The sequence below is a fragment of the Homalodisca vitripennis genome, unplaced genomic scaffold (genome assembly GCF_021130785.1).
Source record: "Homalodisca vitripennis isolate AUS2020 unplaced genomic scaffold, UT_GWSS_2.1 ScUCBcl_4738;HRSCAF=11098, whole genome shotgun sequence".
In the NCBI taxonomy this organism is placed as follows: Eukaryota; Metazoa; Arthropoda; class Insecta; order Hemiptera; family Cicadellidae; genus Homalodisca; species Homalodisca vitripennis.
Genome location: NW_025780871.1, coordinates 1 through 58606, shown reverse-complemented (window position 1 = coordinate 58606; position 58606 = coordinate 1). Strand labels below are relative to the sequence as shown.

At 32.6% G+C, this 58606-nt stretch overlaps 1 pseudogene; it reads right to left on the bottom strand.

The window, feature by feature from the left end:
- Nucleotides 1-12672: 12672 nt before the first annotated feature.
- On the bottom strand, nucleotides 12673-50337 carry LOC124373065 (annotated as a pseudogene).
- Nucleotides 50338-58606: the final 8269 nt, after the last annotated feature.

Genomic DNA, 58606 nt, shown 5'->3' with positions numbered 1-58606 from the left:
TATTGAAAGAAACGAACAATATTAAATAATAACAAGTGTTTTGACACATTTTTAACTGAGAAAATTTACTTATAGAAATTTAAAATGTAATTAAATATAAAATTAATTAATTTTAATGATTTGTACCATATTTAGATGTAATAAATTATTCTTTTTAAAAAATTGATTCTAAAGCAAATTTTTTGTGAGTTTTGAAAAAACCTAGAAATTCAAATTAATTTCGGAACACGGAAGTTAAGGAAAAGTTATTTTCTCAAAACTTCAAACAAAAAATGTGACATAAACATGTTGAGACATGTCTCGTTTAACCACTAGCCACCATTTTGTTAAGCTAAAGAACTAATTGGAATTATAATAAAAATGTTCAAATAGTTGGTATGTAGTAAATGTTTTATAACTGTACTGGTGTTTTTTTTTTTTCTTTTTTTTAAAGTTTTTCCTCAGACCTTGTTAATATTAAAGAAAAATAACACAATTTTTAAAATTTTCCTCTAATTTATTAAATTTATTTGGCAAATTTAGCTTGTTTAGCTTAACTACTTTTGGAGATAATAATTTTTTATAAAAAAAAATACAAAATGGCAGCTATTTGCTAAACAAGACATTTTTCAACCTATGTTTGTATGACATTTTTTTGTTTGAAATGATGCATACTATCACCCACAGAAGTTTGTGACATCCTTTTGTGAGTACTCTGTATAATGAAAAATATTAAATTTTAAGTAATGCTTCTCTGCATTTTTGGTCAATGAAGGATCCATATGTGTCAAAATACAATTACAGTGATTGAAACAAGGGGAAAACGGATCTGCCCGCTTCGTTACCCTCTTTGTCTTGATTATGTGAGTGAGCCTTTCCTAACTCTGGGGTGGAAATGAGTTAAAGATTATGTGTGAATTAAATTAATTTGTTAAGGGAAAATTTTTATTAAGAACATGTTTTGCATTCCACTTGTTAATACTATATTTGTTGTATGTAATTGTTTAGTAAGTAGTTTATTAGTTACTAAAAAAACATAAAAGTTACTCCATTTTAAGTGTGTTACAAACTTTTAACCTTAACGTGGGATTGTTTAAAGTCTGTGTAAAAAGAATATAAAAGTTATACATTGAAGTGAAATAACTAGTATTGTTTTTGCTTAGTTTGTTTATCAGTGTTTGATTGAAAACATGTCAGCTGTGTTACAGTGTTGCTATTTTAAAACAATTAACTTTTACTTTTTTTTCAATTGAACCACCGTTCACGAAACAATGTGTACCCACTTCGTGGTTACATAACGATCACTTCACAATCTGTCGTTGTGTGACCGGATTGCAGTTCAACAATGGGCTTTCGCTTAAAATATGTCATCCCGCCTACGATGGGGAATATCATCTGCCGATTTGTAGTTCCTTGTTGCCATTTTTTGATTGTTTACATATCTTCGAAGTTTGTTAAATCTTAATTCAACACTTTAATAAATTTCCTCGGACCATTGTTGTACCCTGTTTGATGGACAATTGCAATTTTTTAGGTAAATTAATTTTTTAGCCAGTTTGCCCCTTGGAGGTACACGGGAGGAATAATCTTAAATAAATAAAAAAACATATTGAAAACAAATTTTTTAGGGCAAAAATTGTCGAAGCCTACATACGTTTTATGGTTTACCACTTAGGACATTTAAAATAAAAACCTCATAACGGTTTTTTATTGGTTAACTGCTAAAAATTTGACCAACATATACCAATAAGGTGTGGTTTAAAACATTTTTTTAATTACATCACGTTGTGAACGTGTTAAAGAGTAATTGCATTAATAATTTTTGTTGTATGCAAAAAAATGTTAATTAGAATTAAAAAGTCAGTTGTTTTTCATTATCTACTTAATGTTTCAACTTGTTTAAATGAAATAGGATGAAATGTAGCCATACTAGTGATAGTTCGCCTGTATTTATATATTATTGTTTTAGTTACAATCATTTTTAATTACTTAGGTGTATTTTTTAATTACCATATTCGTATATTTTTATTTTCATTTTTCCCCGTTGTTAGGTTTTTGATGAAGTAGATTGTTTGTTTGATATTACTCTTTCATTGAAGTCAAAATTTTTCCTTAGAAAAACTGACTTTGAAATGGTTAAGTTTAAAAAATGGTGCGGTGGTCTATTGTAAAAAATTTACGATCCTTTAATAAATATATTGATGAAGCACAAAAAGGTTAAAATTAACTTAAGTTAATAATTTTTATTTCAAATAGCCTTTTATCCAGACCAAAAACGAACATCAGAGTTACAATTAATAGTTGTCATTTTTGTAATTTATAATTACCAATGTGTTTCTTCAAACTAGGTTCTTCTGTACTACACAATCATTTTACAAAATGTATCTACACGTTGTAAAAACTTGTCAAATTGAATGCAATACTCTGTTAACTAAAAAAAATAATCCCATTAATCTGTTCTTAAAATCGGGGTTTTTTGATGTTGTGTTTATCTTGTTATCACATCTTGTGCAGATGATCTAAGTAAATGTTTGCTCCTGTATATTTAGCCTTTCTTTTTGTTAAAAACTCAAGTTTATAAAAAAGTGGTTGTATGATGATCTAGATTCTGAAATAAAAATTAATCAAATGAAATAATGAAGTAATGAAATTAAAATTTAAACACCATTTTGGAAATATAAATTCTTTACAGTCTGTTGGTTTTCTTTATTTAATACCTTTATGAAAAAAATATTACAAATATTTTTAATAAGTAATTAAATATTTCAGTTATGACATGAGGGACCTATAAATTTTTTACATTTATTATTATTTTGAAATATAAATTTTTTTGTAATAGGCTTCCATACTCTATGTAGGAAGGGACTGGTGCCTATCAATTGTTATACTGTATTATGTATTCTTACTTAAAGGTTGTGACTTTACAATTAAATACCATTAATGAAATGTTTCTTAAACGTTAAACAACTATTTATTAATGTTTTTCCATGTGTGTGTTTAGTGTATTCACGTTAATGTGTTATAGTGTCTCTAAATACCTTAATGATTCTTGTCTGTAGCTTTGTTGGGGTACAAGGTTTTGATAGCATTTAGACGTTTAAATCAAAACAAAAGGGCAGCTCCGTTGTAATGAGCATGGGCGGTTTTGGCAGGTGGTGTTACTTCAGTTTTGAGGGAGAAATGGCCTGTTTTTTATAGGTTGAGGCATTGTTCTGCTTTAACATTCTCTTTCTAATTAAGCTAAGGAACTATATCATGGTTAAAGCGATACAAGCTGCAGTGATGGGCCCATTAAGAACACATTGTTATTGGAGTTCTTTTATGTCTTTTCAAACACCTTTTTATGTCCTCATTTAGTTAGTCTTAGAAGTTATGAGAAATGTCTCATAAAAAACTGAAAAATATAAACTTTAAAAGGGTATTAAAATTTAAAAGGCGTTCTATTGAGTGTTCTACACATATCTTTGAAAAACATTCAACGGACAATGGCTTATTTTTCTGACTCTTTTGTTTACCTGGTTTGAAATTTTTCAATAATAATTGCAAAAACCCAGAAGATTCGATTTATTTACTTTAAGCATCGGTTAAGTTATAGCAAGGAAATGTATGTAGGCTTCTACGGTTTTGGCTCGAAAACAATATTGATTTTAATATATTTTTTCAGTGTTTTTTTCATTTACACTAAGGAGGTACCTTAAAAATTTCATGTTCATTTACAAAAATTAAACAATTGTGTTGCCCTAGGGGGTTAACACTGATAGTCTGAAGATATTTAATAGTCTGCGGATTCCAAATTTTAACGAACCAACCAATACTGCAAAAACAAATTAAGTATAATCGCAATTAGGAAATGCATAGCAACATGTAGTCGGATTAGGTACCACAACTGGCAGGTTGAGAAAGATCGCATGTACTCAATAGTGTAACACGTCTCTGTGAACGTATTAAAATGAGAACATCTATTCATAACTCTTAAGACCTTGTCTATTAACAGCTTTAATATGTGTGTTATTAAATATTATACAGTCCGCTCCCGATCGTCCAGGCAAAGGTCAAACCATGTTGTACGTGTAATTGGTGAATTTATTTTTAGAATTTTTATAAAATATCACTGGTAAAAACTATTAACTGATCTCAGAAGCAGACCTCAAATTGATGGTGCGAATAAAAAGTAGAAAATTTGTAAGACTGGGACTTTTTTAAATAATTTACTACTGTTAGAATATTCTTCCATGAAATATTTATTCCAATTTTCATGTTGTAACTTGAGTTTCCCGCTCTATCAACTTATTGTGTGTCAAGCAACATAAATTTAACCCAATAGAGGGTTCACTTCTGATGAGGTTTATACCTTCCAGTTGAAGCTTACACTTAGTACAACAAAAAAACTGATTGTGTCACCTAAATCTGGGCAATCTTGTGGATTTGACAGGAGCGCCCGAGTGAACATGGTATGCTTACCGCAATGTCGAGATTCTGGAGTGCAAGATGTAGTTCTATATGTATATGGTCTACTGCAGGAGATGTCTGTTGGGAGTTGGTTGAGTTGGTAGGGTTCGTCTCCCTGTGTTGTTCTCCATAAGGTTACTTGCTAGCCCTCAAAATAATGGGTTGTGCCCACACCCCTGCAAATGCTTTGACTGGAGAGGTTGGTTCAGAGCTGGCCTCCCCTTCTTCCCAAAGGGGGACATGGTCTGAGAAGATTAATTGCCCTAACATTTTTCCTCATGTGTCATGACAGGAGATGGCCCTACCTCCAACAATATCACATCCAGAATATCCTGTTACTTCGGAGAGTAGCACAGGTTCTTTTAGGAACATATATGTAATTTCCAAAGCTTCTTATCACTTAGAGAACAAAATTTTTTTTAATTGGATATGACATGATTCCATTCAGACCTTAGGGGGGAAATGAAACATCTCTCAATTGGCTTTGCTGCCATATTCTATCAATCGTTTAATTTCTTATTCTCTGTATTGATCGCTGGTGATAACTGTTCCCTGATAATTAACGGAATTCTTTTTGGGCCACACACACTTATATCGCCCAAAGAGTTTTAGTATGGTTTTAGTATTTTTATATGTATGCAATTCAAAGCGCTGGCTGAAAACAGACGGAACGCTGATCTTCATTATATTTAGGTTGTACACTGAGTTGGAAATTTTATCCCAATGATTTCACTCTGTTGCAAATGTGATCCGATTACAAAGTGAGAAAAGAAAACTCCAAACATTTAAAAAAAAAAGAATTTTCTGCATTTTATTCAAAACTACCCAGTTAAGAACACAATTTTCTAAAATATTTCTATAATTTTAAATTGGTTTTTGTTTGATTTCGTTTAACACATCTTGTTTCTGTATTTTAACACGTGGCGGTTTGTAAAAGTACAAATCAGATTGTGCAAAAGATAAACACCAAGTGTGAAGGAAATAAAATTGAGCCTGGCAATATTCCGGTGTTAAAGAATGACGGGAAGGTTTTTCAATTTGTGAATTACATAATTGTACACATTAACAAGCTTTCAGCAAAATAGTTCATTGTAAACTTTAAAAAACGTTAAGAGGGTTGAAATTTACAAATTAAAACAAATATTTTATAAATGTTGTTATTTTTAGTGTATTTGTGCACTAGCATTTTTTAATTGAATTATTAATGTTTATTTATTGTTAAAAAAAACACCCTTATTTGTTAATATTTTATTATGCTAAACTATTATTTTTACTTTCAATTAAAAAAACCCTTTTAGTTGCTACAACATTTGGCTCCCCCTAAAAATGGGTTCTGCAATTACACACAAATTCATAGTTTTAAGAATAAAACAAAGTAGTTATTTAAGAGTAAATTTTTATAAATTTTTGTTTTGTTTTATTTTTTAGAGAATTGCAAGATTTGAGTATGTAACAGTAATTTAATATTTTTTAAGTGTTCACTATGAAAATCGGTCAACAAAAATATCAACTCAATTTATGATAGCCAAAAATAACAATTAATAGTTAAACATTCTGATAAAATGTGGACAGCTTCAATTGCTGTTTTTAAACAGTCCGGAAATAAATATCTAGGTTCTTTGCGTATGTTACTTTAATCAAAAAACAGTTTTTGAACAACCAAACTGGGGATGTGTTTTTACTCCAAGAAATACACATTGATCTGCTACAACAGCATTTTTAAAAATCACTCAAAAACAAGTTACCGTAGTTGAAAGAGGGAGTTAATTGATATAGTAAATACAATTCAATTTTTTTTAAGACCAAAGTTATTGGTTTTTTGAAAAGCGATGTATTGGTTATTGCTCATCTTAACGAAATCACATGTTCTTTTAATTACTGTGGATAGACAAGGAGTTGGACTGGAATCGGAAGATAACATATTATTTCTATGCCTGAAAAAATAAAAGGAGTACAAGAATTATTGTTTCATAAGAAAATTTATAGAGTGTGGTGGATAGCTTTCTATGGTTGAAAAACAATGATTTTACCCCTAAAATTTTATTTGTGCAAGAATTGTATTATGAATATAAATGTGCCAAGATGTTGGTATGAATATTTAACACAAATTTTACGAATTGATTAGGGTGTCATCATTTTAATCTCAAACTTTCCAAAATTCATTTCCCCTGTGCTGTATTTAGTGTTTACAATTAATGTCAATATCTTTATGATTTGTACCTAACGAAATCAAATTCGCTCAACATAGAAACACCGATCTGATAATTTGAAGTAACGTGGGTTAGATATAATGTAGTTGATTTGGTTTATTAAAAATGTGGTATCTTAAAATTTAATTTTGTTCTTACTCGGTTAATGAAATAGCAGAACAATATTTCGTTTGAATGAAATATATCAGAACTTTCCAAGTAAGGTATGTTCTAGAAGATTAACTTTCAATCATGTACATTAATTGAATATAGTATTCAGTTTTTTTATGAATTAAATTTAAATGAGAGAGATATTCCATTTTAAAATAGGTTCAGTTTAAATAATTTTGTCACCAATAGTTTACTCAAAAGAAATAAATTCACTTACATAAGTTTAATTTAAATAGTCTTTTTTATAAATTTAAAGTTTGTAAAATATTTAAAAAAAATCTCCTGAATTTGATTTGAAAATTTATTAAAATCCTTGTTATTAAAATGTACAACCCCCAACCCATAAAATATTCTTCATGTGACTATACACTTCACTAAACGCTGAATGGGGGCTGAAACGGACGTCACACCTTGGTGTTGATCGAGACGAACATGCCTGGCACTCACCGATCAGAGCGAACTGTATTATTTTATTGTCCTGATTACCTCATCTCCTTCTTCATCTGCTTCATGACTCCGTAAACACATATTCAGGACGGCTGGTTTGCCTTTACATTATTTGGTAGCCTGTCTTGTTCGACGCCAGCTAAATTCACTCATCTCCCCCCCCAATCCACACCCATATGGAGTTTATTCTATTTTTATCCTTTGTTTTTATAAGTTTTTGCATATTTTTAAAAAAACCATCATGTTTATTCTAATATAATTTATATTTAAGATTGGATATTGTTTTTAATGTAGCTGTATAAACCCAATATTAATATATTTATTAATGTGGCTCGATTCTATTACAATAATTTATTCACGAGGAATATTGGTTACACCAGTGCATTTCGGATTGGTATGCTTGGATAACAGTAACTATTTTTTTATTGTAGCTGATTATTTTTGAATATTTGTACAAGAAACACTTTTTAGGATAATACATAGGACTATCCAGAAAGTAGGATTACGTTTTTGATATAAAAAAAGCAACAAAGAACAAGAACAAAATTGTATTATATACATTTGTAATTAACATTGAAATACTTCTTTTCAACATATTAACCATACAAATTTAGGCACTTATCATAGCGGTGAGCTAGATGAGTCCACGTTCCACAGTTCTGCATCAAAGCGCTGCATTACAAGCCAGGTCTTCATTGCTGGAAACAGGTGGTAGTCACTGGGTGTAAGGTCAGGACCTGTAAGATGGATGTGGAAACACCTCCCCACTTAAATGCTTTCCAGGATTATACTGTCCTGATTTTCAGTATGTGGTCGGGCGTTTGTCGTGCAAAAACTAAATGTATGGTAACTTAACTTCTGCTTAACCATTTCATGAAACTTCTCCTTGAAATTTGAGGAAAAGTACGTGAGAGTTCTTGTTATTGTAAATCAGTGGTCTTCTTTAATCTTCTAATACAAAATTTAGAGGACAATTTCATTGGTTACGATGCTTGGCCGTCCACTTCATTCGTCTTCATGCACATTAGTTTCGATCATTTTAATAAACCTAATGCACCACTGACGCCTCATTCAGTTAAATCAACGTTACCATTAAAAATTCACAGAGTTGACGATAAATCTCAATTGGATTGATTTATTGTGCTTGGCCAACCTGAAAACGAAATCTTATAAGGACCGACCCACACTTCATAACTCAAGTCACAATGTGGATCATAATTTATATGGACTTATTTAATTTACACAATACCTCAAAAGGACAAAATACACAAGTAAGTTGGAATGATGTAATCTAACAGAGTATTTCAAAGAGATAAGCCAAAAGAACAATATACAATACTCAAAACTCCCCCCAATTACATTCCTCAAATTATTTGTTTTGAAGTTTGTTTTTGACAATGGAAAGGATTGTGAAGAGTTAATAGCTTTTTTTTCCGGACATTGTTCAATTGTTCAGTGATACAAACGTCAGTAAACACTACGTTTCGTACAGATCTGCAATCTGATCTTCTTCTTCAGGATAAAATACTAACACAGTAAATTACAATCTAAGTTTAAAAAATAAAAGTTGTACCTGGTTAGGTCGGCAAAATACAGACCTATTTTATTCTATAGTTTGTGTATTAATAATTAGTTGTTGTGTTTAGTTTGTATTAAGTGCATGTTTTTGAGTTTAGTGAAGTTATACACGGAAACTTGGTGGTTTGGGGATTCCTGAACTTACGCGTGTCACAACACTCTTGTTTGATTTGTTTATTTTAAAACCCAGTTTGTAAAAGTTATGTGTTAGGTTAGTTATTTACCTGAAGAAGAGATCAGATTGCAGATCTCGGAAATGCAGTGTTAGTTATTGGTTTTTTTGTTTCACTTAAACGATATTCAACTGTCCAGAAAAATACCTGGTTCCTTAACATTCCATATGTTTGTGTTTAGTGCTTATCTTCTAGTTTAAATCTTCAAACGTTCTCGTCGGCTAATTTCTGTACTTTTTTATATACAGTTGAATTTTTTAATAATAATGGCAAAACCTGTAATACTTTTTATGTTAAACGTCCAAGTATGAAGAGAAACTATGTAGGGCTCCCACAGTTTTGCACACAAAAAAAATGATTTCAGATATGTTTCATCCATTGTACCCTGTGAGAGGTCCCTGAAATATTAATCTACCTTAAAAAAGTGGAAGCAATCATGTGTCCCCGATGAGCTAACTGATAGTCTGAGGTATTTATTTAAGTGTGGGATCAAATTTAACAAACCACCAAGGCAGGCAATAGAATAAAATCGCTAATAAGGAAAATGCCATAGCAAACGTGTAGTACCCCAATTGGATGCGGGCACAACCACGCTTTATTGAAAGTCTGGATGTGTACCCGACTTGGGTACATGATGGCCAGTTGTGAAAGATATCGTGTACCCAAATAGGGGTACACAGATGACTTGAATGTTTAAGTGTACCATAACCCTCAAATCAGATAATTATGAGTAGAATATAACTTGCATTAGTTTCTCCAAAAAACAAATTATGTGCTGTGACAGGTGAGTGTGCCCCATGTGATTCTCCAGCTGTTATTACAGTATTATCAGTGTTTATTTTATTTGTTACTTATTAAAACAGTTTATGTTTTGTTTGTTTGTTAGAACGATGATGGCGAACAAAACTTATCTGTCCTGATTGTTCTATATGGATTGATATAATGTTTCAACAAATATGGAATCACCTGTAAGCCTATACTACTATATATTAAAATGTGGTGAATGGGGGTAATTAACGGTGAATGTCTTATTTGTAAATCAAGGGTTTTTTTTTAGTTAAAAATTATACTCTACTGTTTTTAAAATTTACAACTATACAAATTGTCCTCAGAATGTGTTCTATTACTCACTAATTTGTGGCTGTAAAGAGGAGTGATAGTTTTAATTCAATACAGATGTTTAATAAACACATTGCCCTTCTGATAAATCAGTAATTTCACAAAGTGAAGGACGTGAACATATTCAACTAAGTTGCAATAAAACATAATAAACAAATGTAAGAAAAAATCATTATTTCACAAATTTTAAAAACATCTACATTCAAAATTTTATAAAAAATTGTATGCGGTTTGGTTGATGCGTTTGTTTATAGTTCAAATTTGATCTTTAACTCAGTATCCAAATGTATTCTTCATACCTTTTGAAGTTAATGTCCAGTGAGTGAACTTTAATTAAAATGTCTCAAACTATTTTTGGATAGTTACTTTTTTACAAAAACACATTAATCCTTTTTCTATACAAAATTTCATTAAAAAACCAAAATTAGTTTGGAATTAATTTAATTTTGTCCGCATGCGACATGGAAATTTTTGATCAAATATCACATCTCTGTAAGTCCTTATAGTTCATCTAGGGATTGTAGAATTGGTGTACCCTCGGTTGTGGGTTAGCTTCAGGAGTTGGTGGATTGGAAAGTGGGAGAAAGCCATGTGGAAAGTGACGGTTTATTCTCCAGAATAGAATTGAGGTGCGGCAGAACTTCACAGATAGTCAGCTGCCATCCTGCCTAGTAACTGAAGGACCATTCGTTGAGCGATAGTGGTGCTTTTTTTTTTTTTTGGGGGGGTTTCTTCTTGTTTTAGGTGTTATATGAACATTTGCTTCACTTTACTTTTCAGTGTGGAGAGTGTCCCACCAGGTGACTTATATAGATAAGGTTGAATGGGGTCATGGGCCATTCCTTGAAAAAAAATGGATTGCCTAATAAATAATTTAAGCAACGTATTGACAAAGTCATGTTATTACAGCTTATTGATACAGCCATGTCAATTCATTACAAAAGTAAAAGCTTAGATACAAAAGTGCATCAACAAATCATTGAGAATTAAATGATTACCTCTTTCAGTGACAGCTAAAACAATACTTTATCGCTGATGATACAAACCACTTTATATAACATTTGCAAATAACATTTGCGAGATCACTTCTCAAAAATCTTTCAGATAGAAACCTTAATAGTGTGCTCTCCCCAGTGGTTTCGATCTAATGGATTTCTATTCAAATGATAAGAAAAGACACCCAAAATATAATTTTTGTAGCTTTGAAAACCTTACTTTGGCCTCCCTCTTGATAACAGTTTTTAGCTCCAATGTAAAATTTTTTGGAATGTATAATAGATAACCAACTAAAACTGGAACCAACATACACGAATATACAAGCAAGAGGCTTTCTAGAGTTATTTTAACCTGTTAGGTCGCCTTGAAGAGTGCTTGTTACCTAAAAACCTATGTGAGTGACTTGCCTAACAGTTCTATTTCATTACACCTTGTATTATGGGGTTTTAAAAGGTAGTGGATAGGATTAGGTAGCCTTTTTAGATATAATAAAAAGTCGACCGTCTGTCCATTGCATTGTCAAGTAGCTTAAAGAACAATAATAGATTTCTTGATTCTTGAAAATTGCGTATAGAATTTCCAAGCTAGTTTTTCCGATGATTGGTTTTGATATTTTTGGGGCAGGACTGCTCAGGAACTGAAGACATCTTAATTCTTAAAAAAAAAGCTATTAGAGTAATGACTAATTCTCAACGCTGGAACATTGTAAACCACTTTTTATTCTGTTAGAGATTCAAACGGTTATCAATTTATATATATTTGATTTAATTAACTATATTCTAAAAAATCCAAAATTTTTAAAATTTAATAACGAAATTCATTCATACAATACTAGAACTAAAAACAATGCTGCAATTGGTTATCACCGCCTCAGTAAAACCTTAAATAGTCACATGGTAACATCGCTGAAAATCTATAATTTTTTGGAACCTCTGGTAAATAAGTATTCACATAAAACCTTCACTAAGCTTTTTATAGTTAGCTTTTGAAACACCCTTTCTATAGTTTAGACGAGTTTTTAGAATTAAAAAAACATTACATTTTAGATATATAATAATTTCTATATGTAAATTTTGACAATTGTTTATTTACTATTTAATTTATATATCTAGGCCTAGTTTATTTTAAATTAACCTTCACTGACTAATTTATGCTACTAAAGCACTGTTTTTTTCTTTTTTGTATGTTTAGCTTTAAGTTTAAAATTATTTTGATACAATTGTTTTATTTTGACCATGCCCTAGGCTGCAATATGACATTGTCCAATGATTGTAAGAATTCGAATGACAAATAAAGATTTATTTATTTACTTGCAAGTAACCCGCCTGCCCGGCTGTTGGTGGTGGTTCGGAACTCACCTATAAAGATTACTTTCGAACCCAATCGGCTTAAGCCGTTAGTTTCCCAGTTTAAGTGTTAGAGAGGGCTTCTTAGCCAACTTCCATAACTAATTTCACTAGCACACTTAAAAATGCTAGGTATTAAAACTAATATCGAACTAATTTCACCTAATCTTGTTTAAAAGTAATGATACCATAAAAACCACTTATTTTCCTTGTAAAAGAACTCACCTGATCGATGACGTCCAGTATCTCCTCGATGAAGAAGAAGCAGACTGGACCGGTGTGGTAGGTGGGCCTCGTACTATTGATCTCAATCCCACTCCGAGTGTTGTGTGTGCGACGACGACTCCAGCGTAACCAGACTCTCTATCAGGCCTGAGCACAGTTTTGGAGCCGTGGAACCACTGGTACACAGTCACTGTCCGAGTCACGGTAGCTTAATCACAGTCCGCCGCAGTTGGATCTGTCAAACATTATTCCATCTCACCTTTGTATTCGAAGACTGTTGGAGCAATTGGAAAAATTCTTTAAATATTACTAAATGTTAATGAAAACAATACATTTCCAAATTTTTTTTATTTTGGCAAGGCCTTTCGAAACCAAAGGTTTCATCATCAGGCGACTCCACAAATAAATATTTACATAATGTTATTTACAATTAATATTAAAATAACATATGGTTTAAATATCCAAATACAAAAAATTTTGGAAATAAATTCAGTCAGTATGAAAAATTAGAAAAAAACTACAGTTTGACTTTTGAATAAATTGAGAAGAAAGAAGACTGAAATTTTCAATAGGGTCCTCTTCATTGTTCATTAGTTTTTCTTTATTTCTGATTATGTGTAGTGTTTCCCAAGCATTTAAGTTCATTGGTTTTGTTACTTCTTTTATTAATTTTAGATTTTTAATTGATGTTCTGTGTCTTGATTCAATGCAGTGCTAGCAGATTTGTCAACTCCTCCATATTTTGTGTATGACTTAAGAATATCGGAGACCCAAGAAGGTTATATGCCATTTACCCCTCATTTGAAATTTAACAGGGACAATCGTTGAGCTATCCTCACTTGGATAATGATGTAAATAAAACTATCCTTAAGGTTCACTATTTTTATAGACCAGTCTGTTTTAAAGGAGACCCTCTAGTGAGAGAGTAATACACACAACAGAGTCCTGCTAATCTGAATCCTACTATAGACACAACGCAAATTCCGTTGGTTTTTTTATAAATCTACAATGTTCCTCCAATTGTATTTTTGACAAATGAAAAATGTCATGGTAAAAGAATTTAATAAAATTTAAGATTTAAAGCATAAGACTTCTGAGAATCTGGCAGCAGAGATGGAAAGAATCCCATGGTCTAGGCAACTGATAATAGCCGTAGAAGTGTGGATGACAAACACTGCAGCACTTGCATTTTAGTTAAAACGCTTTAAAAAACTTGACCATACAGCTGTTTGTATTACTTATGTAATTTTTCAGATGTCGAATGTACAATAAATATTTTGAATTTTGAAGTAGAAGAGGTAAATCCTTTCTCTTGGTTAAGCAAGGATGTAGCTAGAGAAAATTTGGGGTGGCAAAATTCGGGCCCCCTGAAACATTCTAATCTTTTAAACTCTCAAATTTAAAAAGCAAAATGGTGAATTTTGCACAATATTTTAATATTTTTGAATAGGTTTTATTGACAATTGAAATTCGTAACTTTGGAGGCACTGCTTTAGTAGGCTGTGCAAGATTAATAATTGAAATTGATTAGATTTACATAGTAATGTATTATAATAATTAAAAAAAAAATTATTTTTGTTTTATTGTCTGCAAAACACAGTACATAGTATACAAATCAAAATTGAGAAATGATAATATGTAAAAGAAGTTGTTTTACCAACGTAAAATTCTTCTTGACTTCTGAGCCATTGTATCTAGTGCTTGCTCTGAAGAAACTGATGTTTTCTTCCCATATTGGACAGAAAGTAAGGCAAATGCAATCAACTACTCATTCCCCATTTTTGTTCCTTAAAAAGTTCTTGACCCATTTCAATGTTAAGAATGACCTTTTCAGCCGTACATGTCAATTAATACTGAATTATTTAAATAATAATAATAGTTTGCTAAAAAATAAATTGAACAAATTTAAAATTCAGGGAGGTCCGGACCCCTAGGACCTCCTTGCTAGCTACGTCCTTGTGTGTAAAGGTAATCCTGCTCTTTATATCCTATCAGAAACTCTGATATACAACGTGACAATCATTAAAAATATTTTTAAAACACGATTTTTTCCACAAACCAAAGTAAAAAATTGATTTATGTCGTTTAGTAGTTTTTATCTGAAAAATTACTGCAATAGATAATTTAAGAATACTAACAAAAATATTTGTATCGGAATGAATGATTCCTCCTTAAATCCACAACTAACGGAAAGTCCTCCAATAGACTAACTTGTATCCGAGGGAAGACGGAGTGCAGAAGGGTGTACAGTGCCCTGAGGAGAATGTAGACGCACACCGCCGTATACAGCACCACGATATCGGGGGTCCATTCTCCTCCCAGAGCCCCTCCAGCGCCTCCACCAGATTGTAGCACGGAAAACTCGTACTCCAGGTCTCCGTCCCACCTCGCACTGGGAAACCACCAGAAACTGTTAGTAGGCCTAAGTTCCTTCCAAGCACGTTTAGTTTTTAATCTGATAAAACCCTAACAAAACAAATTAGTACGGCAAATGTAGCTTCTTTGTGTAACACATTCACTTTGATTACTGAAATTCATTTACAATTGCAAAAAAATATATTGTTCTCCAGATTAGGTATTAATTAGGAAATAAAAATGTAACGTACAATAACAGATGTTTAAAATATTAAGGAATGATTTTGTCTCTGAAAGGTATGATTAAAATTATGTTCCCAACTGGTGCTGTGGTAAGAAACGCAGATATTTAGAAAATCTGTAATTAAAAATATTCTTTAAAATGTCTAAAGAAGAGGGAATTCAAACAAACCCTAATCTTATACAAAACTGAAAAAAGTAGTATCTTTGACGTTAGTTATTAGGTTCCAAATCCAGTCACATAAAATACAATCTCAACTTTTAACATATTTACGACAATTGTGAAACCCCATTGGGTACACTTGATCTATCACAATTTCCGTCATGTACCCGATCGGATATACATCAGGCTTTTTGGTAAAGCACGTTGTGTGCCCGATGGGGCACATATTGCTATATATTTCCTTATTGCGTTTTTTTTTATTGGGTTGCCTGTCTTGATGATTTGTTAAATTTGTTCCTATGTTTAAATAAATATGTCCACACTAATGTGTACTCTGTCGGGTACAAGTTTTCTTAGCAAAAATGTTTTTGTTCAAAATTGTGATTTTTATATACTTTTTATCATTACACTTAGATGCTTAATGTAAAACAATTACGTGTTTTTTACCGTTATTATTGAAAAATTCATATAAAAAAATTATGTGGAAATTAACGGTCGTCATTAACGTTTTTAGTATCCAAAATTTATATACTCACAGTACTCGTATGTTGCCTTCATTTTAAGACTTCGACTAAAAATTTTGTCTTAAAAAAAAATAGAAAAATGTCAGCATAACCTTAGCTAAATCTTTGTATGTCACTTGTAATATTAGTAAATATCTATGCTTTGAATCAAACTTAAAATTTATTAGTGATAGAAATTAATACCGTAGTTGCAGCTCGTGAATGATTTACTTATCAAGGCTGTACTGTAGTAAGGCAGAATATACGTTGATATGAAAAAAGTAACAGTTTTCAAAATCTGTAAAACTTAATAATTATGGTTATAGCTAAATTGTACGATAAGTTAGAAATTATACATCAAACACATGTATATTAAACATTCTGGAGTTAATCTAGTACTTGCACATTACACTCTCATTAATTATTATTTAACTGTGTGTGTTTAGAGTGAACATGACCAAATTGGATCAAGGCCACTACGATGTTCACAACATTCTAACCATACATTACACAATTCCAGCAAAGCTCAAAATCTGGTATGCACTCACCAGTATTAGTTTTATACCCACAACAAATCACAGATAATATTAATATGTTTGAGAGTCATACAGATGTGGAAACACAAGTCCATAACTTACATATTTTGATGAGTTTAATCCAACTTCTGGACAAAATGTTTTACTTTTCTTTCTCGAAATAAGAAAAAACTTGTGGTCTGTGGTGACTTTAATGTACACCTGGAAGAAAAAATCACGGGAAGATTCCATGGCTACAAATTTTGATTCTTGGGATTATAAGGTGGAAGTCATTGAACCTATGACTGCGGACCATAGTGCAGTTATTATGACAATAAAGTCAAGTTTGGGAAAAATGGTAAACACAAAGAAGTTTCATGGCATGATAAGTATAGTTTTACAAAGCGCGTCATCAGGGATGAGCAGCTGCCTTTACTAAGGAGGGCTCTAAAAAACGTAAACTGGCCAATTGAATTGGGGTGATCACTATTTATCTGAGCACTCCTTTGATAGATTTCTTCAAACCTTTAATTACAATTTTTGACATATTTTTTCCATTAAAACCTTTAAAAAAAAATCCAGAAAACGGAACTAAATGTCAGTTTAAAGATAAATCTTGGTATACAGCAGACTTGCGCAGACTTAAAAACTTAGTAGTTCTTCTAAATGATCATTATAAATCAGCAGTCTCACCAAAAGACAGTGATGAGTACTATGCATTATATTGTAAAACAAATAAACAATACAGACTGGAAGTAACAGAAGCTAAGAAGGCCTTCAACGTCCACACCATCAGGTCATCCTCCAACATGTGTAAAGCGGCCTGGGATATTATAAACTCACACAGACCTAAGAAGCCATATGCTTCCTGCTCAGAAAGTCCTGACAACATAAACAATTTTTCATAGAGGCTGTTGAAGAGATAGTGACAAACCTTCCGGAGATGGACTTTAACCCTCTGTATATTGCGAAATAGGCCTAAGCCTATATTAGACCACTGGTTAGAGGTGCGGCCACTAGATATTATAAAAATAGTAAATAGGCTAAAGAACTCTAGAAGCCCGGATATCTATGGTGTTCCTTGCTTTGTTTTGAAAGCGGTGATCCATGAAGTAGCAAACCCTCTATCAGTAGTAATAAACAAGTGTCTTAGTCGAGGTATCTTTCCAGATGCTTTGAAGATTGCACGCACAGTCCCCATCTACAAGAAAGGAAATCCTGAGGAACTGGTGAATTACAGGCCAGTTTCAGTTCTGCCAGTGGTGTCTAAGGTCATGGAGTCAATAATGAAAAAACAGTTGGTTGATTTTTTTGAGTCCAACAATCTGCTCAGCAACACCCAACATGGCTTCAGAAGTGGACGTTCTACAACCACTGCCTTATTATCCATAGCATCAAAGATAATGGAAGCTTTCGAGGCTGGCGAATCAATGGCTCTTGCGCTCTGTGATCTGAGCCGAGCATTCGATTGTGTGCCGCATAAGATACTACTTAGCAAGCTAAATTCCTATGGGATCGAAGGAACCAGTTCACAAAACTATTTCCAGCTATCTCGAAAATAGACAACAGAGGGTATCGCTGGTGGGGCTACTTCAGGAAGTAGAGAAGTCATGCATGGAGTGCCACAAGGTTCCATCCTGGGACCTTTTGCTCTTCTTAATTCTTGTGAATGATTTAAGACTGGGAGGCAGGGCAGTAGCTCTTTGCAGATGACACTACGCTCCTGTTTACCAAACGATTCCTTGATGTGGAATTTGGGAACAGTTTCTGCCGTCATGGAACAATTTGTTATGGATAAGCCAACAGAATAGGTCAATAGTTAATTCTTCTTAATTCTATTCTTGACTATTGGAACTGAGCAACAGATGTTTTCCGAGTACCCAAACTGTTTCAGCCATCCACCTTTATATACACTTTGAAAGTTTAGTACTCTTAGCCCAATCCGAACTGAAAGTGGTATTCATCCAACCGTAGATTTTTATTATTTCGATCTTGTTCTGGAATTGCTGGTATAAATCTTATTTTAATGTACTCACAGCTTGAGCAATCCAATTCATCCCTAAGTGTGAGGTGTTTTGTTCGATTGCGGCATTGTCAAACGCATACGCAAATAAATAAACAAACAGTATAGGCCCTACATACACGAACGCATGACATGAAACAAATTAATTAAAAGTTCATCTAGGTGGGCCGTCAAATTTAAACTGGTTAAAAATATGGAGAAAAACCATGATAGTATGTCTGGGTTAAGCGTAGTGCACGGACTGGTTGGTTTGTTCGTGTACATATCTCTAATCAAGGCGTCTTCTTCATTATCTGTTATATCTTGCTTGAGTCGATCGCATTATTTGTATTCCTATTATTGAAAGTTCTGTCATAAATGGAATGGTTCCTGGTGTTGATTCTTTCATTTAAAATATTGTTCTCACTTGTACAATAGAATGGCCTTTACATATTTCTATGTCTTCTAATCTATTTAATCTTGTCCTATGTAGCAATTTCTATGTTATCTGCTATGCTTGTATAAGAATGGTTGTAGTTATTCAAGTACTCAGCGAATTTAGAATGTCTTATTAAGTTTTTATTAAGGGCTATGTGTGAAGGGCTACACTGTGTGTAGGCCTACACACATGCCCTTAATAAAACTTAATAAGTATGATTTCCTACCTCTATACAGAGTTTGTATGATTTCCCTACCTCTATACAGAGTTGTGTGGTTTCCCTACCTCTATACAGAGTTGCATAGTTTCCTACCTCTATACAGAGTTGTATATGATTTCCTACCTCTATACAGAGTTGTGTGGTTTTCCTACCTCTATACAGAGTTGCGTGGTTTCCTACCTCTATACAGAGTTGTGTGGTTTTCCTACCGCTATACAGAGTTGCGTGGTTTCCTACCTCTATACAGAGTTGGGTGGTTTCGTACCTCTATACAGAGTTGCATGGTTTCCTACCTCTATACAGAGTTGTGTGGTTTCCTACCGGTCTATACAGAGTTGCATGGTTTTCCAAGACTCCTGAGGAGGCCCAGAGCATCCGTCTGAGGGAAAGCAGCTTGGAAGTCCTCCACAGTGTAGCACCCGGTGATACGAGCGTGGGCCACGAAGTCGATGGAGAGCAACTGTCCCAACACTGGTCCGCAGAGCCACTGTGGGGGACAGCACCAGCAGGTCCGGGTGAAGACATCCTTCCGCAGACTTCAGGTATATGACCTGGAAAGGATTTCGGTTCAATTATGTCAAATATTACAGTGAAATAAAGCTCTATCAAAAATTTACCTGGTGGTTTTCATGAACTCTTGATTTCCACCAAGCTCTAATAACACTATAGATGAGCCACTTTGAAAGTGACTTGCGCGAAGATTTCTTGTGCATAGAGATTTTCTTGTGGAGGAGCAGGAGCTCAACCACGCCTACTGCTACCTCCCCTCTTTCACTGCTCGATCTATTTCCTTTACAAAAGACACACATGGGAACCGAGTTCTTTGCTTCCTTGGATTGGTTTTTTTGGAGCATCCCGCTATGTTTTGTTATTTTCGTTGTTATGGAATAACAATTATTATTATTAAATATTATTATTTATGTAAAGAATAGTCCATTGCATCTATTTAATATATTAGTATAGTTTAGAATTATTTTTTAAAATCTGTATTGTTAACAGCTGTTATGTATCACATACCCTACGAGTGATAAAGTAGCGACTGAGGAGTGGTTGGTCCTGCGCTTCTTCTCCCTCTCCACATCACTCTCCTCTCACTCCTCCCCCTCCTGCACTATTTACTTAACAGGTCACTTTCAAAGCAGCTCATCTATAAGAGGTGATACTTTGAAGTTGCTAATGCCCTAAAATACAGCTTGCCATTATTTAACTCAGCAGTCAATCCTTGCAGTGTTGTAGGATTTGCAACTTTCTGCCTAATTTTTAAAACTGTCAGTGACATTTGGAGATTATTAGACAATTTTTCACTATCATCTGTAGTAGGCCATACAAATTTATGAAGGCACAATTCTATACACCTGTCAATGGGGTGTAAAGCCCAGCGCTTTTTAAAAGATTTATTCTTTTTAGCAAATAAAAGCGTAAACTATCATGGATGGATTCATCCTGTACACAAAAATTGTATCAAATAATAAATTTAAGTTGCCAGCACTACCTGTTTGATTGCTACAGTGGTAATTCTTAAAGGTCTCAAAGTTCCTCTACTTCCCCCACCAAAAGAATTTGAAATTGGACAACCAAACACATTTTAAAAATTTCTGTATAACTTTTTTCTAAAGCTACAAACAGTGAAAACCAGAGAGCTCATTGTTTTTCACTTCAATCAGAAGTGCTCATACATGTGCCGACCCCACAAAATTGTGTGCGTAGCCACGGGTAACTGCTAGTATCTCATAAAAAGGATATTTTTACAAACTGTCACATACTTGTCCCCTCATCCCCAAGTTTACATAACTTTTTTTAATCATTGCTCTACACCCAAAGTTTATGACAGAGCTATAACTTCCACAACTGAACCTCGCCCATGTGCTGCAACTGGGTGAGTAAACTCGCTGAAGTGCTTCTGGTCGGCCAAGGGGTTGACCTGAGCACGCACGGCATCCACAAACCCATCCCATGACACCACGGGGAAGCTCTGAGCGGACTTACGCAATGACGGGAAGCCAGCTGCGCACGGCCTCGCAGAATCCGGTCATCTGCGGCATTCTCTAAACATGCAAAGACATACATAACAGCTTCAATGAAAAAATCCAATAAACAATTTGTTACTCTGAATGATTACCTTTGATAAAAATATTTGTGGTATGCTACATCAAGTTTAAAGCTAAAACAATTTTCATCATGGCTTTTAACTAAAACCAGCCAACAATCATGATTGTCACCTGTAACTGACTATTGTCTTATCAACTTTTTAAACTTACAGATAGGGGAAGTACTCTGAAGATCAGCTGATGATCTATAAAGTTACTATCATTATACTATAAGGTCTTATAAGAGTTAAATATTTAGAAAAAAAACAATATAACTGAACCCTGTAATACAAAATTATAAAATTTTCATTAGCATAAAAAATAAAATGTACACTTAATTAAGTTCAAATATATGGCAGCGGTTTGATAAGCCCGTTCAAAGCAAGAGGAAAAGAGGACTCACTGATATTGAAGTTACTTTTAATCAGTTTCAACTGTTAGCGAAACTGAAACAATCTTCAGCCATATTGGATTATTAAAGCAGCTAAGCTAATGCGCGTGTGTTTCTACCATTCTCAGCTGTAATACAGTTCAGCTTACTCCAGTTCTGTATTAGCGACTCCTTCAGTGTACTAAGCTGTAATACAGCAGTACAAACACAAAATAATAATTGCCTATGTATACTAATACTGAGCCTAAGCCATATTTACAACAATTGAATTTATGGCTAACGGCACCGAACTACGTTCACTATGCAATTAAATGACATGAACAATTTTAAACTTTGTGCAGTGAATTATAAAGGTGTTTTCTGATTTATGGTAATTCAAAGACAACTTAAATAAAGATCAGTTTTGATTTATAAATATAAAATAATATGTCAGCGCTTTGTCAAAGGGCGTATTAGTTAGTACACCTGCTGTTACAGAAGCAGTTTTATCAACTACCGTGCGACGTTACTAATCATCAGATCCACACGCCAAACAGTTGTGGCAGTCCATCCCTTCAGACTAGTACAGAGTGTTCCGTTATTCAAAATAGAATTTAAAATAGCGTTTTAAAACACACTATTGAATGCTGCAGGTGTGTGTTGGCCGTCTATTTTAATAAATTAAGACCATGTGTTGAAAATGTGAAGCGGTGGTCTATTTTAATGAGACCATGTGCCACAATCTAAATATTCGTAACCATATTTTCAATCATAAAGCGGCAAAAGTTAGTGGGGCAATGATTTGTAAAATAAGGCTGTAATAGATTTACGTCTTTCTTGCAATGGTGGTACACTCAAGATGAAGTTGTAAGCAAATCTTTGAACAAATTGTCACAGAATAGACAAGTGAGATGTAAAAAAGTGTAATATAAATATTACGATATGGTTAATCAAAGTGCAACAAGTAATATAGTGACAAATTAGTAAATAAATATCATAGATTAAATTGGATAAAGATACTACAAGAATAGTCTAAATTTTGTAATTAAAATTTTATTAGCCTTCAGTTTTCAAACAAAACAAATGAGCATTGAGATTTAATTTTTTTTTATTAAATGAAGGAAGTTCAACTTTCCATTTTGCCCAGAGTAAACGTTATTGTTACAAGTCTATAGTAGACAACTTCCAAACTGTTTTTAACTTAGGGCCCCACAAAATTTCAGAGAAGTAAGAGCTGCCATCTATTCCCTTAAATCAAAACCATCCAGTGGAATGGATGAATATTCAGCTAAAATTGTAAAGTATTGTACTGATGAGCTTATACCACCTCTAGTCAGCATAATAAACAAATCTTTTAGACTTGGCTAATTTCCTACTGCATTAAAAACAATCTAAAGTGTATCCAAAACATAAAAAAGGACCAACCACTGAAGTTCAAAATTACCGTCCTATTTCACTTCTTTCAACATTTTCAAAAATAATAGAAAAAGTAGTACTCAATAGACTTATGACCTAACTAGAGCAGCATAACATAGTTACTAACTGCCAACATGGATTTCTTAAAGGTAAATCAACAACATCAGCTATCATCAGCTTAGTAGAATACATAATTGACCAAATAGACAAAGGAAAATAAATCTCTGTTCTCCTCCTCGACTATAGCAAAGCTTTTGACTGTTTAGGACATGACCTCATATCAGAAAAACTTAAATCTCTTGGCATTACTGGCATAGCAAACAACTGGTTTATGAGCTATCTGTCAGGGCGAACACAGGTAGTTGAAATAAAGAACATTACACTTGGCCATAAAAACACCTACCAGTCAAACCCACAACCAGTCACACGTGGAGTGCCACAAGGATCAGTCCTGGGCCCAGTCATCTTTGTCTTATTTGTCAATGACTTCCCAGCATACATCCAAGATCACAATACCAACTGTGTAATGTATGGTGATGACACAACACTCTTAATAAAGGATGACACTGCAGAAGGAGTACATGCAACCGCCTGCAACTCCCTCCGCAAAGCACTGACATACTGCAGGAAAAATGACCTGGCTGTAAATCCATCAAAAACCATATAGATTAACTTTAGTAAAAGAAAAGACTACATTCCAAAAATACCTGACGTAGAAATTGAAAACCATGTTAAATTCCTTGGAATCATCCTGGATGGAAATCTCGGCTGGACAGAGCATGTGGATGGCCTTTGCAAAAAAATCAGCATAGGTATTTATGCTGTTCGGCGCATAAAATGGATTGGAAACTTAGAAAATGCCAAAACAGCCTACTATTCATTAGTAGAAACCCATGTGAGGTATGGGATTGCTGTATGGGGCGGATCCTCTGTCGGAAACCTCAACAAGGTGCTCGTCCTGCAGAAAAAAGCCATTAGAATCCTCGCTGACCTTGAACATTAACAAAGCTGCAGACAAGCCTTCCAAAACCCTCGGCATAATGACCGTCACTGCTCTATACATCCAAGAAGTAATTCTACATGTACACAGCCTGGGTCTTCAAACAGGGAAAGACATCCATTCATACAACACTCGCCATACAGCCAACTACGTTCTGCCTCCACATCGCACAGCAATTTATGGAGAAAAACCATCTTATATCGGCCGGAAGTTGTGGAACGCTCTCCCAGAAACAATGAGAAGATTGAAGAGGAGTGCCCTACAGGGAAAACTGCATGACATCCTAGTAAAATCAACCATTTTATTCACTGGACGAGTTCCTCAACGCCTGCAATGAAACATGGAGATTTCAAAATGTACCTTGACTTTTTTTTTAACTGAAACACAAATGTATAAACATTCATCATCCATACTTATGTAATAATATTATGTGACTCTATAACTGTTCTTAATGAATATGTAAATAAAGAAGTTTGTCTATTGTCTATTGTCTAAGTGAATTTATTACCAGTTTTATTATTTCAATGCATTGTTAAACTTTTTAAATCTAGATTTTATCCAAAGACAATATTATTTTTACTATAAAATGTTAAATTTACTGACTTTAATACTGTCACCCAGTATGGTGATGCAATTTAGCCAAATATCCTCACAACTTAAACTAGGAATATTTTAATTATATGACAAAGTCAAAATCTAGTAAAATAAGATTGTGCTCATTTTGAAGCATGGACTGTGCTTCGAAGTCGGCTAGAAAAAATATCATTAAATATCATTATATATATATATAATTTTACACAGAGAAATTTATTTTAAACCATACTGAGATAATTTTATTATTATATATTTACTTATTAGTAAAATATTTATTAATTCTGCTAAAAGTATAAAAGTATAAAAAGAAACTAGTTCACAATTTTTAGTTGGCCTAAAAAAACTATTGTTCACGTTTCCTGATTGTGAAAATTTATTTAGCGTTATTGAATAGTTTGTTCTTTTTTCTTTCACAAAGGGGATAAATGATGATCTTTCCTACTAGATTGCATATATATATTATCAGTTAACTCATTTATCAATTAAGTTTTGTTTATTTGATCCAATTCTAAGTATAGCTCATTATAATAAATGTTTAGATATATTTAATTGTTTTATTTTACTTGTTATGAATAATAGCAAAAATGTCTAAGGCAGAAATAATAAATGTTTATTTTAAATGTCCTTTAAATTTTTTTACGTAAAAAAGATGTATTTTGTTTTTTTTTAGTCAGCACAAATGCAGCTGTTGTCTTCTGTGTTGTTTTTAAGTGTTTTTTCAAGTGATGGATATCCCACACGGGCCCTTGCCTTTGGGATATACCTAATTTATTTCACTACAAAATTATGTTATTTTATTATTAATTATTTTAGTTTTTTTTTAGGATATTGTACTTAATTGTTTAGAATAATTATGCTGTGCTTAATTTTCTTTTAGTATTAAGTACTTTACTGTTATTTGTATGTATTATGTAAAAAAAGTGAAATAAATTGAAAAATTTGAATTGAAGTTCATGAAATATATTATTTTATTTCTAACGAGTGAACCTTTCAGTTTGAGTCAGTTAAAAGTAGGACAGTGGTAAAAGGCAATTACTCGTACATTGAAAACATTTCACACAATGAGCATATTACAACTTATTACATAAAGCTGTAAAAGCAGTCCATATGATGTGATGTGTGGGCTGCTGTATTACAGTTGTTTTGTGACAATTAACTCATACAACATATTACCTGAATTGATATGTAAAAAAGTCTAATCAACTAAACATTTTAAAAACTTTAATGTAATTAAAACATTTGCATTACTCAATTTGTTGGGAATTCAATTTGTTCAAAAATATTTTAAAACATAAAAATTAAGTTAAACATTTCTAACTAAAGTTTTAATGATTTGAATAGAGTGCTGTAATTTTAGTCCATTCAATTGCTAGTATAAATGCTCCATGTTTTCCATATATCAGAAAAAAAATAGTTAACCCTCGAAGAGCTGATTAAATTTTTACAGACACTAAGGCATTCTTGCTATCTCGTGCATATTTGCAGATTTATTTTCTACATTATTTTTTTTTAGTGTAGGGCCTGACTGTTACACACTTCATATATATAACCATTATATAGTAATCCACTAAGACAACTTTGTGAGTCCACATACCCTCATTTAAAAACATATATATTCCAATGATAATATGAAAAAAAAAAACAATGTTTGTTATAATTAAATATCCTTAGTCTAAGCTAAGTAATCAATCAACCATAACATCCCCAATCAAAACCTTCACATTATACAAACAACACATCATAAAAAAAAGTTGATAACACGGACAAAACACTCCCTTTGACACAAATTTCAAATTAAATAACAATATCAATGACGTTCAAAACGAACTAGTAAAACTACAGCCAGACTAAAATTAATACAAAACCTCATTACCCTCCTTAACACCATCACAATCATTACCCCCAACCACCCCCAAACCTCATTATACATAAAACCACTTCAAAAACTAATCTTAAATCCTCAACACCAAAACTCTAAAAATCCTCTCTTATACCCCCCAAATATTACCTATGACCCAACTCTCCCCCTTAAAAACCTTTATAACTATTAAACTATAAATTCCTACTCTCTTCACATTCCCACAAAAAACTCCATCCATATTACAACAACAACTTCTATACCATTCCAACCTCATCACAACTCTACCCTCTTCCCACTTCACTCTTTTATCACACCCTCACCACACCATTACACCATTCATCTTCCATCATCCACATTCCTACACCCCCTCTTCGGTCACACCTAAATACCCATTACTCCAATATCCAACCCCATCCAAACCACCCCCAACCCAACCTACAAACAAACCCCCCTACCCCACCCCTAACCCCCCCCCCCTCCTCCTATCTCTATTATAACCCCCCACCAATACCAACCCAAATTCCAACCCCCACCTACCCTATCACATTACCCACCACCTTTCAACCCCCTAACCAACTATTGAACAATCAACCTAAAAAAACCCCCCCTCACCACCATTAAAAAAACCCTACCCCCCCTTCTCAAAAAAATACCCCCCCCCATCCCACCCCCCCCCCCAACACTTACCCACCCCCTCATCTAAAACACCCCACACCACATCCTACATACAATACAGTTTGGTTACATTTCCATCACAATACAGTTGCAGGTTGTGTAGATACATCAGCACTGTATACATGATAACATCTCTACAACTACGACATTTATTATTGTGGGCACTGACAAACTTGGCACTAGAAGCAATACGGTGTTACCAACTTTTCTTCAATTCAGTGCTACCAACTGTAGTGAGATTTACACCAACCAACCAACTACCACATGTCTCTTCAGCAACCGCTACACCAGCTGAATCGTAATATACAGGATCCGTAGAGGGATATTGATGCTTTTACGCTAAGGACAATTGCATTATTCTTTTCCTGTTTTAGTAAAAACAGAAAATTATTAATTAAAAAATATACTTATTTAATATATATTTTATTTTATTTTGTATATATTTTATTTCATTAATTTACTACAATTATTTAATTAAATACATTTTATTCAATTAAACTTTATATAGTTCATTCGTTTTATTTGAAAGAAAAACCATCAAAACCAAAAGTTGTTATAAACTAAAAAGTAGAAAAGATTAATTACCATAAAATCATTTTTAAATCAAGATAATTATATTTTTACTTTATATCTACTCACATGATACCTCATATAAGAAGAATTAAAATCAGAAAGAAAGTAAAAGTACAGTAAAAAAGGAAAAGATGTCTTATTTTACCAGGTGAAGTTAGGCCTAAGAAGCCTTCTCTAACACTTAACCTGGGGGGATAGCCAGTCAAATAAATTATTTTCTCATTACTCAGAGCAAACACTAAAAATAATTTCAGTTACGTTTGGATAAAATAATGTCCCTTAATTTGAATGTCTTAGCAACTATTTTTTTAAATGTTTAAAATTATTTATATTTCTTTACAATTATTTTTGCTGCCTGTCAAATATTTGAAACCCAACATCCAAAATGATACGTTTGGTGTATACGGTTGCTAGAGATAAAGGTAGTTGGTATTTTACTATTTACGGAGTACCTGCCACATCAATCTGACAGGAGACTCTATCAGCAGGTTTATAGCCGTGCGGCGAACGTCGGCTTGCACTCACTGTCATACTGTTGGTGCGTTTCTCTCTCCTAGCACCAGAGTTTCGCTTATGTTTTACTTGATTTTTAGACTTATACACACTCAAATATGCTATATCAAATTTACTTAAACATTGTACAAACGACATTTCTCCGTTTCAGTTGCACCAAATTAGAATACTCGTTACACACAATAAATCTACGATATGAAGCTAACTAGGTGTTTTTTATTCATGCCATTGAGTTGAACAAAATTAATTTGAATTCTTCATTCCCTAGTTTATGTTACATCTTACATCTGTATATAGTTAAACTGACTTGAGAACAGCATAAACGATCTGAGCCACCTGAAGAATTTCAACAAGAAGGTACTCAACAAGGACTTATGATTACTGTCGGTAAGTAAGTAGGTTAGGCAGGTTGTAGGTTAGGTTAGGTGGGTAGATTAGGTAGGTATGTTAGGGTAGGTAAGCTAGGTAGGTTGATAGGTTAGGTTATGTGGGTAGATTAGGTAGGTATGTTAGGTTAGGTAGGTATGTTAGGAAATAGGTTAGGTTGGTAGTTAGATGAAACGGGGCATTTCCTCCCGGGTCTAAGCTTTATGGAGTCACTTTGGCTGGATGACGTCAGCAATTACACCCCTTATTCCATGAGCTGGTGAATCCTCCAACTCATGTATAGGTTATAAGCAGGTCCCTCTCATTCCATTTTTTCTATCCCTTATATTCCGCTTAAAACTCACCTGTGGTATAGCATAGCTACTCGTATAGGAACCATATCTACTATCTATTCAATACAATGCAGCCAATGCGATTCCCATGCTGCAAAAGAGACTCTGTGATAACCTGCTGGAAGACAGAAACATGTTCGAGGTGATGTTTCAGGCTTCCTTTCAGCTTTGGAAACAGAAAAAGTCTGTCAAAGACGAACAGTGGATGGGACAAGGTTATCCATATCCGTGTCAGGCAGTGGGTCATAATGAAGCCAGTGTCCAACAGATCCATTCAGGGATACTAGAATTTCTTTGTAGCATACAGTTTCATCAATTATCTGTAGACCAATCCACGTTTATGAACAAAAATGAACAAACATTTTCTACACTTTGGATTTGGACAACATTTCAAAAATAATATTCATGTTTAATTTAAAAATAATGTTATAAATGTTATCTTGCATATTTCTTCAGTAATTAACCATGAACTTAAAGATGGATGGAGTTCGTTTTTGATCATCTCACCACCAGGGTCCGCATTTCTGGCAGTTGAAGCACCATGTAGCCTGTTTCCTTAACTTTACATACACACCCTGTAGTCTTGCATATTGCTAGTGTCAACATTTAATAGGATGTTTTGTTAAATATCTCACTAAAAAATACTACAATGGCCTGAGAACAAAGTCCTGTAAAAACCTATGCAAACTAATTTGGTGCAACTGGGAAAACACTTTTCTTTTCTAAGAATTAAACCTAATGAAAAAACCTTTGATTGTAACACGAATATATTATTACTATCCAATATATACTTAGTTTCCACAAAACACAAAAAGTGTACTGTTTTCTTAAAAAAACTCATTTTGTCTTCAAAAAACAAAAGTTTAACATGAAATATGATATGGTAATAAGCAGGTCAGTAAACTGAATTGTTTCTCGTCCTGATATCACACTATATGGTTATTTTCTATTTAACCATCACCCAACCTGTCATGTAATAGGATATAAAATAATGCAAAACCTCTATGGGAGGACAACAGCTGTGTAACCTCACCTGTAACATAGCGGTGCGCACGTTCTGTACTACGGACTTCAGCAGTTTGACCCCGGGGGAGTTGGCTTGATGCGTGTCCAACACAACTGGTGTGGGGTGTATGTGGAAAGTGGCGTGGTAGTGTTCGGCCAGACTTGCGCACATGCTGCGTGCCTGTTCGCTCACGTACTGGCCGGTGTGGTCTCGCGGCGTGTGCGTGCTGTCGGCGTGTGTCGCTACCAGGATCAACATGAGGCATGTTTTCCGCTTACTCCATTCGGTCCCTGTGTATTAGTTTTTAATTTGTCAGTTATCTCTTGTTCCCTGCTCGATTTTTTTATCTCAGATGCCAAACTAAGTACCTATTGAAAATTTAACGTAAGGAAACATTTTGCTGTAAAGAAAGTAAACAAATTAGTATTCTGAATTCCCTCAGGGATCCGTACTAGGCCCTTTGTTGTTTTTAATTTCCATTAATGATCTAACCATTTTGTGTGTATAGCAGATCTTTACTTGTATGCTGATGACACAACTCTTTTAAATACTAACCATGTTCTATTTATGTTTTAAAATTGTAAATGCATCACTCTTTACTTTAGTTTATTTTACAATAGTATCTAGTATTTATGTGATGAACTAAAAGTGGGAATCATATTTTTGGAATAATTACATGGATCAACCACAATCTTTATATAGATTTTCTTTAAGATAAGTAATGACGGCCAAGTCATGTTTTATTTCAAAACTATCAAAGTATGTTAAAATCTATTTTAAATGTTATATTTTAAAGTATTTTAATTTTTAACTCTTGTATAGTATTAAAAGAACTTTTTTGACTTAGTCTCAACTGACTGTATTCTCGATTTATTTAGTTATGTTTATGTTTGTTAGGACCAACTTTGAATTCAACTTAATAACTAGCAGTTACCCGCGGCTTCACACAATTTTGTAGGCTTTGCAACTTCAACTTCGAGTGAATTATATTTCCGACTCCAATATTGAGTTTGCCTTGTTGGTACAATCAAGAAAATATGTCAAAACGTGTATATATTTATGGCAATTGCAATTTACTATGGCCTTTAACTATTTTTTGTGCCATAGCAGATTTTTCCTTGTTTCCCGAACAAGAAAATATTCACACACCCCACACACACACACAGAGGTTTGAAAAGCCTACTTCTGTCAAAAGAAAACTGAGATTGATTTTTTAAAAGTCTTTAAATTGATAAGAGAAGTTAGACAGTAACTTTTATCTTTTTATATCTGCGAGTACAGTACTTGCTAAACAATGCATATTTGCTAAAATATAAAATTTAAAAGTACATTTTAACTCAAAAGATTTTTTTTTTATCTGGACATTTCTTAACTCTGTGCTCAACATCGGTTGCAGAAAGGGTCGAGTATTTTTACTATGTATCTTACTCAATGTTTTTAAGACAATAAACTTAAATTAAATATACATATTGTAGTGCTGTTTTAAACAATGTTTACACAGAACAGTTGACAGGCTCTTTCAATTAATATTTCACAAGTTTATTGGTTTTTAGAGACCAAGATGGGATTTTTCGCTACTTTAAAGACCAGTGGGGACATTCCGTACATTCGATTTAATAGCTTAGTCGTAAACGCAAAACAAACAAACAATGGCCCTCTGCATTTATAATATATAGGGATGTATTTTTACCAAGAGGTTCCGTAGCAGGTATTCTGGCCTGAAGGAAGGATAGCCAGAACTGACACTGCCGCAGCTGTGTTGCTGCTGAGTCCTTGAGGCTGAACACCAGCAGCAGCACAGCAGTGTGAGCAGACGTGGTCAGCAACTGGTGGTACACAACAGAAGTACATGTCCTGGCCTGAGAAGTCCCAAAGTGTCACATCTCCTAGGCCGGACAGGTTCACCTGCAACGTTATGAGTGTTTCACATGAAAATAGTCCTTTTTTTTTTTGTTTTTTTGCATGCTTTATAACAGTATTGACCATTTACAATAAAGCAGTTATTACATATAAACAATTAATATATAATCTATAACTTTTAACTTATAAGTTAACGAAAGAGAATAAATAAATCTATAACAATCCATAACAATAATAATAAATGTATCAATGATAACAACAAAAAATGAGTAATAAATATATGCACATGAAATAAATAGGAACAAACAATTAATTGGATGGAATATCAAACAGTTACAAACATAGGTACAATAAAAATTAATTACATTGTACACAGCTGATTAGTTAATTTAAACTTCTGAGGCATTTAATTCTAAATACATTTTGTGAGTAAAAAAAATGTCTGCATCAGACCCTAAGCTCTGTATAAAATTGTACAACCTCATCACCCGGTAGAGCGGTGAGGAAGCGTGAGCCGTCGTGCGGCAGAAATGGAACCGAGAACAGAACGTTGCTCCTACTGTTGAATGAAGGTACGCGATAAGATAAGATGGCCAGGCTAGTAGGATCGTCTACCACATTGTTTAGAATGTATGACTAAACAAAAATCAATGTAAACAAAAAATTATTTGAAAGAATAACAGGATTTCGAACATTTTCCATCGTTATAGGTTATAAAAGGATAATACATTTTGAGGATTGGAATCTATCCTCTTCGTCGGGTGGGGGAGGTGTTAATACATACAAAAATAAAGACCAGAAAGAAGTAAGGAAGAAGAAGAAAAGGGTTCAAACATACCCAAAAGCTGCTTGGAGTCCAGTCCAGGCATTGTCACTGCACAGAATGCAAGTCCCGAGCACAAATCACAAGAATGAGGATCAGTTACACATCAAAGTTAGTATCCCACTGTAACCTGTATTAATACCTCCCGCCCTGACGAAGAGGATAGATTCCAATCCTCAAAACATTGTGTTATACCTTTTATAACCTATAGCAATGGCAAATGTTCAAAATCCTGTTATCCTTTCAAACCTTCCATCATCGACAAACTTTAAACAAAAAAAAATTATTTGTTTGTGTAGCTAGGCTTATTATCCAGCTTTCAACATGGTGTATACCATGGCACTCAAAAAGCTAATTAAAAAATTAATCCTAGTGCGTTTTTTAGTTTAAAAAATATTTGGTCTTAATTCTATTTAGTGATTCCATTATAGGTGTTTATAACCGTAGGGCATATGTGAGTATTATTTATTGTATAATTAACGCTTTTAGATCATACATAATAGACATTTACTTTAGCGCATATACACCAGATAATAAAACTATTGACAAAGCTTAAAAGAAATAGTTTGCTTAAATTTTGAAAAACGTGAATTACAATTTATAGACTTTTGTGGCTTAAATAATTATTTTATGTACAATATCTAACGGATGTGCACATAAGTTAATGCTTCAACTAACAACTAATTAATTTAGTTAAAGCTAAAAAGACAAACCAGTCCCCCAACATGCTGTAAGCCACAACATCACAGACTTCAATAACTGTTTCAAATCCATAATAGTAAAATCATTACCAAAAGGACTGCAATCCCTCACTGTAAAGGAGATAAGAACTAGCATACCTATGGATAACAAAATCAAGAAATCCTCCAAACCTAAACCTGAGATAAGTCCTTCGGATTTCCACTCCATTCAGCAAGCTAACAGTTTTCATAGATGCATAATATTATTCATACACTGTCAACAGTTATAAAATGATAACAGTGCCTATAAAAAGTGAATTGGCAACCCTGCTTCCTACACTAACTCTGCAACCCAAGTGGACAGATAACTGGAACATTCTCTACTGGTTGAGGAAAATTGCAAGGCAATCGAAAATGTCTAATTACGTGTAAAACATGTGTACTTTAATGTGTTCTTTCAATCAGTGGAACCTAGAAAACAGTTTTCAAGGTAAACCTGCTGATTTTCCTATCGAACTAGACACTAATTAATTTGCTAATCAACAAAATCTAATTACCTGTTGTACATCAACTCCTCTTGTGTACTGGAAGTTGTAAAGGTCAAAGTTGAGTGAATTGCGTCGAGAGGTAAGATCCATTTCAATATGCATCTTGTTGGGAGAGGCAGGCATAGCTGGCAAGAAAGACAAATGTTTACTAACTGTCAACCGCAACAAACAATTACAAGTGTACACAAAAATACTGGTACTAAACTGTTGGGCAAATTTAAAATAGACGTACATTGCGCAGCCGCAGTGACAAGTGGTTTGCTGCGGCGGAAGAAGCTGCCGAAGTAACCAGTCTTGAGAGTCTCGACGAGTGTGCTCTTGCCCACACCTGAATGGCCGAACATCTGGATGTTGAATCGCGGCAGTGGCGTGTTTGTTGGGCAAGAGCTGACGGATAAACATATCCTGAGTCACACTCTGAAAGTCAAATCGAAAACATAACTATTAGACAAAACCTAAAATGAACAACTGAAGTCAGCTCTGAAAATAAACTACTTTAGGGTTGAAAGGATAACAGGATTTCAGACATTTGCTATCGTTATAGGTTGTGAACGTTGAAAATGTTGTACCTTTTATAACCTATAACGATGGCAAATGTCCGAAATCCTGTTATCCTTCCAACCCTTCCATTGCCAATAACAAACTTTAAACAAAGAATACTTAGGGTATTCTCATGTATTTGTCTTACAAAGAATAAAAGCAAATATATAATTCCAGCAGAAAAAAAGCAAGAAATGCTTCCCAAGGATGGAATGAACTAGAGCAATCGATTTAACCACATAAATGCCCTTCCTGGATATTCTACTGACTCCCTCTCTGAGTTCTTTCCTGCATGGGCATATATAAAGGGGAGGCTGCTTAAGCCCCTCAAAATTTTGAAAGACAAACATTAAAATTGCACTAAGTAGTTTTTTTTAAGCTAGGACAAATGTATACATAAGGTTTTAAAGTACACCAATTTCCAGAAGCCCCTATTTTTAGAGGGTATTTTATGCCTCCTAACAATTCCCACCCCATTGTTTTATCAGCCTCCCTGAAATTATTTTTTATACACACCACTGCTTTCCTGATCATTAACTTTTTAAAATGTCCTACAAACTATCAAAATAAGCAAAGAGACTTGTTTTGTTTATAATTGGAAACTAGTAACCACATTTGATATTGATTATTTAAAGACAGTTACTGCACCCTCTAGAAAAGGTACTGAAAACAGTAATAGAGTTAAATACAGAAAAAAAAAAAAAACAGTTAAACTTAATCTCTTTGAATATTTTCATACTTAAGTTCATCTTGGCACTATAAAAATTTTGTTTAGTCACTTATTAATACAAAAATTTCACAGCAACACTACCATTTATAGTGCCATCTGATAGTCAGACCTAGGAAGTACCATTGGCGGGATGTAGCTGATTCTGTTGACTGGTCCTAGATACTAACTTCAGTGAAACATCAGGGTTTGTACTGTCTTTAACCCTTTTAAGACCAGTCTATGATATAAGATTAGTTTACTTTAATCCTAAAAAGAACAACCAAAGAAAAATTGGTAGTTTGTGTCTTATGTTACAAAAACTTTGTTATTTTACTTTCATTCTTAACCCTCCTAAGTGTTGTCTTCATCAAAATTTTGTCGATCAAACATTCCCTTGCATAATCACTCATTACAGTATATTCCGGCAACGTATCGATTCGATTCATGCACCATTGGATTCGGGAAGAAAAAGCCTAAGAAATACTATAGTTTTATTCCTCTTTTTATTGTAGTTGCAACATACCAAGTTCGTAGTTTGAAACGTAAAAGAAAACTATGCAGTTTATTGTGACCGCCATATTGTCGCTGCCGTTCTGATTTGTTTCTGTGACAAGTCGTGTTTATTAGTAAGTTTTATATTTGTGTTTTTTTAGTGTTGTGTTTAGTGTGTGGTGAGTTGTCAGATATTGCAGTAGTGCAAATAAATATATTTTAAAATAAATAAATTTCTTTTTTACTGAAATATGTTTGATGAATTATCGAATCTGTGTAGGCTATGGCAAAATGACTTGGCTAAAATTCATTTCACGTAGTTTGTTATTGTTTTTCACTCACTAAACGTTATTTTAGGCACTCTTTTAGCTCTGAAATAACAATTTTCACAACCAAATATGTTATTTTAGTAATACATGTAGTTGTGGAATCAAAATATATGTAATATATTTAGACACAGTTTATGGTTTTCTAAAACTACATAAAATTTCCTATCAGATGTAAACCATAGATTTATAAATTTGGATATAATACAAGCTTTGAAAAACATTTTATACTTTTGCTCTTTGAAAATTTGTCGCAAAAGTTTTGAGTAATGACAAAGTGAAACTTTTTTCGACTCTTCAAAAAAAAAGTTATGGAATTTATTTTACTGCTGCTGTACAGTTTACTTCATTCTGAGTAATAAAATATGGAATATAACATGTATTCAAGTAAAACTGTATTAGTAAAACTTTTTATTAGCAAACTCTTACATATACACCCTTTTTTTCACAATTTATGCGCATCGCTGCTTTTTGTTATATAGTGTTATTATAGTTTCATAAATTTGTATAATCCTTATGTTTTTCTAAAACTAGAATAAATTTGATACAAAATGGCTATCTCACTTTTATAGTTTTCTTACTAGAACTTGGTTTGCTAGGTATGGTCCCCCCAAATTAAAAAAAAAAAAATGTAAATTTTGAATTTCATGGAAAAAAATTTTTAGTAAACATTTTTTTAAGGCCAACTTTAAATACTAATATTATTATATGTTTAAACTAAAAACTCAAATCTATATGTTTTATATCCTAAAATGTCTTTAATTGAGTAACAATTCGATCTAGGACAGTGAGAGAAAAAAAGAAATTTGCAGACAACAGTGCTTATTTTGTTGCTGAAACTGGCAACGCTCAATTATTGCTGCTCCAGACATCCTATTATACCTCAAAATGAATAAAAGCAGTAATTGAGAAATGAGAAATTGCACAGTTGGCAACACTTCTCGTTGTCATGACTGACATCTGGCAATGCTCACTTGTTTATCTCAACCCCTGTCAGTTTATCAGCTCTGATAGCTGACTGACTGATATTGTATGGAGTCATTTTTGTGTGTTCACAGTAAAAAGATATAGTATTTGACATGTGAAAAAAAATATATTACACAAAAGTATCTGCATTATAATAAAATCTAAGATGTTTCATAAGTCAGAAATTTAGTTGTGGATACAAAAATATATAGTGTTATGAGATTCAGAAATAAAAATGAAAATAATTTTTCTGTTTACAGAAAAAATAGCACAGTGGCAAAATTTTCCCAATTTTCTTTTGCTAAGCAACTAAATGAAATAACCGTAATAACATTGATTTTCATGCAAATTAATGTGTTTTTCTACCTTTTTATGAAGTTAGCTGATGTAGAACAATGCATAAGTCAGTTTTTAATTCAAAATTACTAAAAAACAAAAAATAAAATAAGATACAACACTTCTACTTTAGACTCGACAAAGTTAGTCACATCAGATTCCATATGAATGTCACAAATATCACTAGATCTATAAGAATCACTCATTCTGAGGTTATGATTAACTGTGAAACTGCTCAATTTGAATAAAAAAACTTCTGAACAAAGAACAAAATTATTTATATACAAACAATTTCTGCTAAACAGAGGATAACAACAAAATCACATATAGGAAAACCACACAGATTGTCAACTAGAAACAGGATAAAACAAAATCAAAGACCTTTAATATTAAAAACAACTCATAGGCTACTAAATTGTAATTTGATGTGTAATTTTATAGGATTTTGACCAGTAATAAAGTTTTTAGAGGTAAAATAAAAATCGACCCTGTCGGGGTCGATCGCACTTCCAAAGTTACACAAATGCATCGGTTGACACTTCCAGGGTTAAAGTGTTTCAAAATAATTAAATCACTTTAGAACACTGACAACATCAACAAATATAACAATCAATGCCTACATTCATTTGAATACTGCCTCTACCAAACAATACTGATCACATTTGATAGCAAAATAATAAATCAGAACACAGTGATTATTTTTTTAAGAGCTGAACCTGGGGATAAGACACCATATACATTATTTTTAACAAATTATAATACAAATGTAATATTGCAAAGAATAATCATTAGAATTTTACTATTTCTTTGAAGACAAATTATTCACAACTGTCCAACACAATAATAAATAATCAGTATGAGACACAAACTTTTTCTCTTGTCATATTAAACGTTGCATTTTGCTATTTTCACAATACTAGAGAGTTCTTTGGGTCCACACTAGTACATTGCACTTTATCACAAAATCAACATTAAATCTTATTTAAAACAGAACAATGCAGATGTATAGTTATGCAATATTTAACTATTTATTCTTAACTGTGACAATTTAAAAAATGTTGCTAGAACTTATCAAAGAAACTTAATTTATATTGAAAAAAACTATGCTACGCATACACTTAAAAAACCTCATAATTGTTTATACTTCAACATTTTTAACGGAAAGTTACACATGAAATATCTTTAAATTGATACTTAAATGAAGAATTTTAACAAATAACATTATTCAAATGGTCTCTATCATGGCTTAAAATACATTTTACTTGAATCTTCTAAAATATTTAATAATAAATGTTTTAGAGATGGATTTTGAACTATTTTTTAAATATTTCATTTGCTATAAATAATAAAAAAATCAAAAAAATGTTTCAAAATGATTTTTTGAAAACTTTTGTTTCTGACAAAAACATGTAATTCTTACAGCTAATAAATCAGTCCAGTCCTTGGAAATAGATTCATACATCAGCGTCAACTTAGCTCTGGAATATTGTCAATGAAATTATCTTGTTTTTAATGAAAGCAAAACAATGCAACTCACTTTTGGCAACAAAAAAGAAAAAGTCTCCTACATTCCAGATCTACAGTCAGCCACATCAGTCAAACATCTGGGGGTAAATTTCGATAATAACCTAATATGGGCAACACATATTGATGATCTGTGCAAAAAACTGAGTAGAGCTCTTTTTGCAATTAGAAGAACTAAGGCTAAGGCTATAAGCTCATGTGGTACTGTCAATATTGCCTATCAGGCTTTTTTTGAAAGCCATCTTAGATATGGAATTCTTGTTTGGGGTGCTTCCTCAGCAAAGAATCTTGAAACGGGTCTTATTGTTGCAAAAAAGAGTTCTAAGAATTATGGCCTGTTTAAAACCCCTTGATAGCTGTAGACAGGTATTTAAAGAATGGAAAATACTGACTGTTGTAAGTTTATACATACAAGAAACAGTTTCTTAACGCAGTTGGAAGGAAGGTGCAACGGAACAGGGACCTTCATCACTATAACACAAGGCATCGCAACAACTTTACTTTACTCAGTCACCACAGGACATATTTTGAGAAAAAACCATCATATGTGGGGGCTAGATTTTTTCAACAGTCTTCCAGACGAAGTAAAGAATGAAGTATCAATAAAAGTGATAAAGAAGAAACTGCATCAGTGGCTGTTGAACAGGCCTTTTTAAAACATAAACGAATTTTTAAATTGGACAGACATTTTCCCTTAGATTATTAAAAGTTATTAATATATTAGTTTACAAATGTTATACATTTGTTTTTAAATTTTGTTGTTTTGTTTGTTTATTTGTTTTGTATCTGTATGTTTTGTAACTGTACGTGACACCATTTCTAATCTTTAGGATTTTGAAATAAAGATATTCTCTCTCATATTATTTTTGGGTAAAAATACAAACAAAATAATTTTGAAAACAGAAACATGTATCTGCGCGCTCCATAACTCTACCCATAAAAAATTTTTGAAAATATATATATTTTCAAAATTTTTAAAACTCACTTGGACTCGAAATTAATATTTCTTATCACCAAAATAAGATATTTCCTTAAGTCAGCAACATTACTTCCCCCATTCTATTTATGGAAGGAACTAAAAAGAACAGAATATATTATACAGAACTTGTGTTTATTTTCAAAAATATTTCTGACATTTGAAATTGATAGAAAATGAAAGTGTGATCTGATCATGGAATAGACTGAAGTCCACTCACGTTCCTGACTTTGACTAGAAGGTTGCTGATGTCGCTGTGGCCGAACTTGAGGGCGGTGATTTCAGCCTTCACGCCATCTTGATTTCTAACCTCCGTGTTACAACCGTAAAGGCACAGGCACCTGTCAACACAACTTTATATAGTCTAGTGCTGAAATAGAAAAGACAAACATAAATTAGGACGTTCACAGACTGTCCTGTAAAGAATATTCATACAAATTTCAAGTAGCAGTAGCTCAATTGATGTATTTAAAAAATAAAAGAAAGTGCTCAGGATAAGAAAAAATGTGCCTGAAAGGGAATCCTGTTCCTTTGTTTATAGAGTTAAGAATTATGGTAGTACCATGCTTATATATTTATACTTGTTTGATAAAAATCTGCAGTGTTATAATCTTAGACAACATTTTCGTAGGTATCCAACAGGAAAAAAAATATTTGCTTGATTTGGGGTACATTAGTCTTGGAAAGAGTCCCTTATAGTTATTTAAGTATGAGAATTAAATTATTCAACAAGTTTCCTGTAGATGCACGACTAGTTAGTGAAAATAAATGTAAATAAGTGTTGCGTAAAAGTTAAAATTGGAAGTATTTTTACCCTGTTGATGAGTTCCTTAACTGTGATATTAGCATTTAAGTTTTTAAAATTGTTAGTGTATTTTTATAATATGTATTTAATGTTGCTAATGTTGTTTTATAGCTTTATTCAATTGTTATGTTTCTTCTTATGAATTAGTTATTTAAATTTGTAATTTTTAGACATCCGTAACTTTTTTTGTTATGATGCTTATTAGTTATAGAAAGCTATGTGTTTCAGTTTCATGTCTCAGGCTACTATTTTTGATTACTTTGAAAACAAACACTCCAATAATACAACTTTTATTTTTGAGAGGCCTTTCATGTTCATGGAACACATCATCAGACCCAAATAACTGAAATAAAAGTTGTTACAATAATAATAACCACTTATTATAAACCATTATTATAACCACATAACTGAAATAAAAGTGGTTACAATAATAATAACAGTGTTTGTTTTAAAGTTAATTAATAATTCGAATAAGAAAAGAGCTTTTAGAATTTACTATTTTTTATTTAACGTTTTTACAATTTCAGTAGTAACAACTGAGTATTGTTCAAGTTGAAACACAGGCTTTTTTAGATAACTTTTAAGGTTCTCTGTTTTTTAATTAATGATTGTGTCTGATGATGTATATTACACTTTTGTAATGTGTTTAATGACTAATAAAGATCTTGAATCTCAAAGTTACCAATCTTACCAATCTGGATTCAAATATGTTAGATTACAAAAAAAGAACATGTATTTGTTTAAAATCTAGTTTAGGAAGAGAAAATTGGCAGATGATAAATGATTTTCAACTGAACAAAATTAATGTACAAACTCTATTTGACAATTTTTTTAAGACCTATGTAAATCTATGGCACTTTTGCTCTCCTTTAATTAAAATTTCTAACAAAACTAGCTCTAAAGGGTCTAAACTGGTAGATTGGTATACTCCCTGCCTTGAGAGAAACAAAAACTAAAATGTTAACTCTCTATACAATTTACAAAAATTCACTTAAGCGGGGGTCTGAGCACTATCAGACTGCCTATAACATTTACTTACAGCAAAAAGAAATTTACCATAAAGAATTGGAGCAAGCAAAAAGATTAGCATTGAGGAGTATATTGGAAATTCCACTAACCCCTGCAAGGCAGCGTGGAAGGTGATCAGCAATGAATATTCTCCAACCCATAGCAGTGAGGTCAATCTTGATCCAGATGAATTACATACTTTTTTTCTGGACTCTATTAATCATTATCTAACAGAATAGATCAAAGCCCCAACAATCCAGAACAAACTATTGGGAAATACGGGCAGGAAATCAACTGTCGTTCACTTGGTCAGAAATATCTTCATCTGATGTAATAAAAGTGGTTTCAAAATTCTCAAATTCAAAATCAACAGATTATTATTGGCTTTCTAATTCTATCATTAAACAAACAATTCATCTGATTAGTGAACCACTTGCTTTTGTTTTCAACAAATGCCTGTGTGAGGGATATTTTTGCACCCTCGCTCAAAATTTCAAAAAATAACCCCAGTTTACAAAAAAGGAGATAAAAACTTGCCCCAAAATTACAGACCTATTTCAATTATTCCTATATTTTCAAAAATATTTGAATCACTAATGTACAACCAGCTTAGTTATTTTTTTGAATCAAATAATTTACTTTCCACAAATCAACATGGTTTTCGGCAGGGTAAAATCTACCACCTCTGCAGTACTTTAATTTAATTGATTTATCTTTGGACGCTTTTGAAAAAAAAGATCGTCAGTTTCTATAGTTTTATGTGACCTTACTAAAGCGTTTGATAGCGTTCCATTTAATATTCTGCTAAATAAACTCAAATTTTAATGGCATCGAGGATAACTCCTTAAAAATAATTCAATCTTATCTATTCAGTAGGAGTCAATTTGTTTCAATAAAAAATAAATGTTCAACTGTAAAGCCTGTCGAGAAAGGCGTGCCTCAAGGCTCAGTTCTCGGACCTTTCTTTTTTTCTAGTATATATAAATGATCTACCTCAAAATTTAAATGTTCATTCCCATTATTTATGCTGATGACACCACTTTAGTGGCCCGTCACAACGATCTTAATTACTTAAAACAGATTACTGAACTAGCAGAAGAGCAGGCTCTTTCCTGGTTTTCTTCTAATAAATTAATCTTCTAATCCTGAAAAAACACAATACCTAACTTTAAGCCTTAAACAAGAAATTAATCTGGAATCTGTTAAGCTTCTGGGATTTTATATAGATTCTAAGTTACAATGGTCCCTGCATATCGAAACAGTTTGTAAAAAAATATCAAGAGTTAATTATCTACTATGGAAATGAAAAACTTTGTAAGCTTAGAATATTTAAGAATGTCATATTTCGGTCTGTTTCAATCACATATACTATATGGTATACTATCTTGGGGCCATTCTCCCCATATAAATAATATTCTTTTATTACAGAAAAAGGTAGTTCGTAATATTGCAGGAGTTGGTTCACTAGATCACTGTAAGCCACTTTTCATTGAACTTAAGATTCCACAGTTGTCAATTTGTATATTTTTCAAGTACTATTATACACTAAATCAAACCTACAGAATTTTCCAATAAGGAATAATATTCATCATTATAACACTAGAGGGGGGAATAAACTCAATATACTATCCTCATAGACTGGCTAAAAACTGGCACCCTCTTTCAAGCTAAATTGTATTAATTTTTTCAATAGGCTGCCTGATGGTGCAAAGTCTGTTAGTTTTAGACCTTTTAAAACATAAAATATACAATTGGCTTCTTCAAAACCCATTTTATAGTATAAATGAATTTTTAAAATTGTAACATAGATGTTCAATTTTAACTAAATAACTTAATTTACTGTGCCTAAGATTGAATTTTTATATTTTATTGTTACTATTATAATATTTTTTTTTTCTTTTTTCTCTCTTTTTTATATATATCTATAAACTATCAAAGGGATGTCTAGGTTAACTGTTTCGTAAATAGTTATATTTATAATGATTCTCATTCTGTACTTTCTCGTTATTATTCTTGCAATATTTATATAACTACAAACTAGGTTGTGTTTGCCTATTCAATGTAAATTGTCAATGGCAATAAAATTCTTGATTCTTGATTCTTGGTTAATTTACCTACTTTCTGAAGGAAGTATGAATACACATTGTAACATATAATACAAACACTGGAGCTGATATTCATTTTAATATAATCGATTTCACTTAACTATAGTTAAAAGGTGTGAGAGGCAACTGTGGATTAGACCAATTACGGTTATACCGATTATGTATTAACAAGTATGTTATTAACACTTTCACTGCTACTCCTATTTTTTACAATTTTCTTATACTGCCGCCCCGTTTTGTTTTTTATTAATAATTGTTTAACCAATTATAGGATAACTTGTGGGACTGCAATTTTTTAAAATCTTAGTTCTTCCTCTTTCTACATAAATGCTCATGCATATGTATTTTTAAACGGAAAGTCTCGTTTTAAAATTTAAAAAATATAATGCTTTATTGTAAAAAGTAAAAAGTTGACCAAAAAACATCACTATGCACTAATCTATAACATAAATATATTTCTCATTATTATTTGCTCATTATCATTGTGTCACTATAACTACACATATTTACAATTGAAATCCACTTATGTTTAAATATTTTTTTAGTGTGGAAAGTCTTTAAACATGGTTTTTTGAACATGGCAATTTTGCACTCGCTAGTGTCTCCTCTTGCAGCCTTGCTTGATTATTTGTTTTAGTTATCAAGGAGCATAATCAAAGTTTTTATTACTATTATGCTTATATTATTTTTTATTTTAGTAAAAAAAACAATGTCAACAAATTATTTGCATCTCCAAGAAATCCATCGGTAGTAAAATAAAGATCATTATCTGTGTCATCTTGGAATAAATCATCACTTTCACTATAACTTGAAAATCTGAGTAACGCTTCTAGCACTTGATTGTCTTTAATACTGTCACGATCCATTGTATCTACTCACAAAACAATCATAAACTAAAGTAATAGCAAGCAAAACAATAACAATGTAGACGATGAATTAGCATAACGATAACAAACAGCAGCCATGACGCGACAACAAGTTCGTAAACAAACCAGTTTTTTCTGATATTCCAGATGCAAACAACATTTATTTTCATAGACCGTAATCCATAGAGTATGAAATAAAAACATGGAAATAGTGAATGACTATAAATGCCGAAGTTCAAACGCCTTTTTATTTTTATAAAAGTCGGTGCCGTCAAAAGACATCGGCAGTCTATAGAATTCCATGTGCGACATTGTCGGCAGTGAAAGTGTTAAAAGTGTGTCTTGTATAAAAGTCCTAATAAACGTAACACACAAATTTAGCTTGGTTAGCAAATATATTGCCCTGAACAGGTTCTTATATAACAATGTCAGCATATACACTTCACCTTAGCTTACTGTTTAGAAAAAAAATAGTTTTACAGGTTTAAGAGAGGTCTCATCCTCTTTATTTATTTATTTCTTAATGTAAATATTAAATTCTCTGCTTTATCCTTATTAATTAGTTGGTTAAGTATAAAAATAAAATTTCCAACCAATTTCTTCATTTTTGTACATACGTATATAAACATTTAGAAATCCGTTAACAAAATAAAAAGTAGTAAGTAAATACAAATTTGAAGTAATAAAAATATCATGAAAGTGATGATTTTTTTGGGGAAGGAATTAAAAAGCTTCATTAGACAAGAAACCCCTATAATGTTGAGGAGTTCCTGACTTAATAACAGTAATAACAAAGTATTTCACATATTTAGCTACTAGAAAATATCTAGTTAAGAATTCTCATTATTTTAACATAATATACTGATCAAATAAGCATTTATTATACAGTATAATACGCTGTTTTGAGTTTGAGTTAAAGTCTTGCTCTTACAAAAACCACTTTTCGTACCGTCAAAATTAGTGACGCTGTGGCATCTCAAAGGGTTAAATGCCTATTTGGTAAATATCCAATTTAATTTATCTTCTCACTGGATATTTGCCTGACTCACATAATTATTTCCAGTCATATCTAATTTTTCTCAAGCAAAAATGCTACTGTATAGGCTAGATAAGCTCTGGTTACTTTTTGTAACAAGTTAATGGAGTTAAAAAACTTATGAAATTTGTAATATTTTCAAGGTGTATTTAAAATTGTTATAACTTATTTATTGCATTTTTTTATTTTCAAAATTTAACATTTTTACCATGTATGCTGCAGATAATCCATATAAAATCATAAAACTATCTGCAGATAATCAAACATTTATTGTATAGGTCTATAGAAAGAATTTAATAGTGATATTTCAATATTTTAACAATTTTAAAAGCAGATTGCTCAATATCCTTTTATTATTGGAGTAGATCAACAACTTCTTCCTATCAGAGTGATGTTTTAGTAGGCTACTTTTTTAAATGTGGTTATGCTCTGAAATTAGCTTTCTTTGAACATTATTTTATTTTTGTAGTACGTATTTCTACACACAAATAAAACACCTAAATGTGGAAGGTACACTAATTTCTGATACCTATTTGCTATAAAACACGTTAATCTGCATTATATGAACTTCGGAAAAACAATTGAATAAAAAAAAAAATGCAAGTGTTCAATAAGTAAATCACATACAACAACTGAGCTAACCATATCAAAATTAAACAGAATTACAATGGTATCATGATTAATACATAATATATAACATGATTTCTGAAAATAGAGTGGCTTTCTACATACCTTAACTACTATTTCTCAATGTTTAACATTAATTTCAATTTTTAAATAGTTTACTTGTAGATTTTTGGAAAAACGGACATTACTTTGGCACTGATACTTCTCTGCTGTTCTCTACACATGAATATTAACCAAGCCACACGGATCACGTATTTACGTATGTAGGTACATACGTAATCACGTATTCAACCATAAACATGATTGTAAAAATTATGATTCGGAATGTTATCAATGTAGGAACACTGGAAACTGACCTGACAATCTCGGTGTGACCGTATCTGGCAGCGAGGTGGAGGGGGTAGAGTCCCTGCTTGTTGGGGACATCCGTATCACAGCCGAGCCGACACAGACTCTGGGCTATGGACAAGAGGCCTTCTCTCACCGCAGCGTGTAGCACAGTGTCTCCAGACTTCACACAGAATCAGTCTTAGACAAGTTGGTATTTGTGAGAAATTACATGTTTTATCATTTAAAACTAGGATGCCACTGATAAACCAGAGCGGAAAAAAATATTTTGTATTACTTATAAAACAATTTTTTTATTAGTAAAATTAACTAGTTACTTTTATATTTTTATGCCACCAGGAGGATTCGGTTATGACTACAACAAATTTTTATTTTGAAACTGAAAGTATAACTTCTCTGTATTACCATTTATATGCTCCGGTTTTTATAGTTTTTTTTAACCATAATAACGGAAACAATAGGTTTTCCTTGTAAAAATAGAATGGTCCAAAGGAATACTGGGTAAAGGGATTTGTAAAGAGAGTTTTTATTAAAAAGTTGTAAAATCTTTTGCAGGTCAGGAAAGACTTGCAATATAGCAGCCATATCGTGCATTTCTTCAACAAATTTACTTGTCTTTTTCAAAAATCTATGTAAAAATGTAAATTTTTAATTCGTTTCTTACAAAGTCAAAATTAATTTTTTTTGAATACAATACTACTTGTGCAAATACATTATATCACTATGAATCATTTAATGGGCTTAACGATGGTAATGATTAACCCAAACTAGCTATAGACTAAGAACTATTTTGAACCAAAATATTGTACTAACAAACAATCTTGTTTTTGAATTGTTAAATTGATTCTCTGAAGATTATCTATAAATTAGATATATATGCAGAATTCTGTCAAAATCAGAAAGCTTTAATGGTATTTTTTTTAACACTTTTTTATACAACTTTTGAAAGATAATGTTTAGATAGTTGCAGTTTCCGCTATTATCCTCAAATGCACTATAAATAGTTAAATTGTTATAAATATCATTAGAGAACTTTTATACAAAAATTAGTTTTTTTCCAAAAAACACAGTTTTATGGGTTAAAATTATGTTTATGTTTAAACAGACAAAACAAGTCTGGGATTTACAAGTATTCCACATGCCAAATTTAGTCAAAATGGTCCTGTGGTAACAGTTGGACATCACTAACACACAATATGTACACAGAAATTATCATTTTCCTAAACCAACAAGTTCCTGAAACCTGTATTTCTACTCAAACTTCTTGGACCAAATGATGTTTGATGTTTTCCTACTTTATTACATGGAAAGTAACGTAAAACGTATTGGGTTTGAACGCTATAGTTGAGGATTTTTACTGTTTGCAGTCTATTTAAATGTTTAATGCTTAATGTTTAAAATGTATTACTATACGTTAATATTTAATTTACATTTTAACATATTTTACGCATTTTAACAAATTGACATGTCATCTACTATAAGGTAATTAATTACTGTACATGGTGTTATGTTGCAAATACGTGTTACGACTAAAACACTCACAGTGTCTTGGACCTCGATATCGGCAGCCGCACCGTGTATGAGGAAGGACGCCACATTCGTGTGTTTGTGAGACAGGGAGAGGTGAAGGGGGGTGGCGCCGAGGTGATTGGTGGCGTCCACCAGAGCTCCGTTCTCCACCAGCATCCTCACACACTCCAAGTGGCCCCAGGTGGCTGCTATGTGCAGTGGAGTGTCTCCTTCCTGCTCCAACATGATTGTACATGATCAATCTCTCGCACGATAAATTGTCGTTACGTAATTATAGGACTGTTTCTAAGTTGGAGTATGTACGTACGTATGTATAGCCTAATAAACAGTTAACCCAGCAGGGATCACTTCTGTCTGGTTTATACCTTCCAGTTGAACCTACCACAGCAAAAACCAAGGTTTCACAAATCTAGGCAACCTTATGGATGTCCAGGAGCAGCACATCACTAACCGCAAATGTTGAGATTCTGGGGTGCAAGAGTAATTCAATAGGTCTAGTCTACTGTGGGAGATGACTGTTGGAGTTGGTGGTGTTCGTTCCCTGATTATTAGAGGTTCTTGCTAGCCTCAACAAGGGTGTGCCACTCACTGTCTACTTTGACTGGAGAGGCTGGTTCAGAGCTGGCCTCCCCTTCTTCCGGGGGACATGACTTTGTGATTAGTGCCCTAATTCTTCCTCATGGATCTCGATAGGAAGCAGCCCCTACCCTGTAACCTTACCCCATCCTAAATACCCTGTAACTCCGGAAGCAGCGCTAAGGTCCTTATAGGACTAAGTACAATTTATAAGCTTCTTGTCCTAAGAGAACAAAACAAATTGGAATAAATCATCAATTCATTTAGTTTCTTTTTGCCTTCATAACGTTCATTCCATCAATATTATACATACATTCAAAACAACAAACAATCAAACATTTATTTTTACAAATATGGACGGTAAAAAAATACAGACTTTACAAACAAACTAGATGTATCTTAATGCATAATCAAATAACTTATAGTATTTCATATTTTTTTATAAAATGCCCTTGCTAAACATGGAAAATTGGCCTGCCAATAGAGGTAATTTAGTTGCCAGTTCTTGGGTTAATGGAGTGTATATACATTCCCGAAACAAAGTGTTAAGTTTGAGTTCTTGATATTAAACACTCACTGAATTTCTTTCACCACAAAATACAAAATGTAAATGTGTTCTTACTGATGATGACAATATGAATAAATGGCTTTTTTTGCAAAATGCTCAAACTCAACTTCCAAACGAAGCCAACTTACTTTGTTGCAGGACGTGAGACTAGCACCAGCATGAACAAGAAGCTCCAGCTGGGCCGCCTGTCCCCGCCGTGCTGCGTGAAACACCGGGGTCTCCCCCGCTCCGTCCGCCACCGCCAGACTGGCCCCGCTAGCCAGCAGCAGCCTTGTCACCTCAGGGTTGTCCCCTCGTGCTGCTATGTGTAGCACAGACTCTCCGTTCTGTGCAGTGGTCATCATCAGTCATAGGAACATTATTACGAGGGTTATTCAGAAAGTAAGGAATGTTTTGGAATTTTTCAAACCAAGTACAAGAAAAACATTTTATTATGTACATGTGAAAGAGGGACTAAAGTACTACTTTTCTAAATATCACACTACAAATTCAGGCACTTATCATAGAGGTGGACAAGCTTTGAAACTCCTGAATTTTTAAGTCAATGAATTTTGCCACCTCTGATCTTAGCCTCTTTAGTGACATGTGCCTAGAGCTCCTCATCGTTGTCAAAACGCTGTGTTCGTTTTCGGGAATAAGTGAAAATTACTTGCAAGCAAGGAGAACTGGAGTAAGGTCAGAACTGTATGGGGATGAGGAAAAGATTCTCAATTTTTCAAGAGTTCCTTCGTACGGTTTGTAGTGTGAGGTTGGGCATTGTCATGCATAAGCAAAATTTTGGATGATAATTTTCCTTGGAGCTTGTTTTGAACAGCTTCCCTAAGGTTTTGTATTAGGAAACATCATTCATTGTGAAAGGTGGTTTTTTTACGAATCTTTTCATCAACGTTTGGCGATCAGATCGTCAGTCACAATGCTCGGACGTGCACTCTTCTCTGATCATGAAAGTTTGTTCTGCCATGCACCACTTCCTGACAGAACTCATTACGTAGGTCCCATACACTTCGCACAGTTCCTGACAAATTTCTACTGTATTCTAAAAAAGCATGTCTCACCTTGTCAGTCTGAGTGAGATCGAGATGAAGAACTTGCTCTATACGGCTGCTACATCCCCCGATTGTACAGCGTCAAACAGAGAGAGAGGGCAGGCAATCACATCTGGCACCTGATAAGCACATATTATACATTACCATACGAGAAAATCATAGTCCACATCAAACTAAATACACCCTATTATAGTTTAAAATATGTTTTGACTTGTAAGATCCTCTATCAGTGTAGTATTTAACTACAAAATGCTTTCTTACAATGACACCAAAGAGTATTAAAAACTGTGCCATAAAATTCGGTTCACTTTAACACTTCCTACATGTAGATGGATAGATTCGTATGATAGACTTTAACCGAAACGCTAAGCATGATTACATCCGAAATTATACATTGTGTCTCTGAGAGTTTTTAGTTCATAACAAGCTTTCAGAATGGCAGTCCATGCTTATCGCAGTTGACTAGGTAGTATTTTTAGACCTACATTCTGCGGCAGAGGGAGAGGTGCCCTGCCTTGTGCGACCTACAGAGCCATAAACAAATATATCCGTTGTCTGCCTTGAAAATAAAATAATATTATAGACCTTATCTATGAAGCCTTTATTAAGAAAATGCTCTAATTATTAGTAGTTTACATAATTTTTTCAGTTTTATTAGATTGTATCATGAATTTGAATTTAGGTAAAATTGACAGTATGAAAAATAGTTATTTTTAGACTTTTACCAATAAATATTCTAATTCTAACTAAATTTCATGGTTTCATATTTTGTTTGCTACCTCTTATAGCATACTTATAATAAAAATTATTTTGAACTTCAAGAGAAATACATTTTATAGATGTCTTGGCATTAAAAGAAAATTATAGAATTCATTAGCGATGTATAAAGGGTTAATAACATACTAAGGTAAAATGGGAAAATGATTCACTTCACTGCTAGGAAGTGTTGGTAAAATTAGAATTAATCACACATCAATACACTTTCTTATATATTAAATTAATATTCCATAGGAAGCTGATTTATATCAGATGGTATAAATAATGAATAACATTGTATTTAGTTTAAATAGCCTATGATTTTTTTGTGATGTCGTGAAGCACTCTATTCAAATTGAAAAATAATAGGCCTATTAGATTAGCAAGTATTTGTACTTAACCAAGATAACGCGTTTTGTGTTTAATAAATAAAAAAAATATCCACAAAAACTTACTTTACAAAATATTTACATGCATTTAGAATAGTAGTGAATTTAAAAATAATAGAATTTAATTTACTGAGTGGTGTTTTCAATTTAATAGAAGTCAGACTCTCCACAATTTAAAAAGATAAGTTTATATTTAGTTGTAAAATACTTAAAAGTTTTAAAATACAATATTTTTGTAATTCTATTGACTCTCTTACAAGCCATCTACTAGAATCTAGTTGTGGAAGTGTTGTTTTTTTACCTTATATTAAACCATCAATTCAAATATTAGCACTTATAAATATGTTATCTCTGTATTTCTAATAAATATTTAACAACTGTAAATTATATTCCAATTAAAATCCTAGACTAGATAAGATAACATTACATGTGTTTTCAATAGTCCGTTTATGGTAAATAATCATTTGTTTTATAAATTAAATGTTACATAAGTAAATTCATAATGTTTTCAATTTTGTATTTTAAATTCTTTTGGTAATAACGTTTAACCAAACAAATATAAATAAATATAATAAAACATAGTAATCATCCATTAAAAATACTGTTATTATAATAAATGTTGGGGTAACTTGATTGTATAACACTTTTTTATTAAACACTGAAAAAGTCTTGTACTTCCTGTCAATTTGCCATTTTGTTTAAAAGTTTCAGTACAGCATATTATCTTTATTTTACATTTTATAAAATGTTTTACAAATTCATACTTATACATATATTTTTTGCTATCATGAATTATGCTAAAAATATTATTATAGAGGAACCAGGCAATTCAGAAGTTCCAATTTTACAATTTTTTATAACAGTGATTAATGTCATTTTTTGTTTGTATGAGACATTTTTTCTTTTCTTATATAACATAACTAAATTCTTAATTTTATTCTGAAAAGCCACACATAACATATCTTTTAAAGCCCTTGTGGACAGATGTGGATAGAAGATTATATTCTATGACAGGACAGTATGTTATATGAAACAATTTTTATAAAAAAGAACCAAAATAATCTAGTAAACAACGAACCTGGGCCTTTTCAAAATTCACTGTTACTTTATTTGATCTAACTAAATATCAACTTTATTTTTTATATATATATATATACATATAACATACTGTCCTGTCATAGAATATTATCTCTTTGTATTTTTAATGACATGTTTTTATTTAGTACAAAATTGTGTATGTTATTATTGTTATTATTACTTTTATTCAGTTGTGTGGGTCCGAAGATGTTCTCATTGAGTACGAAAGGTCTCACAAAAATAAAAACTTATATTATTGGAGAGTTTTGTTTACATTAATATGTCAAGGATATTTTGTTTTATTAAACATTATTTATAAAATACATATATAATATTATAAATAGCATATTATTTACTTTAAACATCGTTCTATTTTCTCGTATTATTATATTTTTGACAAACTATTTACCAATCCAAACCCTTGCTAGGATTTTTTTGAAATGTACTTTTTTGAAACAGAGAATTAAATATATTAATAGTTTACATGTTTTCGAATCTGTACTTTTCATCACATAAACTTTACTGTAAAAACATACAATTTGGAATTATGCAGGAAATGAGTTTTTTTATTTTCAAATGATTTAAAGAATCAAAATAGCTTAAAGAAATTCAAATCAAATTTAAAGGAGCATTTAAAAGAATTGGCATTATATTTACTTGAAATGTTTTAATGAATTACTTAAGTTACAACATTGTTATTTTAATAAATTGTCAAATTGTGAACTTTAATCCTAATATACTTGTAATTGAGTTATTTTTTTAACGGATGAATAAAGAGAATTTTGATTTGATTTGATACTAATTTTAGAATAAAACATTCACTTTCAAAATAAAAAAGTCAACCAATACTACAGTATCATCAGTCTACCAGATAAATCATTTGTAAAGACTATGTTACATAAAAAAATTAAAATATATTCTGACCTGTATGTCTACTTTCATTTTGCAAATAAATCTGAGAGAAAGTTGAAGAAAGTAGCATGCCACCAACAGTACAGTAAGATACTGAGGTCTGGCTGGTTAGGCCCTTGGTCTGTTGAAGCCTGCAGAGTTGATAAGCTTATCAAGAGCAAAGGTCCCCGACTCTTTGTCACAACAAGGTCTTATGTTGATTTTTAGAGAAAGTTTTCTGCACTGATTCATTCTTGAGAGTAGTAAACAGAAAGAGTTTGCCACATGTTAAATCTTGTATAAAGTCTAACATCAACATTTGTCTGTGAAATGTTTAAAAACATCAAATACTTTAGTTCTCACTATATTTAGTAGTGAATTAGTAAATAATTGGCCTAGTTTGCCAATTGTGAATTTAAAATTACTTTAAACAGCAAATATAGTGAAACTGGTTATAATACAAAACATATTTTTTTCAATATCTACAGTACAGAAAAATGTATAGTGATGGTTTACAAAATCGGTTTTCATTTTGAGTAAAAATATATTTGTTTCGGAATCCCCAATCCAATAATTATGGTTTTTGCAAAAAATAAAACCATTGTAGTGTGTGTTTGTATATATAAATTATCATTAAATGAAACAATTTAATTTTGGCCAAACTTGTCTGTGATTGCGCTTGGTGAATAGTAAATTTTGTGTTTATTGTTTTAATTTCAAATATTGTGACAGATCAATAATTTGTGGTACAAATTTCAAACGAGTTCGTGGCGAATTGGTGAGCAATTACAGTCCATTAAATTCTTGTTTGATTTAGTATTGTTGCTAATTATGATGTCAAACCACATGTGAACATTAAAATAAATTAATATATAAAATATAAATTAACTTTACACTAGTAAAATTAGGTAATTAAAATTGTGACAGTTAAAAAAGGTTGTTTTTATTTTATAAGCATTATAAACTGAGATATCAACATTTTAAAGTAGTAGTTTAGGACAGAGATTGAAAGTGGAGGGATCTACTTCCGTTATCTCCTGCTCTCGTGCCCTACGTCTCTCTTTCCTTCCTTTATTGGCTATGTAATTGAAAAACACCTGGTATTGATATGGAAGCAAATATATATTATCAAACATAAATTATATATATATATATATATAAATATAATATTATGTTATATATTGTCAAAACTTGTTTTCAGAATTATTGCTTCACCATGAAATGAAAAATGAATTACAGTAAGAACCCCCTCATATCCGGCCTCGGTTTTTACCGCACCTCGGTTTATCCGGCCACTTCCCGGAAGCCAATATCGAAATTTATTTCCCACGGCTTACAGACGCGCAGTTACACGCACTAGTTCTCCCACGACTCGTGCCTTATCTTGGTGTATACTGTTTGTTTAGATTTTCTTGTGTTTACTTTTCAGTAGCTGTGTTGTCCTCAATTGAGCTAGTATGTTTAAACCTCTAAACAGTTTCGTTGATTATTTCCAGTGCGGTTAGTACAGTACAGTACAATTGTTTTGTTTCGGTCAAGTGTTGTGTATTGTGTCGCAGTGTCGTTTTTATGTACAAAAAGGAAAAATGAGTGCGTTCAAAACGAAAACGTAATGTGGTGACAGTGGAACAAAATCTTAACGCTATCGAACGAATTGATAAAGGCGAATCAGTGGCCAAAATAAGTAGTGAACTAAACGTGGGAAAGAGCACGGTTAATGACTGGCGTCGCAATCGAAAAACTTTGATGGACTATTGTACACAAATAGAGAGTGAAAAGGTTTTATCCGAACGGGCGGTATTTGAGAAAAACCTTCCAATGAGATGTGTTTGATGACGCTTTGTGGCTTTTGGTTTTTACAAGAGAGAAGAAGGGGCACTCCTATTTCAGGACCAGTTTTAAAAGAGAAGGCTATGATTTTACATACGAAATTGGGAGCAAACACTGAAGTATCGTAGCCAGTAATGGCTGGCTAGACCGTTGGAAAAAAAGACATGGAGGTACATTTGTAAATATTTGCGGCGAGAAAATGTCAGCCGATGCACCATCGGCGAGTGAATTTGTGGTCAAACTGGCAAAGATGATACAACAAGAGAAGCTTGTCCCAGATCAGGTCTATAACATCGACGAGACCGGGCTGAATTTCAAACGTTTTGCCACAAAAGACATTCTCTGTTGGAGATTCAAGTTCAGCTTCAGGGTTTAAACTAAAACAAAGAGCGTATAAAACGGTTGCCCTGTGTTCAAAATGCATCTGGGGAGCATAAACTCCCACTTTTGGTCATCGGTAAATCCAAGAAACCCCAGAGCCTTCAAACACATTAATGTTTCTTCTCTTCCTGTGGTTTAATCGTGCCCAGAAGTCAGCGTGGATGGACTCATACATCTTTATTGACTGGGTTCATACACGAATTCATTCCTAAAGTCAAGAAATTCTTAAAGGAGCATAAGTTGCCAGAAAAGGCTATTTTAGTGCTTGATAAACGCTGGAACCCATCCCCATGAACTAGAGTGTGAAGATGCTCCCGGAATATAAATTGTTTTTTCTACCTGCCAATGTCACAAGTCTTATCCAACCTATGGACCAGGTGTAATCGAATGTATGAAAAGGGCGATATCGGTGCAAAACTTCTGTCCTGAGATTTTAGGAAAAATGGACACTGACGGTGTGGATCTCGTCTCGGCTCTGAAGCAAATTAACATAAAGGATGTTTATCTACATGACTGCCGAATCATATGATGAAATCCCCAGTAACAACATTTGTCAAGTCTTGGCGGAAGGCCTGGCCAGATATTGAGAAATTGGTCAATGGCACAGTTAATGAAAGATTTGATCCAGGTAGCAGATGAGCAGCAAAAGAATTGTAATGCAGAACTAATAAATGACCTGACGAAGTTAGCATTAAGCTGGCGGTGAAGAAATCTTAAATCAAGATGTTCAGGAATGGGTAACTGGTGATGATGATTTGGGAAAACGAATATCTAAGTGATGAACAAATCGTGCAGAGTGTTGTAGAAGAGTATGGAAAATGAAGAAGCAGAAAAATCAGATGATGACACTTCGGAAGAAGATAAAATAAGCCATGAGGAGGCGAGAAATGCACTTCAGACATCACTAGCCCTACCATAGAGCAAACAGGAACCACTCAACAGCCGTTATGTTATTCAAAAAGTGGAGAGACTATGCCTTCAAAAAAACAATGGACAACAAAGTTCAGCAGAAAATTACGGACTATTATAAGGCCTAAATGTAAACTTCAAAGCAAATTTATTGTGAGTAATTTTTATATCTCAATCTTTATTTAAACATTAATTTATGTTATCTGAATTCACAAATGTACTGTATTTTTTTATGTTACAGTAATTATCTAACCACTTTTTTCTTATACAATAAATTCTTTATTCAGTTTTACAAACTGTGTATTTTTATAAAAAATAATCCCAAAATAGATTTAAACACTACTTTTTGACTATATTTATTAATTACAAATTATTATTAGGTATAAATTATCATTTTTATAATAGGTTGGTTTATCCGGCCGAATCGTTATCCGGCCATGGCCTCGGTCCCGTGGAGGCCGGTTATGAGGGTTCTACTGTAATGTAAATTTCGATAAATAGTATAACAGACAAATTTCTCTGTGAACAGTTGTAATTTTTAATAAATTATGAAAATTAGTAAGCTTGCACAACCACATGTTGAACAATTCATAACAATAAAGTGTTTTATTTAAAAGTGAGTGAGTACACCACAATACACATATCACAAAAGGTGAGTACAATTAGATAAATAGTTGAACTCTTATGTAAGTTTGACATTTTGAAATTTAACACTATGTGACTTTATGAAACCTTGTGACAATTTGCATTACTGTACTGGTATTTACAGTTAAAATCCATACAATACAAAATATATTATTTTTAACTTAGCTTCAACTGTTTGCAAGATTACTCTTTTTGAAATTGTTCCTATAATACTCAGTACTAGGTAAATATATCCTGCGCTTGTTTTTCAGTTAAAAGCAAAAATTTTAATTTTCTTCTGCAATCTGTATACATCGGATTCTCAAAGAAGTGTACAATTTTACATCGAAAGTGATTGTATTTTCTACGAGTGATTTCAAATTTTCCTATGATATTTCTACTTCACACATTATTTATAACAAGAAACCAAAAGAATAATTACAAATAATATGCCCATTTTGTACAAAAATCTTGAAAAAACTTTTAAAGTGAAAGAATCTACGTAGTGGTGTGACTTGAAGTGGAGTGAGGGAGTGTATTGGACTGTACACACAACACGAGAAGAAATGCAAGTTATGCGTGTGATAACGCCACTCCACACTGACGACAGAATAACAAACCAAGGACAAAGAGAAATCAATAAATGGCCAGCCAGCCCTCTTTACTTAGCTCCTTTATAATAACCCAATGTGCCTTAACTATTTAACACTTTCACTGCCGCTTCCTAATTTTAACAACTTTCTTACAATGCCGCCCGATTTAATGATGTAAAAAAATAACATATACATTTTTATCCAATTATAAGAAAACCATGGGACTTGCATTTTTTTACAGCTGAGCTCTTCCTCTTTCTACACAAATTCTCATGCATAAATATTTTCAAACAGAAAGTCTAGTTTTAAATCTTAAAAACAATGTATAAAAAAAAATCTAGTTAGTAAAAAATAATAAGTTGACCAAAAACATCACCATGTACTAGTCTATAACATAAATATATTTCTCATGATTATTTGCTGTGTTCAGCATTTTCATTAATGTCACTAAAGCTACACATATATACAATTGAAATCCACTTATGTTTAAATATTCTTTTTTAGTGTGGAAAGTCTTGAAGATGGTTCTTTTCACATGGCAATTTCGCACTCGCTACACTGATAGGAAGTGTCTCTTCCTGCAGCCTTGCCTGATTTGTTTATTTAGTTATCAAAGAGCATAATAAAAGTATGTATTACTATTTTTATTATATTTATTATTTGAGTAAAAAACAGTGCCAAAAAAACGTATTTGCATCTCCAAAAAGTCCATCGGTAGTAAAATCAGGATCATTATGTGTGTCATCTTGGAGTAAATCATCACTTTTACTGTCATACAGACAAAAAATTAGCAGACCAACAAAAATGGCCGACGCGACGACGAGTTCGTAAACAAACCACTTTTTTCCCGACATTCCAGGATGACTGCCAACAACATTTCAATTAGATTCATAATCCATAGAGATAAGATATAAAAACATGAAAAGAGTGAACAACAA